Source organism: Canis lupus, chromosome 1 (assembly GCF_011100685.1).
Source record: "Canis lupus familiaris isolate Mischka breed German Shepherd chromosome 1, alternate assembly UU_Cfam_GSD_1.0, whole genome shotgun sequence".
Taxonomy (NCBI): Eukaryota; Metazoa; Chordata; class Mammalia; order Carnivora; family Canidae; genus Canis; species Canis lupus.
This window is the reverse complement of record NC_049222.1, coordinates 69,508,780-69,580,868: the sequence shown is the minus strand read 5'-3', so window position 1 is coordinate 69,580,868 and position 72,089 is coordinate 69,508,780. Positions and strand designations below refer to the sequence as shown.

The following is a 72,089-nucleotide window of genomic DNA, read 5'->3' as shown; positions in this document are numbered from 1 at the left end:
CTCTTTAAAACAATAAAGACTCCTAACTCTGGGAAACGAACTAGGGGTGGTGGAAGAGGAGGAGGGCAGGGGCTGGGGGTGAATGGGTGATGGGCATTGAGGGCGGCACTTGACGGGATGAGCACTGGGTGTTATTCTGTGTGTTGGCAAATTGAACACCAATAAAAAATAAATTTATTATAAAAAAAGAAAAATAAATAAATAAATAAATAAATAAATAAATAAATAAATAAAGTTTCCGCTTCTCCAGGGCTGGGCTTTCAAGCCCCGGAGGCCTTCATGGCAAAAAAAAAAAAAAAAAAAAAAAAAAAAAAATCTGTGTTCTACAAAACAAAAATGTCAAAAAATTGTAGTAGTTTAATTTTTTCATTTCCTATAAATCGTGTGGTTCCATTTTACTCATATATAGCATTGAGCATAATTGAGAATATTTATATAGTATAAAAGGAAAAATATATTGCTCTAATAAACTGTTAAGGACATACTTAAAAAAACAATAAATATCAATCAATCAATCAATCAATAAATAAAAAGACAATCAATATCATACGCTAGCCTAGATGGTACTTAACACCTAAATATGTCAACTCCAAGTTAATCTAAATGTAGGACTATTCATAAGAAAGTGAAACAGAATACTTTAGAAATGCGAGGCATCAAAACAAATAAGACCAGAGGCAGCCCTGTCCAAGGTCCCACCGGGTACCGTTCTCCGCTGTCATCAGCCGCGCCAAGGCCTGTGGGCGGGCTATTTATAAAGTGACCCCAAAACGACACTCAACAAACCTACTTCTCTACGGGGCTTCAGCTGCCAGAGAGGCTTCCCTCCTGCGATGGCCTCCGGCCTCCACTAAAGAGCTTTCAGAAGAGAGGAGGAACGACTCTTACCTACAACCTAGTCCAACCTGCTCCATGGACTCGTGTGAAAGGCGAGTACAGGGCGGAATGGGCGTCTGAAGATGAGAGTGAAGGGCGAAGGGGAGCACTACTGACGACTCCGCGTGACCCAGAGACTGTGCGTTGACGTGTGCAAGGAAGGGATGCCAGCCGGGGAGTAGCTGGAGGGTGGCTTCCAGAGCTCCACTGCCCGCCTGGGCAGCAACTGCAAGGCGGGGGGAGTGGGGAGTTGGGGGACGGGGGGAGAGAAGGCCTCGGGACACAGAGCAGGGTTAGGGATGTCACCACTCCTTGAGCAAGTCCAGGAAGGCCGGTGGAGGAGTGGGGAGCTGGGGGGCTGGGTGGGGAGAGAAGGCCTCCGGAAGCCGCTGGCAACAGAGAGCTGAGTTAGGGATGCCATCACTCCTTGAGCAAGTCCTGGAAGGCCGGCAGGGGAGTGGGGAGCTTGGGGGGGGGGCGGCCAGGGGGAGAGGGAAGGCTTCAGGACACAGAAAGCAGAGTTAGGGATGCCATCACTGTGGAGTAGGTCCTGGAAGGCTGGCGGGGGAGTGGGGAGCTGGGGGGTTGTGGGGGGAGAGAAGGCCTCCGGACGCTGCTGGCAACAGAGAGCAGAGTTAGGGACGCCATGGAGCACGTCCTGGGCCCGGCCACTGTCCCCAGTTCCCGCTGGGCCTTGGAGGAGGCCATGGGCTCCCTGCAGAGGGTGTGGGGCCGTGGGTCGGAGCTCGTTTCGTCTGCGGTCAGGCCGTGGTCCGTTCTGTGCTCAGCCCTCGGAGGACAGGGAAGGCCTTGGGTCGGCCGAGCTCTCTGGACGGCAGGCATGGCTCTCCAGCTCTGCAGAAACGATCCGATTCTAGAAAGAAATGGCTCACGCAATGCAGTTACAATAACCCTAATTATTCATTCTTTTGCTATGGAAATTGCCTCGGTTCAGCTGAGAAGCCAGTTTGGGGACCCAAATAAAAACCGGAAACTATTTTGGTCTCGCTCAGTGGTGGAGATGGCAGAGGAGGGAGGAGTGTCAGTCATCCTGGTGGGTTGTCTCCTCTGCTTGGAGACTGGCTCAGCTGCAGGGGGCCTGCATGCTTCTAGAAGGGCCTCCTCTACTCCCTGCCCACGCTCTGGGCTCTTGGCCCGCCCACCCGCCCCCCACCCGTGAGCACCCGCAGCTCCCTGCTGATGGGGATCTGGCCGCAGGCTCTCCAGGGAAGTGCTGCCCCTCCGTCCTCCCAGCATGGGCAGGGGGCTGTGTAGATGGTTACTGAGGCGCATCCACAGCTTACTTCCTAGGGCGGGCAGGGGTCCTTTCACAGTAGGAAGAATATGAGGAGGAAAAGGGGGTCTCATTCGGATTCTGAGACTCTTACAGCAAAGCAACAAGCTTGAGGGGCTGGTGGTGTTGCGCCAGAAGGGGTCCTGTAGGTCCTTTTAGATCCCCACATAGTAGGGCCACAGCCACGCCCGGTCCCCTGCTCAGCGGTCCTCGTGCACCTCCCACCCCCACCGTCTGACGGAGAAGAGCAGAGGGTAAGACACAGATGTGGGGCATTTTCACCCAAGAGAAACAAAAAGCAACCAAACGGACTGTCCCAAACACTGTGTTTTCAATTCTTCCATGATTCCACAGTAAATAATAGAGTTTTCAGCAAGAACTGGCTCACACGCACACATGCACACACATAGGGCACAGGGGCACTGAAATAAATACATTCCACCAAATAATGCTGACTCTGTGTCATTCTGATATGTCATTTTTTATTTCTTCTATTCCTTTAAAAAAAAAAACTCATAAAAATAAAAAAAATAAAAAATAAAAAAAACTCAGTGATGGTGATGCCTACTAAACTGAAAATCATGATCGACGAAAGGGTCATGCCCCTCCGTCTGAAAGTAGCAATTTAAATTTTGGCTTGCTCTAAGCTATAATTCACATTTTACATTTAGCTCATTTCTTTCCCTACTAGCTATCATGTGGAGGCTGAGGGGCACTATCCCAGTAAGTGTAAGGGATGAAAAAGAACAAGAAAAAAATTGGTAAATTTGTAGTGTGAGTGAATTTCGTGACCCCATCCCTCAAGCTTCTTCTTTCCGATAACTCAGTGTTTCTCTTTTCTCCTTTAGGATTAATTATTTCAATTCCTTCACCCATTCACATCATGAACTACTGCTCTGTGCCAGGGGCTGCTCCCTGCCTTAAGGGTAAGCGGTTAGTAAGGTAGACGAGGAGCAACTTCAAGGAGTTTATATTCTATTAAATCACTATTCGCATCAACCGTGGTGGGTTTAGAAAACACAAAGCTTCTAGTAGGCGGCGTTCACATTTGAAACACACTTATTCAAGGTCCTAATTCTAACTTTTCCTTACAGAATTTCAAAGGAGAGAGTATGGGGTAGAAAACACACTGTCAAGGGGTCAGGAGCCAGTATCAGCTGGGCCTCTGAATTCAGTGTGATTTTCTCCCCCCCCCTTTTTTAAAAGTTTAAATTCAATTTGCCAACATATAGTACAACACCCAGTGGTCATCCCATCAGGTGCCCCCCTCAGTGCCCATCAGCCCGGTCACCCCACCCACTCTCCTTTCACTACCCTTTGTTTGTTTCCCAGTTACGACTCTCTCATGGTTTGTCTCCCTCTCTAATTTCCCCCACGAAGTCCCCCTTCTTTCCCTTAGAGTCCCTTTTGCTATTTTTTCCCCAGGGGAGGAGGAGGACTGTCTATTTTTGTTGAGTGTAACCTATGTGTGCTATTTTGTGAGCTTTCACAAAGCCTTATGAAATAGGCATTATTATTCATCTTCCCTAAACTGAGGAAATCCCATTAGGGGGATTATGTAACTTGCTAAGTCACATAACCAGTTAATGGCAGAGTTGCGATCAAATTCAGGTCTGCTTCTAATTCACACCCATCCATACACTTTCCACCATCATGCTGCATGGAAGAGGCAGCTGATGATGCTAAAAACTTTAAAATTGCAGCATGGAAGGGCCTTCCATCTACCTATCTACTGTCTATTTATCCATCCATCCATCTATCTATCTTCTCTATAAATATACATACAAATATTTATTTATGTTCCAACCTATCCAGTTGGCCCAAGTAGTATAATTTGCAATGCAGATTGTTCATCAAAATATTCTGGTAATTACCAAATTGTTGATTGTTAGAGATTATGACCATCATAATTTGACAATGGCCATCACCAGATAAATAATATCTCTGTATGAACCACTATTTGACACCAACTCTTTTAAAAAGTTCTTCATAAGATGACTTCTATCATCAATGATACTGTTCATAGTATTGAACGCATCTGCTTTTAGCTTGTGGTGAATCAACATCAATCACATTTAAAAAATGCCAGCCTTTAAGAGCGCCTGAGAATTATATATACTCTGCATCTCTTTAACTATGCTGATCATCAGATTTAAACAGTCTTCCGGAATTTGTTATTTCAAACATCAGGTCTCATATTTTTTAATTCTCTGTGGTATTTGATTCACATTTGAAAACAGAGGATTTAAAAGGATTCACTTGAATTATATTTTATTGCATCATCCAGAGGGTGAAATGCCAACTTAGAGTATCCAGGGATTTTTGTAGTATTTGGGATAAAACTCCAGACTTTCTCTACTGGCACTTTCTCCAAAATTTAAAACATGTTTTTCAGTGAAGCTATTTTTACTGCTCTCTGACCATCAAGTTGGGTAAGTCATTTCATACATATTATTCCACCTTCATGAGATCCACAAAAACCATTGAGATATCTGTAAATTGTGACTTTTCTGTTTTAATTACAATATTAGAATACTTTAGTGTGAAAGTTGAGAGGCAGCTGATAATGATAAACTAGTTTTCCAAAATGTGGTCTTTTCATTTCAGTATCGTGTGAACATGCCATAAGCCAAGTTCGTAATGATACATCCACAATGTTCATTTTCTAAAGTTCTAGAATGTCTGAAAATATCAGATTGTGTTCCTCTATAATTGACAGTAATATAAACTCAAAATTTTCTTTATTTGATCCATGACATTTAACAGAACACAACTGTCATTTTGATGTAATATGTAAATGTGTAGCAAATTCAGCTTTGAGCGATGTCATTTGGAGCATCTTTCGCATCAGATATTTGTCAGTAATAATAATAATCCACTTATATTTTTGTTGAAATGATCATTTTTTTTTCTCACTCCAGAGATACAAATAATGTGTGTATTGTCTGCTGATTCTTGCAGTGTCTTAGAGGATCTTCTGGGCTGTCTTAATTTTTGCACCAAATGAACCCAGGTTGAGATTCAGTATAAATCTCCTTTTTTTTCTTTGTTCTGTTGTGCATTCAGAAGAGCATGCTTTTATTTATAAGAAAAACTATAAAATTACCCAAAGTATCTTGCCTCTTCATTCTAAAGCTTTGTTTAAAAATATTTATTCACTTAAATTTATGACGTCTAGAATATTGCGCACTTGAGGCCCACACAAGAATTACGAGGTGCTTGGGCGTGACCTACACCACTGACAATAACTGAGGAAAAAGTAAATCATCTGGAAGCAGCAGCCACGGTGTAAATGGAGCTGTGAGAACTGGGCTGTCCTCGTGGAGCACGGGCTGGCACACGTGTTCGGGAGGCCCGCGGGCTGTGCGACACCAGCCGGACAGGCAGGCAGTGTTGGGAATACTCGCGGACATTGGCACGACAGGAGGCCCAAGTTACGGTGGCTGTTGGGCCGGCCTTCGACGCTAAGCTTGAACTAGTTCCATCATGGTCGAGTCTTTATGATCCCTCGGTATTGCTTACTGCAGTTCCTCCCCATGGCTGGGGCAGCTTTCAGGATGTTAACAGCTTGTGCCCCCTACAGATTTACACGCGCTGATCCCTCGTGTTGGGACCTCGGTTCTCGACGCCCTGAATTAACTTACTAATTTGCTTTCCTATTTCTTCTCATATACCTGATACTCAGCCAAACTGAGCCATTGGCTCGTCTCTGAACACCTCTATTTTCCACCTTAGAGTTTCTGTCCATGGGTTTCTCTTTCCTTAAATTGTCTTGCTCCCATATCCTTTGCCTGTTGAATTCTTTCCCTTCCGTTACAATTTGACTCAAAAGTTATTTGTTTGTTTCATACCCACCAGCCCATCCATCCCCCCATGTATCTCGTATTTTATGATATTTATGAGGAACAGGCACTGTCACAGAGAAATATAGGGATGCCACTTGCTTTATAAAACTTTGTATAAACCCACCTCAACCCAACCTGATGAAGTTTCTCTGTTGTCAGAAGGACTTTGGGAATCTTCTACAGGGTCTGCTCCGTGCACTGTTGCAGATAGAGATGTTGTGCGTGTGTTTTTCATCTCTTATGTTCCCTGGCACGTCATCCTGCACAAAATGTTCAGTTAAAGACGTTCTGTTCTGTTCATTCAGTTCTAAACTGAATTGAAAAGAATAAAAGCCATGTTAATGTTATTTTCTGCAAACCCTCTGCTCTTAAAATGCTCTTATAATTTACTCTCCATTCTTTCTAGAAAGTTGTCTCTCAGGAACTCTTAAAAAGCATTCATATGTGTAGGTTTACACATGATCTATACGTATGTATGATTAGATCAGTTCAAACCCTCTCTACTCCGTCACTTGTGTTATTCCCAATCATTTTATGGTCAAATCACTCTTTATGCTCAAACTTAGGCTGAAATAGTTGCTGTGACTGGCAGGGCTTCTGCGCCGCCCTGTCATATATCTTATGGAACAGGTGAAGTGCTCGGACTCTTTCATATATGTACTAAATTTAGAGTATCAGAAACTAAATTAAACCCTGAGATTATCCACATACAAAGGCTTTGAAAGCATAATAAGTTGTTCAAGGAATAATTCTTTTTTGGAGTGACAAAGATAGGACATAAAAATCTGGGGTGTGTTTTATGAAAATCATTGGGTAAACAACATCGGGGTCACCTACATATAGGTAGTAATACATGAAAAGATTCATTGAACAAAATAATAAAAAAATGGATTTGGCCCATTAGGGTTTTCGAAATACTAATAGAGAAATAGGAGTAGGCAAAGAAAACACCAATGGCCCTTTCCTAAAAGTCCTCATATGCCATGGCTAGTACTAGGGTGTGGGATATCCACGAAGCTGATTGTAGTCAAGGGATTAAGAAAAATATTACAGTCGAGGATCTGATTAGGTGAGGAAGGTTTAAAAGAAAATGAAAGAAAAGACACAGGCTTTGACTCCGAGGATGTCAGTCGCTCTAGTACTATCAGGGGAACGATGAACATGAAGGTCAGGTTGTGTGGAACATAGAAATGGATCAGAAGAACACAAACTACAAGGGAGGGAAAGTAACATGCTGCGAATCTAGGAATATGAGATGGAAATGAGGAAAAGGATAGAACTGTGATCAAAATCAGCTGTATGTAGTGAACCATACGAGAGCTTTTTAAAGTTCTATTTATGAATCCTCAACTTGAATGGTTGAGATAAAAAATACATCAGAAAGAAAGCACCCACTTTCCATGGGCATTTCCTAAATACAGAACATTTTTGATATTCTTTTCTTGAGAAAGATAAGCAAACACATAATTATATATTTAGCTTTTACATGAGTATATATTGACTCAAAAACACTTAGAGTCAAAAATGACTTTGCAAGGCAGTGGGAGGCTAGCCAGAGAAATATTTTGATTTGTTCCCTGACGTAGATGTCTGCTTGGGTGCCCTGTCTGTCAAGGCCTAGGCAAGGTGGGTTCAGACCCTCATCCATCCTGTCCCTTGTGTTAGTCCCGACTCTCAACCTGTGGTCACACCCTGTTCTGAGCCCAAGCTTCCGCCGAAAGAGTTCAGTTTATTTGCTTCCTGTAACAGGTGATGTGTTCAGACTTTTCACAATTTCCACGATAAACAAACAAAATAAACCCTAGACGCCCCCAAAGATGTTAGTGGGTATAAAGGTTTTGCTGATGGTTTCAAGAGCATGGGGTCACAGCTTCTGGTCAGACTTGAGATATCCGTCTCACAGCAGCCCCTCATCTCCACCACCCATGAGCATTTATCTGTGTTTCCAAAATGTTCGCCAAAATAAGGAGAAGGCACATGCACAGTCACAGGAGAAGCCGAAGAGCCGTCGTTTCATGCGCTCCACAGACAATCTTACCCAAGTTGCGTGTAGGTGATCGGCTTTGAACAGAGCATGCTTTCAAAACTCTGCACCCCCCACTTTTAAGCATTTAGAAGTCAGTACCTTATGCAGTGCAATTGCTTTATCAAACGGTTTTACTTATAACTACAGAGAAAATACATGTGCGACCAAATTATAAATGGAAAGAAATAAAATTATGTATCATTCCATGCCATTTCACAAGTCGAAAAAAATTGAAAAGCAAAAAAAGAAAAGAATATTTGAGGAATGAGAGCTTTGTTAAATTGCAGAGCTTTAGGAATCAAAAGAAAGGATTGTTACTGGGTTCGTTTTTTTCTCCCCCATCTCTTTCCTCATAAGCCTCCTAGGAACACATTTCCCGAGCTCCCTCCCTGGCCCACTCCTAAACACCCACGGGGCCAGATCTGGCTCGGATTAAGCCCCTGATTCATGATAATGTTTCAGAGGTTATTTGATGTAGTGCAGACTAATCTCTTAAGCTATTTTTTAAAAATGGCTTTTGGGGGCACCTGACTGGCTTAGCCAGTAGAGCGTGACTCTCTATCTCGGGGTCATGAATTCGAGCCCCGCACTGGGCGTAAAGATAACTATAAAACATTAAAGAATGTTATTCCTCAGCCATTAGAAACGACAAATGCCCACCATTTGCTTCAACGTGGATGGAACTAGAGGCTATGATGCTGAAATAAGTCAATCAGAGAAGGACAAACATTATATGGTCTCATTCATTTGGGGAATATAAAAAATAGTGAAAGGGATTAAAGGGGAAAGGAGAGAAAATGAGTGGGAAATATCAGAGAGGGAGACAGAACATGAGAGACTCCTAACTCTGGGAAATGAACTAGGGGTGGTGGAAGGGGAGGTGGGGGAGATGGGGGTGACTGGGTGACGGGCACTGAGGGGGGCACTTGATGGGATGAGCACTGGGTGTTATTCTATATGTTGGCAAATTGAACACCAATAAAAAATAAATTTATATAAAAAAACAACAGCTAAAAAAAAAAAAAAACAACAGCTAATAATTGTGTATTTTATGCCATTTTGGTAGGCAGATGATGGTCCTCAAAGTGTCCACTTCCTTTGTTTTTAGTTTCCATGTATGAGTGAAATCATGTGGTATTTGCCTTTCTCTGCTTGACTTATGTTTCACTTAACATAACACCCACTAGGCCCATCCACGTTGATGCAAATGGAAGACCTCATCCTTTTTTTATGGTGGCTTAATATCTCATATCTATTCCACATTCCATATGCATGTCTATAGAAAAAACCTTCCTTATCCGTGTGTCTATTGATGGACACTTTGAACACTTAAGACTTAGATTGCTTTGGGTAAATACCCGGTAGTGGAATTATCGTATCACAGGGTAATTCTATTTTTAATTTTTTGAGGAATCTCCCTACTGAGTCCCAGTGGCTACACTACTTTACATTCCCACCAGCAGTGCCCAAGGGCCCCCTTTGTCCGCATCCTTGTCAACGCCTGTCATTTCTTGTCTTTTCATTTTAGCCATTCTGACAGGTATGAGGTGGCATCTCCTTGTGCTTTTGATTTTCATTTACCTGATGATGAGAGTGACACTGAGAGTCTTTTCACGGGTCTATATGTCTTCTTTGGAAAAATGTCTGTTTAGGGCCTCTGCCCATTTTTTAATTGCACTGTTTGTGGTTTTGATGTTAAGTTTTAGAAATTCACTCATATGTAAAAATCTAAACAAAACAAATGAATAAACAAATGAAAAGCAGAATCAGACCTATAAACTCAGAGAACAAACTGATGGTTGCCAGAGGGAAGGGGGTAGAGGCATGATAAAGTGGTGGAGTGAGGGGAAGGTTCGGGTTTCTGGGCACCGAATGAGTAAGTCATGGGGTAAAAGGCACAGGATAGGGAATGCCGTCGGGGATAGGGTAATAGGGCTGTGTGGCGACAGCCCCGCGGTGAGTGTGGCGTAACATACGGGGAAGTTGAGTCACCCCTATACACCCGAAACTAATGTAACATTGTGTGTCAACTGTACTAAAATAATTTAAAAAAAAGAGTCCACTTCCTAATGCCTGGAGCCTGTGACTGTTATCTTACACAGCAAACGGGACTTTGCACATATGACTATGTTTAGTGGGAAGATTAAATGAGATTGACTTGAGAAGATTATTCTGGTTTATTCCGGTTTAATCCCGTGTGTTCTGAAAAGTGGAGAGCCTTCCCCGGGGTGGGCAGAGGGGAGCAGGGGTAAGCGATGCTGACTTGAAGGAGGAAGGAGGCCACTCCTGGAAGCTGGAGGGGCGAGGGCGTGGATCCCCGCCTAGAGCCTCCAGAAGGGAGGGAGAGAGGGAGGGAGGGAGGGAGGCCCACGGCCTGACTCGGTGCTGCTGGTCCCTGATGGGCGGCTCCACCCGGGCTTCCAGCTCTGAGGTGACACGAAGGTGAGGCCACTCGGGAGGAACCGAACCGGGAACCCCCGATCTCCTCTCTCCCTGGGCTGGAAGGTGTCGTATGAGGACTATGCTGCGACATGGCTCCTCGCCAGCCACACAGCCGTGACAGTCGCCGCCAGATGCCTCCGACCACTCGGGGTCCCGCGGCAGTCACCAGCCGATCGATGAGCGAGGAAGGCAGCGCCTCGTCATGCCGTGGGCCTCCCGGGAGGCGGCCTCGCCCACTGCAGGCTGCGGGCGCTCTGGAAGGCGGCCTGTGCTGGAGGCTTCTAGCGTGGGCCAGGAGGTCCACTTCAACCTCGCTGACTTGCAACTGATAATGAGTTTATCAGGACACCCCCCTCCCCCGTGAGCGTGTGCGTGTGGAAGGGAAATGACTCCTGCCTTGTCCTCTCTTTGAAGGAGACAAAGGGGAGACAATTTGTAAGGGTCGGTTTGCAGGCGCCTGCAAGGGTCGCAGCCCAGACTTGGGATCAGGGCATAGCTGCTGGCAGGTGTCACAGCTGGGGATTCACATCATGACGGTGGCCTCTTAGCCTGGGTTCTGCGACTGCTTCAGGCACATGCGCATGTCTCCCAAGGCTCAGGTCAGGAACCTGCTTGCAGGGCTGCCACCCCCCGGCCCCCCAAGCTCCCCGCTGCCGCGCCGGGCGTCCTTGGCCTGGCCTGCATCACCGTTCCAGGGCCCGGGCGCTCGGCGAGGGGACAGCGTGGCCCAGGAGGAGGTTCCCGGAGCTGCTCCTGGACTAGGCACGCCCCTGGCACTGCACTCCAGGGTGAGCGGCCTTGGGCTCCGTCGGGCCGAGCGCGGGGGCAGCAGAGGCCGCCGGAGCCCACCTGCCCCAGCACCTGCCCCCACACCTGCCCCAGCACCTGCCCCCGGCACCGGGCCTGGAGGTCCCCGAGGTCCCGAGGTCCCCCGTGAGCCCCTTGGTCACAGGCTCGGGAGCTGAGGCACCTAGTCAGGGTCAGAAGGTATTAGGTGACGGGCTTCTGCGCCTTGTCCTCCACCAGCTGCATCAGGTTGTCCTCCGGCTGCTGGTCCCCCGTGGCCTCGCAGCCTGCCCGCCCCCTCGGAACCACTCCCCCCCACCCTGCGGCCTGGCCTGGGATCTCAGGGCAGCTTCCATGGTGCAGGGAGTGCCAGCTCCCCAGCACCCTACCCCCCAGTGGGCCTGGCTGGAGGGCGTCGGGGCCCTGCCACCTGCCTTCCAGGCCCTGGTACCATCTGCTCTCTGCGGCTGTTTTCTTTAAATATTTAGTGTATTCATTTGACAGAGAGCGAGCAAATGAGCAGGGGAGGGCAGACAGCCTGACGAGGGGCTCGACCCTAGGACCCCGGGACCCTGACCTGAGCTGAAGGCAGGTGCTCACCCGACTGGGCCCTGGCGCCCCATCCCTGGAGTCCCCACTGCCGGGTGGCCGCCCCCCGGTCCTGCGGCCTCCCCGGCCTCCACAGCACGCTGGCCGGGTCTCTCCCCGGCCCACCCGCAGCAGTCCTACCTCAGCAGCCCCTTCCTTCCCTCGACTCTGGCCCAGAGCTCCGACCACAGCGTGGCTCCACGCCTCGGATATTCCGAGTAAACACTCAGCCCCTGTCGCCGTGGCCTCTTCCCGGCTGCCCGCGTGCAGCCGGAGGACGGGGCCATTCCATGGCAGACACGTCGGGCGGGAGAGCTGATGCGGGCGTCACAGGGCGCGAGTGGTGGCCGAGGTCCCAGGGCCGCAGGATGCCCCTGGGGTGGAGTGTGGGGCAGATTTAGAGAGGACTCGGCTAGAACCCCGGGGGAGAGAGGAAAGGAGGCGGGAAGGGGAGAGGCCAGGACCCAGGACCGGTGGGGTGGGGGTGGGGGGACAGCAGAAGCAGCAAGCCTCCAAGGAGCCCCCTCTCTCCCCGGGAAGCGTCACATATCACTCTCTTTATTTCAGGCGAAAGGTTTTTATGGGCCACTAGATACATTTTGGAGCTACAGTTCGGTTTCTCCAGAAGGCAGCTTGTGTATAAGACTCCAAAGCAGAAAAATAAACAAAAAGCTACAAGCTAAATGATTCTTATTTTAAAAATGCTTGACTTGGTCGAATACACCCCAGTAAAGCCGAAGAAGATGCTTAAAGATAGTGTTGACTGACGTTTCAAGCATGTTACTAAAGGAAAGGGGATGAAATGACAAATTTCTTTGAATCAAAGAACCGTTTAAGAGTGAAAAGAATAAAGGGGAAAAGAGAGAAAATAATTTAGGCTGAAAAAAATGGAAGATAACAGCTGGGCCGTTGATTACGTTCATACGACCAATTGTTGCCAAGTTACTTCTCCCGTCGTGGAATAATTTAGTCTGGCCAGATATTCCTTCAGGGAGACAAGCTGCTAATTGCATATACTTTGGTAGTGACCTTAAAAAAGCCGTGTTACTGAGAACAACCAAATTACCTGGGTTTGATTTATTATTCCAGCTAATTAGATGAGCCTTTGACTCAATGAGTGTCTGGTTTAATTGAGTAAATAGACTATGGACAGGGACCGGCCAAGTTGCTCGTCGTTAGAGGTATGGACGGAGTCTCAAGGTGATCTTTGGACAGTCGCGTCAAGCAGGGCGCTCGTGACCACGTCCTCACTGTCAGGAGAGGAAAATGAGAGCCACGCGTCACTGCAGAGCAGGGAATCCAATATAAAATGCAGGTCCACGCCCCTCCTGGAGGCCGCGGCGCATGAGCGATGGCCACCCTTGCTGCTTGTGGGGCTCAGCCGTGTCCCCCGCAGTGTGTGTTCACCCTAGGCCTCAGGATGTGACTGCTTCTGGAAATAAATAGAGCCTCTGCAGACCCAATTAGTTAAGTTAAAATGAGGTCATGCTGCATCCGGTTGGGTCCTAAACCCAACCGGTCTCCTTAGAAGAAGCAGAGGAGAGAGACTGTGCTTTGACTCCTTGTGCACCTTTGATGCTTTCGGGGCTTCAGGGGGGCGCGCTCACTGGAATGCCAGCCCCGCCTGGCCCGTCCCCCACAACTGCTCTGTCTGTGAGCTCAGCAGCCGCCTCCTTTGAGTGATGCCGTGTGTGCGCAACTGCCTGGGGAATGTGATTTCTGTTCGGTGACACTCCAGCCCTTAAAGGTCGTGCAGCAGTCGGTGCTGAAGACACAGGCCCACTGGAGGCCTATGCTGCTGCACCAGGGGGCCCCAGAGCCACCAGGACTGTTCCTTAGACAAAAGGCTTTTCCTTTTTGTTGCCTTTGGACGTAGTTGTCTCTGTTAAAGCCTGACCTCTAGTTCACTGCTTCGTATTCTTTCCAGAGTCTTCATTGTCTGGTCTCCATGAAAGAGCTCCAAAGGGAGCTGGAGGTGGTGTCTGGGTTTGGAGGTCACTGGTTTGTTGGGGCAAAGGATTGCCGCTCTTTTCTACGCCACACACTGTGGTGTGACGGTTCCGGGGACGAGTCTGGCTCGTTTGCTGGTGTCTGCCCGTCCGCATGTCCCTAAACACCTTCCACCTCGGGGTCTGTCTATCTCGCTGGCCTACTGTAGATTTACACTTTTTTTTTAATTTTTAAAGACTTTATTTATTTATTCTTGAGAGACACAGAGAGAGAAAGAGAGAGAGAGAGAGAGAGAGGCAGAGACACAGGCAGAGAGAGAAGCAGGCTCCATGCAGGGAGCTCGACATGGGACTCGATCCCGGGACTCCGGGGTCACACCCCAGGCCAAAGGCAGGCGCTAAACCACTGAGCCACCGGGGTTGCCCCGATTTACATGATTTAAACATAGATAGGGCTTAGGACAGTGCTTGGCACTTTGTGAACATCAGAGACGTGTGGCCTCTTATTATTAATCCTGTGTATGAATCACATCTCAGACTGAGGTGTTGCTTAGATTCGGCCACTGGTGAGCACGCACAGTTCAAAGCAGCGAGTGGCATTCGGGTTTCTCGTGATTCCCTGTCTGCTTGTTTCGGAGAGCTTCCCTGCCTGCCAGGTAGGTAGGGGTGGCAATGCTATGCTGAGATAAGACTGAGGACTATTATCTCCCAGCTTTTCAGGAACAACTACGCATTATCCAGACTGACTCAAGCGACAAACATCTAGCTCTTTTGGTTACTAGAGCAGAGTCAGTGAGAACCCAGGTGACTTGTCAAAGTGTTACAATAAATAAAATAAAGAGGCCTCTTGCTTATGCCCCTGACAAAATGTGGCTGGAAGGGATGAAGAAGGCCCAGAGTGGCTCCCAGAAACCAGAAGGAGAGCCTTGTGGGGAAGAAACGGTGACCTTCCGCGAAAGGACACAACCCACCGAGGTGCTCTTACAGGGAAGGAGCCAGAGGAATAAATACCCGGGCCTCCTTCTCCTCCCTTCTTGCAATTTCCTTGCTGGTGTTTCTCATTGCTGAACCCCAACGGGAGCCAGAAAGTGTGGGAGTCTGTTGATAAGGTTCGTGCAGCTCAGTCTGCGTGGGGACAGATGGTGTGTCGGGGTGCGGGAAGGGGAGATCCGAGGAGGCAAAGGAAGGAAGGGTTCCATCCCTGGGTTTTGTAAAAGTCGGTGACACAGTGCCTTCTGAGGATGGCGGTGGCATTAGTGGGGGTCGGCCCCAGAAATCCACAGCCACCTGGGGCAATGCCAGAACAGTGCGGGAGGGAGGAAAAAAGAGCACGGTCCATGCAGTCAATAATTTCAGCACGACTCGTCTTTCCCTTGGTTTATTTGGATACTCTGAGGCCATAAGTAGACGCAATAAAATCTGTATTTTGATGATAGTTTCTTCTCTCTCTTGAACACCTGCCCTGTTCCTCCTAAAATCCCCTCCAGCAGCCAGTTCTGCATTTAACCTGTTGCCCACCCCTCTCTCCCCATGTTCACCTCCCATGCTTCCAACACAGAAAGCCCAATCCTCTCATCTTCTAAGGTAGGGGGACCCTTGTAAGTGCTTGGCGAGGGGCCAGCCTGCGGGGGTGGCCCCTAGGGGAGGGTAGTGAGCATTGGTGGCCAAGCTTCAGTTAGGCAAGTACTTCTACCCCATTTTACAGGCATAGGAAGAACCTACAGATGCCGAGTGCTCAAGCTGTGCAAATGATGCCAAAGAATTTTCTGAGCTCATGGGCCTCAATCCAGTCTCAACCCAGGTGATCTCACCTGTACTTGTGAATTGAGATGATAACTAAGAGTGTCTTTTCAAAAGATTCACTGACATCAGTGCTACCGAGGGAAAAACACACGATCACGGAATTGATTAACCTTAGATGTATTTCTAAAGCAGGGATTAGCCGTAGCTCCACCAGACCTGAAGGCCGTCCTGGTCCTCCCCTCTCCTGGATCCGGGCTGGAGTTGACAAGCCTGGGAAAGCTAATGGCTCTCAAAATGCTCCTCCTCACATAGATTCCTGAGGATGAAACCCCAGCTCAAAGCAAAAATCAGTGATAGTCATGCTGACGCGTCCATAACTGCCGTAGGTTTCTCTTTGACCGGGACTACAGCGGTTACAGATACATGGGCTAGGATTTGTATTTACTCCTCCAATTAAACTTGTGTTTTCAAAAACAAAAACAAAAAAAAACAAAACAAAACAAAACAAAACAAAACAAAACACCCAATACTTCAAATCCCCCCAAGCCAAGAAAATGAACACGTTAGGATCGCGACCTCCGTGAAAGTCCGACCCGCGCCAAGCCTACCGCGGGGCTGTCGGTGTCGCAGTCCTAGTGAGGCACAGCCCGCGTCTGTCCTGTGCATAGAAGCATCTCCACTTCACAGAGGACACAAGTCAGCATCGGAGATGTCATGCAACCCACCGCCCTGCACGTCTGCCAGGGGCCGAATCCAGGTTTAGAACCATATGGTCAGTTTCAACCCGACATTATCTGTGCCGTGGCTTTGTTCTGTTCCTTGAAGCACAGATCTATTCTGCTCAATGAGATCAGTCTCAGCCTCAGGTGATTAGGAGCAAATTAAACTTCTTTACAACCCGAGTCAGATAATAGAAAAGGTCTTCCTTCCACATTCTGCCGAGATATTCATGTTCACCTTTTTTTCTTCTTGTGTTTTCTTGTAAACGTTGAGTATATGATGCCTCCGTGGATGGAGTAGATTTGGGGACCAGATTAACCGTTGCTGGAGCCTCCTTGGCTGGGGTAAAATACCTGAGGCTGCTTCCTTGCTTCCTCATATTTAGAAGACAGATACCTTCTCACATGTCATAGGAGGTTTGGAAATAGTACGTGCAAGTATCTGGCACCATTGGAGAGTTCAAAAATGGTAGCCTTTGTTGTGGCTGATGAGGTCACTCTGTGAAGAGACCCGAGTCTGCTGGTCCCTTCCCTTTGGAGTCTGCCTTTGACGCGCGAGCATCTAAGTAAACAAGTTCCCAGGTAGGGCGTGAGCACGCCGACTCCAGCTTTGTCCCTGCCCCGGACCTACACAGACTCTGCACTTAATGTCACTGCAAGGCTCAAAGATATAGATATTTTTGGAAAATGCTGTTGCATTGAATAGCTCATTAAGTTTGCCTGTATCTGTGGATCCTTAGGCTGAGCAGAAGATTAATAGAAAGATTTTCGTTGGAAGACAGTTATCGAAGAAATAGAATGCTCCATCAATCTAAAGGTGCATCAAATAGGATTAAACAATTAGGGGCTTTTTATTTAAAAAACTAGAGCCCTTCAAGTCTCCTTAATAACGTAGAATATAAAGCATGTACCTAATAAAAATGGCAATATATCATCTAGCACAAAATTGTAAGCAATAATAGATTTTCATATTATACGATTGTTACATAATCAGTAATATATCGTTTGTCTCCACACAAGCAAATACCAACAAAGTCAGTATCAGCAGATTCTTCAGAACATTTCGTGATGGAGATTAAAACTCCAATATGATTCAGTGACACATTTTCACGGGCCAGACCCATCTATTGCCAAACACTTTCTCCTCCTTGTTCTTTTTTGCGTTTCTATCTTATCTTCTCTTTCTGCTGAGTTTTGTCTTCGCTGAAAATTAAGCGGGTTCCTGTAAATGAGTGATAGCTTTCAACAGACTGTGGAATAATTCTGGAAGCATTAACTTAAGCTGACCGATGGAAGGGTATTATGTTTTGATTTCTAGAAATAAAAGAGCCTGGAAATGCCGAAGGAAAAAAAAAAAAAGTAAGAAACAAATTTGAAAAGGCATCTACCTGAGGGCTGTGACGTCCCCAAATTAATCATAGCAGAACCCAGAGCGAGAAGCTTGAGAGCAAATAAACACATGCCAAAAATCCTTCCCTGGATTTGTTTTCAAGATTAAAGCTGAGTAAAAGATAAACAACACAAGATGGAGTAAATGAGCTGGATCTGAGAAGTTTCAGAAGGTCAAGTAGGCGAAATTCAAACAAAGAAAGATCATTTCAAACCTTTTATCATGGACTCTCCCTCTGTTTACTTCTGTTTCTGCTACTTTTAAGGTAAGCACGACGAAACTTCCAGGGTTCTACTCTTCTGAGGGCAAATATTACTCAAATTATTTCCTACCTGAGAGAGTAAAATGAACATTTTATATCTATGCCAGTTTTACCGTAGACTCAAAATTCTTCAATTCATAGGAGCCTCTATTCTCATCTGACAGCATATGGTGTTCATCATGTGGCACACAGTGAGACAGACACAAGGTTTCCAAATGTCATGAAGTATTTTAGAGGCATGAATTCTGCAAAATAAAAAAGTCACATCAGAACCCCGTTGCTAGGCAAGTTGAACCCAGCTGTGCTCAGAGTCTCTGACAACAAGAAATTTCAACCCCTGCTCTACAGTGAACACCATACGACGCGTAGTAGGAGCAGAGCCTGCTACCAAAAATACCAGGACGCCAGGCCTCTCTGCAAATGCCCTACAAGTATGTACATTGAAATTTGGGGAGGGGCACGTACACAAATTCACTTGCTCTTTTTATTTTCTATTTTTTTAAAGATTTTATTTATTTATTTATTTGAGAGAGAGCAAGAGCGATCACAGAGGGAGATGAGAGGAAGAGGGAGAAGCAGACTCGGCCCTGAGCAGGGAGCCCGATGAGCAGCTGGGTCCCAGGACCCCAGGATCATGACCTGAGCTGAAAGCAGATGCTTAAAAAAAAAAAAAAAAGAAAAAGAAAAAGAAAAAAGAAAGCAAACGCTTAACCGATTAACCACCCAGATGCCCCCCACTTGCTCTTTTATTTATTATTATTATTATTATTATTTTTAAGATTTTATTTATTTATTCATTCAGAGAGAGAGAAGAGACACAGGCAGAGGGAGAAGCAGATTCCTCACAGGGAGCCCAATGTGGGACTCGATCCCGAGACTCCAGGGCTACGCCGTGGGCTGAAGGCAGGCACTAAACAGCTGAGCCATCCAGGGATCCCCCCACTTGCTCTTTTCAATCTAAACATTTCTATTACTTTTTCAAAGCTATGAATTTGCAGCATGAATGAGAATGCCAATAACCGAAGATACAGTCTGTGTTCTTCTGTGTTGAGAGAGGAAACTAATACAGGGGCTATCGTACAGGAGTTAAAATTGAACAGTCCTTCCAATAAAGGGTAGTGGAGGAACTTTACCCATATGGGAAAAGTAGAAAATTGGCCTTTTCTCAAGTCATAAACAAAAATCGATTTCACGTATCTTATAGATCTAAAGATGAAAAGCAAGTAATCAATCTTCCAGAAGACAAGATACGACTGAATCTTCATCATATAAGGGTAGGAATAGATTTTTCAAGCGGGACACACAAAAAATACTACCACAAAGGAAGTGATGGATAAAGTTTACTAGCATAAAATTAAGATCTTTAGTTCCTCAAAGACATGGCGAAGTGAGCAAAAAAGCAAGCAGGAGCGCGGGAAAGGATGCTGGCCGCCCACACGGCCAACAGGCCCCACGTCCCATGCTCTTCCTCCTCAGTGTTATTGAGCCGCGATTGGCACGTAGCAGGTATTAGTAAAGACAGACGGGGATGATCTGGTGGACGTTGCACCAAATTGATTTGGTAATCATTGCAAAACGGTTACCCCAGCAAGTCTAGTTCACGTCCTTCACGCAGTTAGCGATCTCTTGCTTGCGATGAGGACCTACTTAAGAGTCGGTCTCTCAGCACCTTTCAAATGTACAATCGCATTTTGCTGACTGCAGTCCCCGGGCCGAGCATTGCATCCCCAGAGCTGGCTTATCTTGCAACTGGTTTCCTTCGGCTCCACCCGCATCCTAGGGCTGCTGCAGTATCGCCCCAACATGACCCACAACATCGCCGATGCCACCATTCGGGTCGTGGAGAGGGTGGCGGGTCCTGGGGCCTCCCGCGCACTATCCTGGAGGGTGTAGATGGGAACTCTGGAGGCGGTTTGGCCTCATGAGTCATGTACCCCGTGCCGGGCAGTCCCCACCTGGGAGTGCGGGCTGGCGCTCGGCAGGACACCCCCAGAGGCCTTCCCAGCAGCGCTGCGTTTGCAGTTTGTCAACAGTTGAAAAGAAAAATAAATTCGCTGTATAATCGTAGGAGCAAGTGCTGGAAAGCAATGAAACCGAAAGAACTACAGCTCCTTGCATTACACGAGGGTCAAAATGGGATGTTGAGCAAAGGAATCTGGGCAGGACGGGAGACAGAGTGTACCACCCGAGCATCTAGCGCTGAAACAGCGAAGCTAAACTGTCATGTTCGGGGAAATGTGCTCATGAAGTAAAGTTTTAAAAAGAAAGCAAACGATTAGCTTAAGGGCAGGTGTAGCGGCCCCCCTGGGGGACAGCAAACCGGGGGGCTCGGCGGGGGCTGGTCAGCGCCGGGCGGCTTTCCGCGTCTCCCTGGGTTCTCGCGTGTTTCCCTGGGGGCAAGTCAAAGCTGGCACACCCTCCGCCGCGCGGTTTGGGGCGTGGGCATTTCAGCACAAGAAGCGGAGCCAAGGAGCCCGGCCCGGAGCTGCAGAGCCCACTTCTCAGGGCTTGGCGAGAGGGGCGGGCGGGTGGACGGCCCCCCACTCCCTCCCCCCAGCAGGTGCGGCCGCGGCCCGGGCGCTACGGGCTGTGCATCCTCTGCGCCCGCGCACTTCCTGCCCCAACAGGTGCATCGACGGCCCGGCTGCGCAGAGCAGGGCGTGGACGTGGCGCTCCCGCTAAGCCTCAGTTCTCCGTGGTAGCATCGGCATGGGTCGGTCACACGTGTGGCTCATCCCCGCTTGGGTCACCGTGTGGCAGGTGACCGGTCCCAGGGGGACCTTCCTGAGCTGCGGCCTGGGAAGGCGCGATGGCTTGGCCCTGGTGGACGACTTGGCTCGCCAGTGGGCCGTGTGCTCAGCATGAGCCGTTTCCCGCTCTTGGCACACAGGCCGCTGAGCCTGCCTCGCCTGCCCCTCAGGAAGGCCGCAACGTGGGGTGGGCTCCTCGTGGAGGAGAAACCTCGCCCGGAGGCCGCCTCCGTTGGAGAAGGCCAAGAGCACCCGAGGCCAGCCGCGACCCGCACGCAACCTTGCTTCATGGGCCGCTTGGTGGCTTCAGATGAAACCTGGGACTCCTGCCCTTCACCGTGGGGCAGCTGTCCGTGGGGGAAAGCACATCTGTGGGCCTTTAGGGGATGCACGGTTTTATGGCCGGCGTGAGGAATTCGGCCTGGGGAATTGGCCCAGTTCAGCATCAAAGCCCGGCGTCGTCCCCGAGCAGCCCGTACAGGTGCAAACACCTGGTTGCCTACCTGCGGGCTCCAAGTGGTGGCCTAGGAAAACACCGAGGATCCGTTTCATTATTTTCTGAGGCAAAAAAAAGAAAAAAAAATCCGAACGGTCCTTAGTGAAGGTCATGGCCCGTGCCTGAGCCGCTCACGCGCCCGTCTAGGAGGCACTTCTCCGTCCCCTTCCCCAGGCCCGCACCCCCTCCTAAGCCACCTGCTCGCAGCACAACCAGCTTTGTCTTGACTGAAGGGAGGTTGAGTCACAGGTATGACCAGGCTCCCGGGCTTCTGACCCCACGTTGCATGTGAGGCTTGCCCACGTCCTGACCCGGGTCACTTGTTTCACGAACACTTTTCTTCCAAGTTCTTTATTTTTGAAATTCTTTTATCTTGGACCGATTCTCTTCTGATATCCTACTTTTGTACGACTCAGAGGCTGCGTAATTAGGTTAATTTCCACAGATTTGCAGATTTCCACTACTGTCCTTATGGTCCTGATGAACCCCTTTGTTATAAAAGGAGTGCAAAATTATGGCTTAAAAAAAGGTAAATGGTGCCAAAGTGTATAAAGTAAAACGTAAAATTTCACGATTCTACTACGGAGTCCCATTGAGCTGTGGTAAGTTTTACATCTATAACCCATCCGTTCATATATGCTCTCTAATTATATAAGAATAAACACGTTCATACTATTATTCTATTTTACCACGATTTGGAGAGCCATCTTTCGTTAGTGGACATCCACTTATGTGTGTGAGTAAGTGGGACATAATTCCCTGGAAGTAGAGCGTCAGTATCCAGGCGTAGTGGAAGGTATTGCCAGGTGGCTTCCTAAATCTCACTCAAAAGCTGATGCAAGGACACCGTTCCATTTCCTAACAAATACGAGGGTCCTGGCAAGTGGCCTTCGTCGACCTGGTAGGCGAGACTGACATATTGCGGTTTCAGTTCGCACCTGCTTTATTTTTAATGACGTCAAACGTCTTTCCACATCCTCACTAACCATACGTGTTATTTTCCTATAAAATACACGTTTAGGGACCTCTGGGGGGCTCAGTCGGTGAAGCCTCTGCCTTCTGCAGACAGGGGTCATGATCCCAGGGTCCTGCGGTCAAGCCCCAGGTTGGGCTTCCCACTCAGCGGGGCGTCTGCTTCTCTGTCTGCCTGCCTGCCCCACTCCGTTCATGCTCCCTTTCTCTCTCACTCAATAAGTACATAAATAAAATCTTTTTTTAAAGTATATTTTTATATCTTTTGTTTGTTTTTCTGTTTTCTTTTTGATCATTGTCTAATTGATTTTTGTGAGCTTTTTGTTTATACTAGGGAAATTAGAACCTTGTCATTAAAGTTGCCATTTTTCATTAAATCGTAATTTTAAAAATCTTTGTGGATGATGCTGTTCTCAGGATCAATGTTTTAAAATTTTTTATAAGGGTAAATCTTCCTTTTTAATTCCTGGGTTCTATACCATCCAGAAAAGGCCTCGCCTCTCCTCCAACTGCATGAACCCATCTACATTATCGATCTCCAGCCTCCAATGGGACACGTCCCTCTCTCCCTCTGTTCCTCCCTCCCTCCTTCTCTCATTTATTTCCTTTTAACATCAAAATAGTTCCTTCCTCTAGAATTTATTTTGGTATAGGAATTAAGGCAGGGACTCGTGCTTTTCCTCAAATGGCTAACCAGTTGCCTTAAATGATTTACTGAATTATCCATCTTTTCTCCACTTCTTTTACATCACGCACTATCACAATTTTTAGACAGAAAATTTGGCCTGAGTTTTTTAGAAGTGAGGTTTTGTTTTAGTCTGCTCAGTCTGCCATCCCAAGATTTCACGGACTAGGTGGCTTTAAATACACATTTATTTCTCGAGGCTCTGGAGGTTGGAAGCCCGAGGCCAGCGGGCCCGCACAGTCAGGAGCCGGCAAGGACCCTCCTTGTGGCCTGCCCACAGCCACCGTCTTCCTGTGTCCTCTCGCACCAGAGAGAGAGAAAGCTCGGGTCTCTTTCTCTTCCTACAAAGACAATACCCTATGGGAGAGCCATGCTCATGACCTCATCTAAACCTAATTACCTTCTTAGGATTCCATCTCCAAATAGGACACTGAGGGTTAAGGCTTCAACCTGTGAATTTTTGGAAGGACGCAAACACTCAGTCTCTAACAGTTTTCAGGAAGCGTTAAATAGAAGACATCAGATCGTGCCTTATTTCATTCCTTCAAAATCTATTTAGTGCCTATTTTATTCTAGTCAAGATGCTCCAAAAATGAATGGGCCAGGGGCTCCGGAGGGGTTCAGTTGGTTAAGGGTGGGGACTCTAGATTTTGGCTCAGGTCAGGATCTCAGGGTCATGAGATCAGGCCCTGGACAAGCTCCGTGCTGGGCGTGGAGCCTGCTTACGGTTCTCCTCCTCTCCCCTTGCCCCTCGCTCCCCTTGCACATGCATGTGCTCCCTCTTTCTCTTAAAAAACAAATGAATGGGCCGTGTCCCAGTGCCAAGTAGCTCGTAGTCTTCGTGGCAACTGGGATCTAAAACAACAGACCCAATAGAGTTGTGTGTTCATTCACAAATCAACCTAACAAGATGCCCGTGGAGAGAAGCCTGTGGAACTGTGCCCAGTGAAGCCTCCCGGGACACTAAATGACCTGAGAAGAATAACATGAATTGGCTTTTACCCTGACTTACAATAGTTCTGACCATCAAATAAATGTCCCGTGTGAGTGCTGCAGACATGGGGTGGGAGGTGATGAACCTTGGTCTTATTGGGAGTCTGCAAGCTCTCCCGCAGCAAAGAGTCCTGTTAAATATCAATTAAAGAAAAAATACAACTTGAGAAACATTTGCATTTCTTATTGGGAGCTCATTACCACCCCTTTTCAAAAGTTTCCTCATCAAAACAAAACATTTCTAGGAAAAAGCGGTGAATAATTAGGGAGTGACGAATCCCTGTTCTGTAGGATGTGGTCCAAACGTGCGGGAGAAGCGAGTAAGCTGTTCAAATACCATATCTGGGTCAATAAACAGCTGTTCAGAAATATCCGTGCCATTTGCTGTTTGGCCTTATTGCCTTGGATGACGGTCACTAGGCGACCGGACAGGGTCCTCCGAGGGGCCCGGTGGCAGTCAGTCGGGCTGTCAGGTGAGGAGGAGCGGAAGCCTGCCCGGGTCACTGAGACCCACGGCGTCCCGACCCTCCAGGCCCCGCACGGGTGGAGCGCCAATGTCACCCCAATGCTTTGATTGAGGCGATCTACTGTGGATTAAAGGAAAGGAGTGTGCGTATGTGTATCTCCCAACTGACTGCTGCCTCGCCGTGTCTGCGAGTGTCGAGGTAGTAGCACATTCGTGCCCTGGAAACCATCCCCTCGGCTGTGATGTGGAGGCCGCTGGCGACAGGAAAAGCCTGCGGAACGTGAGGTACTTGTTTGTTTTTAACTTTTCATTGAAGAATAAGCTGGAAAAGGGTGCTGACCACAAGTATACAGCTTGATGAACCTCACAAACTCTACACTCCTGTAAAGGTGGAGCTCAAGAAAAGACATGCTACCCCACGGGGACACCTGTAACCATGCGACAGGCCGGTCGGGAGGACACAGAAGACATGTGAGGCCAGGGAACAGGGGATGGACGCAAATCGCAGATTGTGTCGCAGGAAGACTGTTTCCACATCCTCTCCCCTGAGATGAGAATGCTCCCCATGCTCAGGGAGCAGCAGAGAGCCCGTGGGTGCGTCCCGCCTGTGCCTAGGGAGCCGTGCCTATGCTCCTGCCAACACCTGTGCGGCCACCGCTCATGGTCACGTCCCACGGGACCAGGAGCCACGCACGTGGAGCCCACTGAGAGCACCTTGCATTTCACGTGACCATGATCAGCAACTCAAGAAACACGTGTGGATGCTGCTGGCTCCTATAGATGCCCACCAGGGGCGCGGCAGGCGGGAGCCCCACAAAAGGAAGTGGGCACGAACCTTTTGGAGGGTTCCGGAAAGAGGGGACTGCAGATTGGCCAGGAACCTCACTCCACCCTCCTCACTGTTGGTTGTCTTTGGTCTGTGGGCATATTTTGCTCATTAGATTTACTCATTTTATGTGAGTTCTGTTTTTTTCAAATAGCCATTTTGTGTTGCTTCTTTAAAAAAAAAAAAATGTTATTTATTCATGAAAGACAGGCCCAGGCAGCGGGAGAAGCAGGGACCCCGACGCAGGACTCAATCCCAGGACCCCAGGGTCACGCCCTGGGCCGAAGGCAGATGCTCCACCACTGAGCCCCCCAGGCGACCCTTTGTGTCACTTTTTAAAGTCCCCAGTTACAAATACTACCCCCCGCTCTGCGTGTGAGGGGTACCAGAGCCGGACGCACAATCATAGTAGAGGTTGTAGAAGGGAACGTGCCCGAAGAAAAGGAGGCCTGTGTGGGTAGGCGGCCCGCTCCCGTGTGGGCACCTGCCTGGCTTGCCTAATGGAGTTTCACGCCGGCCTTGGGAGGCTACCGCAGCTTTTATTTCTTTGTCTTTGTAGAGCAGTCGCTTCTTCACTGTGTCAAGCAGAAACGTCCTGCGAAGAGCTCGGCGGTGGGAGGAGGCGCGGTGCGCACCAGAGAGCCTGTGGGCCTGCGACACCTGCTGCGCCAAGACGACGCAGCTGCCGTGACTCAAGTAAGGCCACAGGCACCTGTGGGGTCGAGCCAAAGCAATAGGACGCCAAGCAGCGCTTTTCCAAGATTCTAACATATTAAACTACTCAAAACAAGCTTTGTTTGCTTCGGTTATACTAAGAATTCATCACTATCATTGGAGAGCGTAATTACGCCGTAATGATAGAGAATTTCGGTCTACCCTGGAGTAGGGACCTTAATTATCTGTACGGACATACACGGTGAAATTATACATTAAAGCAATTACTGCAATGCTGAAGCATCGAGCACCCGATGTTCCCTCCAATCCAAATCTGTGACGGTAATTAAAACAACAATATATTTTAAGACGTTTCTGCAAAGCGTCAGCTCATGAATAACCGGGATTTCTGTCGTGAGTTCACAGGGACCGAAGGAATACTCATTGCAACGGTGACATGGAGCCTCTGCACGTTTGTGAATCAAGTACAACTTACGAAGTGCTGCTTAGATTTCCTGGAATATGTTTTATTTATGAATCTGCTGAGACGCTAGGGGGAGGAATGGCTAAGAGCGTCGGGCTCCACAACATCCAGGTTAGCCTGATGCTTGGCTTCATTAGATGCTGTGAAAGCTGGGGTAGGGGGACGGGGACAGGAATGGGCCCCGCGGCCGCGGGTCGGGGGTAGGGAGCGGGTTGAGGCAGGTTAGAGTCTTCCTCTGATGCTAAGGAACACGAGACTGTGGTGGAGAAATTAAAAGTATAAGAAATATATTTCTTATATATATACTTTATCATATATTTATCTCATGGAAATACAAGGGAGCGCGAAGGAGGAACAGTCCCTGGAGACCTGCTGAGCCGCGACCACATGTATGTGTGCGCGTACTTTCAGTATTTTTCGACGTGTATTGTTTTATGTGTTTGAGATTATGCTTTAAATAAAACATCGTGTGTTTCTAGTGGATAATATATCATAATTAAAGATACAATTATCTCTAATTATAATTCAATTACAATTACCTCCAATTATAATTAAAATTCCTCGCAAGCATACTTTCTAACGCTTACATGATTGTGCATCGTGTAGTCTGTTTCGTAATCAAGTGAAATGTTCCCTACTGTTGAACATTTATGCTGTTTCAAATGTTTCACACACAAATAACACGGCAACGAGCATTTTTCTACGTAAAACTTTTCCAGTTCAAAATATCTGCGTATTTGCATATATTTATTTGTTTACTTCATAAACAGTATCAAACCATTTCCCTAATTCATAATGCTATCAACACTAGCGTGGAGAAGAATATATTTTTTGGAAGTTTGTTAAGTGAAAAATAGGTCTTGTCAGCTTAATTTGGTGGGATGAATACTTTTTTCTTGAATATATTCACTATTTGTATTTCCTCACCTTAAAATTGTCTGTTCATGTCCTTTGTAAAATGACCCTTTGAGAGTCATTTATAAGTTTAAATTAAGAATGCAACTCTGCAAAATTCCTTGTGAACATTTATCCACATTAGTTTCTTAATATTGTTTTGTTTCTTAATAATATTTAATATTTTAAATACAAGTTTTTAAATATTCCTATTAAAGCAAATCTACTGATATTTTCCTTTGTGATATCTTCCAATGCTTTCAAGTTTAGAAAGTCCTTCAACTCAGAAATCAGATAAAGATTCATCTCTCTTTTGAAATTAAATGAGGGGCCCCTGGGGGGCACAGGTGGTTGAGCGACTGCCTTCAGTTCAGGTCGTGACCCCGGGGTCCTGGGATGGAGCCCCAGGTAAGGTGCCCTGCTCAGCAGGGAGCCTGCTTCTCCCCCTCCCTCAACCCTTCCCCCTCCCACCCCAGCTTGTGCTCGCTGCTCGCTCACTGTCTCTCTCTCGTTCTCATTCTCTCTCTCAAATGAATAAATAAAGTATTTTTAAAATAAATAATCAAATAAAAATAGAATCAAAGGAAAATTTCACACATAATCATTTGATCTGTGATTTAGTTCGGGACATAGTTTCCAAAATTGGAAACTAGCATGAGGTCTCTGAACCTATGTTAAAAAAAAAAAAAAAAAAAAAAAAAAAAAAAAAAAAGGTAAGATTAGAAATCTAATCTAATGTTAGATTCCTGGTAGTGGTTCACAAATATGAGCAAATGTTGTAATTAATGTAGCCAAAGGGCCGTCTTCTATTTTAGACTCAAAAATTACCACTACCTTCACGGCTGATTTGGAAACTCGAGGCTGTGGCCAGGCCCACCGGTTGTGCAGCCACGGGCCCGGCTTCTGGAGTGGACGCTGTGGTCCTGGGGATGGAGCGGCCCACAGCTCGGTGGCGGCCAGGGCACCTCCTGGCCAGGACGTCGCTGTGACAGCGCGCACCGTTGGCAGGGGCTGTCAGGTAGCCGCGCCTCCCGGAGGTGGCAGGAGCCCTAACGCACCAACCAACAGCGGCCCTCCACGGGGGAAGGCCCCAGACCCCGGGGCAGAGGTGACGGGGCTGCTACCCAGCCGCCTATACCCAGGCAGACAGGTGGGCCACACACACCCGACAGTGGACAGGACGCGTTCTCATGTGGCTGGGAGTCCTGATGCCGCCAAACAGCTAATATTCTTATATCGATTCCATTGTTTATTGACCACTTCTCTTTTTGATTGATTGACATTATCTGCAAAAAGTCCAAAATACCCAAGACCCCAAATAGCACAGTTCTCTTTATAATCCTCGGGGCTCCCCCAGCACTCACCCCATGTTTTCTCGACTTCAATATCTTGATATTCCCGGAGGGTCCAGTTTGTGGGGGAAAAACCCGCCTAAAGCTCCAAAATAATTAGCAACTTTGCTATTTAATTCAATTCCCTTAAAATCTGATTTACTAGTAGTAGGAGGAGTTGATCTGGGTGGTTTTAAACAAAGGGTTTGGGCACTAACAGCTATAGGCTGAGCTTCAAGATGGGAACTCACCTAAAGATGTGCTGTGCAGGTGCGTGTTTTCATTTGTACCTTCCTTTTCCCTGTCGCGATCGTGTCTATGGTACCAGGTGGAGATGCTAACTCCTTGAAGGATCTTCCAGAGAAGTTTGCATCATTCTTTTGGTGCGAGGAAACTGCTCCCAGCTGAGAACCAACTTCTCTACCAGCAGGAAAAAAAAAAAAGTTTTTTTCTTCTTATTCTAACAGTTGTCTCATCAATCTTCCCTCAGCAACTTGTTGGGGATGAAAAATTAACCGGATGAAAGTACTTTCTTGTTTTTTGGTCTATTTATTACCTTAACAACAACAGCAACAAACTAGAGAATTTTGATTACAAGCCCTATCGGTATAAAGTTGAAATTAAGAACACAGCGTTGTTCTTTTTTTTTTTTTTAAAGCTAAGAGGACTGTGGGGGTTGAAGCCGATTAATAGTCTGATATTTCTAGGCTCGAGATTGAATTTAGGTTGACTTTGCAAGTGAAAATGCAATTGATAGTTCTTTGGGATCCACACAAAAAGGCCATTTGTTTCTTTCGAAGGATGCTTGGAAGAAGAATTTTAAAGTCAGCCAATTTACAGCTGTTGTGCTGTTAGTGGCCACGTCCGCCTGTAATCTAAGCACCTCTGGGTAACTGGTCGTACTGCACATTGGGTCCAGATGTGCCTCCTTATGATCCAGAGTCCTGAGAATCAAAAACACAAGTTGTCTGCCTTCCACTCGGCCAACCCAGGGAGCGGAGTAACGGCAGCATGCTCTTCCTTTGGGAAAGGGGGGCAGTGGGGCCTCCTGATGGTCACTCTTCCGTTGCAATCGTGTGAAACCTCTGGGCAGATTCAGTCCTAGGGTCTGGGCTTCCTTTTCCATATTTCTCTACACTGTTGGAAATTCTTCCTTTTTGAGAAATCCTCTTTGGCCCCATCTGCAGTGTGCACGAGGAATATGCTCCCTGGGGAAGAAAGTAAGTAGTTTTCCCAGTTTATTTAGCCGTGAAGGTCACAGACTGAAGGTTGTTTTGAGTTTCCAGTGGTCACAGATTAGTGGGTTCTTTGGCAGCATTCCTCAAAAACATTGTCATTTTATTTTTATTTTATTCCAATTATCTTTATGTACACATATAGTTTTTTTCTAGACGTACATGTGGTAGATTTGCTTTCCATCCCCGACCCCCTGCTTCCTTGTTTTCACATCTTTCTTTCTTTCTCACTCCTCACTCACTCCCTCACTCCCTCACTCCCTCTCTCCTTAGATACAGGTGACTTGAGCCTTTCACAGTATAACAGAGACTTTTTCTTAAGCCATTTAGAACAATTGAAAGAATTTAATGGGTGTTATTTTAATCAATTCAATGATTTTTTTTGGGGGGGTAAGGGCAGAGGGAGAGAGAGAATCGTAAGCAGGTGCCATGTTTAGCACAGAGCCTGATGCTGAGTTCGATACCACAAACCTGAGATCACGACCTGAGCTAAAATCAAGAGTCGGATGTGGTCGACTTAGGCACCTAGGCACCTCTCAATTCAAATATTTTTTACTTTGATTTTATCCTTAACACAAAGTTGGGTCTTAAGTGACCTTTGTAGTTCAAAGCATTTCTGATTTTTATTTTTTACAGCCCAAGGTCGAGAAGCAGTTATCCATTCCAGTCCTACACATGCTTGGCTTTGTTGAATTTATCTTTTTGCATTTCTGCATCATAACTGACCACTTCCATTATGAGCTCTTCTCTTTCTTGTAATGCTTTGTCAAATGGAGCGAAGAACAACCAATGCATTGTTTTACAGCCTTTCCCCTAGGGATGCAAGCTTGTTGGGTACACGGCATGTTGGGTACACGGCATGTTGGGTACACAGTATGTAGGATACATGGCATGTAGGGTACATGGCATGTTGGGTACATGGTATGTTGGGTACATGGCATGTTGGGTACGTGGCATGTTGGGTACACGGTATATTGGGTACACAGTATGTAGGATACATGGCATGTTGGGTACATGGTATGTTGGGTACATGGTATGTTAGGTACACAGCATATAGGGTACATAGCATGTAGGGTACAGGGCCTGTAGGGTACGCGGTATGTTGGGTACACAGTATACCTTCCCAGTTGTCACAGGCAAGGATTTGACTTCCTGTTTTGCCACTGCACATCTGGTAACAGCTTCCTTATTTCTTGCCCCTCTGGCCCCTAAGCCGATGCAATGTACCCAATGTTTCTTATTACAGCAAGATCCTGCCTCCAAGTACCAGCTTTTCTATCAGGAAAAGCAGAATTAATCTGTGATAACAAGCAACACTAAAACCTTCATGGCTTAAAACAACAAAGGTTTCTTTCTTTCTCATGCTACATGTCATCATGGATTAGCTGCAGGCTGCACACGTTCTCACTAGGTGAGGGGGGCCTGCTGAACAGCTACCGCCAGTCAGCACCACAAAGGGAGTCTTCTTCTGACAGTTAAACACCCTGTTCTGTTCTAAATCTTTAGCCAGAGCGAATCACATGACCACATCCAAATACAGAGGATCCAGGATGTTCAATCCTACCATGCACTTGAAGAATAGGAAAATTTGGTAAACAGCACAATACCTATCACATGCATTGTTACGCTATTTTGTACTAATTGTGTTTACTACTTTGTTTCCTTATTTGTTGTGTATATATATTTTACAGCTTTACTGAAATAAATTTCATATACCATAAAATTCACCATTTAAAGTGTACGATTCAGTGCTTTTGAATACATTCACCGAGTTATGCAACCATCACTGTTACCCGAAACTGGACTCACCTCTTGGTGGGTGTCGAGCCAAGGCCCAACCAAGCCAACAAGTAGGAAAAGGAAGAGTTTTACTTGCAACAAGTAAAGGAGAACCCTGGAGATAGTTTCCAAAATAGTGTCTCCTTGAAAAACCAAACTGCAGGAGGTTTTGAGCTAAGGGTGCCCACGTATTCATAAAGTGGCTGCCCGATGGGGAATCCAGCATGGAGCTGCGGCAACGGTCAGCCCAGGGTTACACAGTCCAGGTTTCAGTTGACTGACATCACAAGGGCAGCAAGGATCAGTATCAACTCTCTGGCTCCAACCGGTCTGGTGTCTGGGTGCTCAGAGGGGGTTAGACCCTGTAAAGACAACTCAGGAAACATGCATCAGGTTAATCTTCACTGTTGAATCCGCATGGGAAGTTTCACCACTGATTCACTGTCCCTGAGAGGATTCGGCTGTCTCTTGGCCTGATAGTGGCCATTATTTTCCCATTCTTCTTTCCCTTAAGATAATTAATTACTGAGATCTGTTCTTCTGCAATTTTAACGTATCCCAGGAAGTTTTGCAGGATATGTGTTTTGCGCTCATAGTGCCAGTCAGTCTTGAAAAGACTCTACTTCGCATTGGATTGTGTTCACACTCACGTTGAAATCAACTAACCGTAAATGTGTGGGGACCCTGGGGGCCTCTCAGTTATATTTTTTTGATATCTGTCTGTCCTCATGCCAGTATGTTTTGTTGTTTTATTTATTTATTTTTTAAATATTTTATTTATTTATTTATTTATTTATTTATTTATTTATTTATTTATTTTTCATGAGAGAGAGAGAGAGAGAGAGGCAGAGACACAGGCAGAGGGAGAAGCAGGCTTCATGCAGGGAGCCCAATGCGGGACTGGATCCCGGGACTCCAGGATCGCGCCCTGGGCCGACGGCAGGCGCCAAACTGCTGAGCCACCCAGGGATCCCCTGTTTTGTTGTTTTAGGGGAAGAATGTATTCACCAAATTTTGCACTTCATTCTAGAAGAGTGTGTTCCCTTTCATAAGCCATGAACTCCTTGAACCATAATCTGTGTCGATTTGCCTTTGTACCTTCATTGCCTAGTGAAGTGTCTGGCCCTCTGTAGATATTCAACAACCTTTGATGAGTGAAAGAATTTCAAATGAAGGAGTGAACAGATAGTGTGTTTTTTTTTTTTTATAATTTTTATTTATTTATGATAGTCACACAGAGAGAGGAGAGAGGCTGAGACACAGGCAGAGAGAGAAGCAGGCTCCATGCACCGGGAGCCCGACGTGGGATTCGATCCCGGGTCTCCAGGATCGCGCCCTGGGCCAAAGGCAGGCACCAAACCGCTGCACCACCCAGGGATCCCGATAGTGTGTGTTTTTAAGACTCATCATCTTATGATTAATCTCATAACACTTACTATAGCAATGGGAATAGTAATAATTAAACATTATTTTCTAGGGAATCTGTATTAGAAACAAAAGTAACTGCATACAACATGCTTGTAGTATTATCACCTTTGATATCTACTAATGTTTTATAAAATACTTTCATATATTTTAATTTGTTTAACTTTTCCAGCCTGTAGGAGATGTGTCAAATATATATGCCAGGTATTATTATATATATTTTATGGAAGTGGAAGTTGAAGTTTCAAGCAGTTGGGTAACTTGCCCAAGGTCACCCAGCAGGTTAACAAATGAAGCAGGCTTTGCTAAGACTCCATGTTTTCATATTCACATACAGAGTTCTTTCCACTGTCTTTCTTAGATGATAGCCTTGTGGGTAGAACTCTATCCCGGTAAAGAGATACGTATTATTTGGGTACGTTGAAGGGCTCCTGGTCTGGTTGGCACAGGGTACAGAGTATCTATTAATCATAAAATTGTACTAAAGATAAACACAACTATGTGATGAAGGAAAGCAGGTGAATGTAATAAATAAGCAAAAAGTTAATGGAAAGTAATAGAATGCTATAGTCCTTTCTCCAAAATTATTGGAGCAGATGTGTCTCAGATACTGGAAATTTTTAGAAAGACACCATGGTGCAGACATCCCATGAAATATTCCACCATCAGCTGGTGCTAGAGCAATGTTCTATGGTCGAGCACCTTACTATTTCTGCAGCAAAGCCTATGAACGTTCCTGCCAGCTGGGATAAATAAATTATAAAATATACGTACATCACTTTGGCTTAAGTTTTACTATGAAAATATTGGGAAGAAAAAGAACAAACGATTACAATTCTGTGGATCCCAGAGATTTTGGATTTGAGAATTCTTGACGTGGTATCAAACTGCTAAGACGAACTACCCGCGGAGCTTGGCTGATGAGGAACGTACTAATGGCCTAGTAATGATATAAAAATTACTTGCTAGCAAGTGATCATTATGTTTCCTCTTCCTTGCTGTGTGCTTCCAACTTCCTATTAGGTCTTTTGTGCCTTCTATCTAACATCCAGAGAAGCCTAGCATGGTTGGAGTAATCAGTCTCATTTATAGATAAATGGAGGATCAGAGAAGTTAAGTAATTTGTTCAAGGTCATGTTGTCAGAAGGACTCAGACACAAGTTTTTTTTTTTTTTTTTTTTCAAAATTAAAAGCTTATGGTCTTTCTAGAGCACAGTGATTACAAGTTAGTACAAGAAAGCATATTCCCTGCAACAGCTGAGAAACAGGACCTGCAAATAGGTCTTCATTCCATGATGCTGGCTGTCACTGCATATTTTGCAGTCTTGTTAAAAATCTATTAACAATATTGCCTTACAGTAAATAGAAACATCTCAAACATCTCAAACTACATTTAAAGAAGTTTATTTCTTTAATAAACTTAATAATAAGCTATGTGACATAAATAAACAAATGAAAAACGATCGAGCCATCCCATCCCATGGGGGTGGAACGTAAGCATCTTGAAAAAATGCAGTGACTCTATATACTCCTGCAAATCCAGAAAATAATTCTCAGATTGCTTGTCAGAAAAACAGGCAATAATTCATCCATCGGTGGTTTTTAATGATTTTTATTTTAAAGAGGTTAGTCCTATATTAATATAAAAATAAAATCATTTAATACAAACCTCTGTAGCTTCACTATTAAGAGTAACTATTACTCTGACCTTGTCCCTTTCCTGGCCCTCTAGGAGGTTAGCTGTGTGCCTCACCCACGTTGGCACTTAATTTTAAGTTGTATAATTCTTCATTTCATATCTATATGATTTGTTTTCCTGAGTTGATTACAGTCTGTCAGAGGGCAGGAAATCCACAGTGAGCTTTCTTTGCATTCTAGCGACCCTAGCACAGTGCCAGGCATGTGGTCTGCATTTAACATTAAAAAAGAAAATTAAAGTTGATCCTGTCATTTTGGTAAAACGCATCATTACATTAAAATTTCTTTTTACAAACATAGTCTCTAATGACTCAGATTTTGAAAACAAATCTCAACCTCGCACCAATTTCTTACCCTGACATAAATTAAAAAAAAAAAAATCCTTGCTGCTTAGTGTTACTTTAAAGCTGAGTTTGATCAGATCAAGAGCAATTTATAAAGCTTTCTTCTTATAACCTTTCTAAAAAACATAATAATAGTCATGATTCAAATTTACTTTGACCATGTGATGCTCAGGGGAGATTGCCTTTTCAGGATGCCTCATCTTGAAATAATAATAAGGAAACCTCCACCATCGTCTATGAGCAAAGTCTTTTTTAAAAATGCAGTGCTACAGCAAAAGATACCGCCAACAAATCTACAAGACAACCTACAGATGGGAGAAGATATTTGCAAATGATGTATCAGATAAAGGGCTAGTTTCCAAGATCTATAAAGAACTTATTAAACTCAACAGCAAATAAACAAATAATCCAATCATGAAATGGGCAAAAGACATGAACAGAAATCTCTCAGAGGAAGACATAGACATGGCCAACACGCACGTGAGAAAATGCTCCGCATCTCTGGCCATCAGGGAAATACAAATCCAAACCACAATGAGATCCCACCTCACCCCAGTGAGAATGGGGAACATTAACAAGGCAGGAAACCACAAATGTTGGAGAGGATGTAGAGCAAGGGGAACCCTCTTGCACTGTGGGTGGGAATGTGAACTGGTGCAGCCACTCTGGAAAACTGTGTGGAGGTTCCTCAAAGAGTTAAAAATAGACCTGCCCTACGACCCAGCAATTGCACTGCTGGGGATTTACCCCAAAGATTCAGATGCAGTGAAACGCCGGGACACCTGCACCCCGATGTTTATAGCAGCAGTGTCCACAGTAGCAAACTGTGGAAGGAGCCTCGGTGTCCATCGACAGATGATGGATAGAGAAGATGTGGTCTCTGTATACAACGGAATATTCCTCAGCCATTAGAAACGATAAATACCCACCATGTGCTTCGACGTGGATGGAACTGGAGGGTATGATGCTGAGTGAAGTAAGTCAATCGGAGAAGGACAAACATTATATGGTCTCATTCATTTGGGGAATATAAAAAATAGGGAAAGGGAATAAAGGGGAAAGGAGAAAGGGAGCCAGAACATGAGAGACTCCTAACTCTGGGAAACGAACTAGGGGTGGTGGAAGGGGAGGAGGGCGGGGGGTGGGGGTGACTGGGTGATGGGCACTGAGGGGGGCGTTTGACGGGATGAGCACTGGGTGCTATTCTATATGTTGGCAAATTGAACAGCAATAAAAAATAAATTTATTTAAAAAAATAAATAAATAAATAAAAATGCAGTGCCGGTGCACAGAGTGGAACTGATGCCAATGCTGAAACAAATCTTGTGAATATAGATAGCATTTAACTCTAATCTCTTACAGATGGGGAAGGTAAATTTGATTTATCTTTCTCTTGGACAGTTGCTCTAAGCTGACAGGTAAGTCTTGATGGAGACTCAGTAACATAAAGAGAAACATAAGTGGGGTTTTCGGCTTCCTGAGCGACTGAATTATTTAGATGTTTTCCAATATAAAGTTCTTCCTACATTTCTCTTCCTGAATCCGCCATCGGTAGTATCTTCTTCCTACAACCTTGCGGTTCTCTTTCAAAATAGCTGAAGGCTCGCCTCTGGGTGTTACCCAGCGGTGCAGCTGGAGCGAGGGATTCCTGCAAGCAGAGGCTTGGCCCCGGGGAGCTGGGTCTGTCCACTGCTTCTCCTCCCGGCTGTGTTCCGGATCCGTCACATGACTTTTATGACTGCATCTCATTTAACACAGCCCTCCGGGGTTACTGACCCCTTTCGTAGACAATGTAACTAAGGTCCATCGTTAATGGCCCGATGCCGCGTTTAGATGCCATGTTTTCAGCGGGGGAGGAAAAGAGAGAGAAAACTTTGATTTTAGTACAACATCTATCAACTAGATGCTAAGAATTTTGATGATGTTATAGTTTGCAGGAATAAACAAAAATCTGCTTAAGGAATCCAAAATCAATCTTGACATTGTCATGTAGAACATAAAGTTCAGCAGAAACGTGGTCATCTCTTACAATATTTTCTCCACCTTATCGTGGAAAGTGTTTTTGTTTCACTAACTGCTTTTCTACACAGATTTAAATAACTTCCAGACTATGGATTTTAGTCCAATGCCCAGAGCAGAAATAGCCCTTAATAGATGTTGAATGAGCGTAGAATCCCAAGAGCCATGTCCCCTTTATTCCACCCCTGTTCCTCTTCCCAAAGGTCACCATGGTGAAGACTTGCAGGTGATTCCAGTGAGACCCTGGTGCCCTACCAGCTGAGCTGATGATGGAGGCTGGACTGGAAACACTGGGGGCCCGGCCCTCTGAGCACCAGGAGCAATCAGCATGCCTGCCTGCTTGTCCCTTAATTCTCTTTCCCCTTTTCTCTGTCAGCTCCCAATAGCCATAGACTGAGCGCTGAAAGCATCCTTTTATTTGGAAGATTTGTCCCTTAGTTTAAATCAACTATTTGTGGGTCATTCAAGCATAAAGTATTTCACACATGAGGATCTACTGTCTTGACCTTATAGACCCTGGAGATCATTTTTCTTGTCATAATTGCACAACGAGTCTGTCCTTTGTTTAATGTTCCTGTTCCCACATCTTCCCTTTCTTCTTTGTCTCTTGCTCTTTCCAAAACCATAAAGTTTTAACATGGAAATATAGACCTGCAAGGAGAACCTTCTCTGAGTTTGGTGCAATAGAAAAGAGCATATAAAATATCAGGCGTCGTGTAACAGGAGCCCACCCCCTGTCGAGTGCAGCTGGCAGGTGATGTGTCCCATGGTGGTAGGCTGCATCTAAATCTGGTGGTTCAAGTACACGAATGTGGGAGTTAATTTTTTTTTTTTTTAAGTTTCAGTATTGTGTCCGTGTGCTTCTCTGTCTCTGTCTCTGTCTCTGTCTCTTAAGGATACAGGGGTGTACATCTAATTTGTTTCTGCCCTAATACTCTCCCATTATATATATACACACACACACACACACACACACACACACACACACACACAAGTGCCAGTGCTTGATTAATGTTTATGTTCCTGCAGCAGCTGCTCAGGAGTCCTACAGGGACATCCCAGAGACTCTGTTCTTCTCCAAGAAACCTTGTTCAATTGCCCATTTTTGATATCTTCATTATTAACAGTGTTACTAGGAGGGTCCCTGCCTTCTCCATGCTTATGCTCTGAAAGAGAGCGACCTGAATGCCAGCAGCTATAAAGAAAGCGCCCATCCCACGTCACACGCATTATATGAGCCGTCTGCTAACAGGTGAGCAAAGATTGCAAAGCGCAGTGTAGGGTGGCAAGTCACCTGTTTAGACTCAAAACGGAGGTATTTGAGAAGCTGGATCCATCCTTAACATAGTCTCCAGAGGAATCAATTTAAAAAGACAAAGCACCAAGAGCAAATTCTAAACTTCTTAACATGGTGATCACATCCACGTTTGGCCCATTGCATCTGTGCTTCTGCCTCCTTGCTGTGACAGGCTCCGCCCTCCCCTGTCTCCCCAGCCTTGTCTCCCATATCTCAGTGCTGGGCACTCGGGAAGTGTTGGGTGAATGAATGGAATCAGTTCATGTTCTTTTCTGTGCCTTTCCTCAACCTGGCTTGTCTTCTTCCCACCTCTCCCTCTGGTGAGCTCTCAAGTGTCAAGCCTTCACTCAGGCTCTGTCCCTGATGGCTTTTCTCTCTCTCGAGGGTCAAGGAGTCAGGGCCCCTCCCCAATGCTCCTATAATTTTTTTTTAACCAGGTTTACATTTATCACATCATCCCAGAACTATTTATTCACATGTTTACTTCACCGGGTTGTGAGCTCCTCAATGCAAAGATGGGATTTGATTGTCATTGGATACCCTGTGCCTAGTGTAATGCCTGGACACTATTCATGAATGAACTTATCAATACACAATAAAATGTAACTCTTCCAAGGCCAAAATATTCTTCTTGGTAGTCAGTAAACCCATCCTCTTTTCAGTAGATACATTTTTTTTTTTTTGAAATTTAATGGCCACACAATATATCCAGCTGGATATGAACCAAACTCAAGGGAGTTGCATAGCCTTCATGGACATTTTCATTAAATATGGTGAGTCACCCTTCCCTTTCTATAATAAAATATTGAGCCTGTCAAGCAGAACTAAATACCCATGTCAGTCAGCAGAGCACACCTCTCCCCTGGAGAGTGCTAGGCAGATGCTGCTGGATTCTTAACTTTCCAAAATGCCTTTGCCTAATAGGAGTGGGCATTTGTTATTTGTAGCTGCCTCACGAACCTATATTTTGGGAACTTCCCATTATGAGCTTTACCTACAAAAGAATATGGGGGGGGGGAGCCAAATAAAAGCCCCAAACTTAGATTCTCTTACAGCTTGGAACAGGCACGTGACTAGTTCCATGAATCAGACCACACCCCACTAGGCTTGGATTTGGAAGTAAGCAGCACGAAAAGGGCATTCCTGCACAGGGTGACACATCTGTCTAGTACGGTGGTGAAGGTGTGTGCTCATCCAGCGTCCAGGCCAAGGTTGTCTGTGCAGAGTAAGGGGCTGTGGCATGCTTGCTCCTGCAGGTATGCTTGGGTATCTGTCTTTCCAGCCCCCTGGGATTTCTGTGAAAGACTTAATATCATTTAATAAAGTTACGATCTGCTTCAACAGCAAGGATGAGTTTCGTTGTTTGCAACTAACATATCCATCCAACACTCTCATGATATTTCTGTAATTTCAATAACCATTTCCTGAGAAATGGTGCTTTCTGATTGTTTCCATGCTGGCTTCTGTCCATGGTATTTAGACCCTTTAAGTGATGTGGAGGTTATTCCTTTTATGACTTTGCCTACTCCTCATAATTTCTGTTGTTTCTCTCATTTGCTATTCACTTAAAAAATATACATTTAACCAGAATAGGGTAGTAGAAGAAATATGGGCTTTGAAGACACAGAGGACTGAGTCTTGGCTCTGCTATTTACTCACCCTATGATGCTGGCTATTTTCTTAACCTTCCTGCGACTTCTTCAGACGATGCAGAAACAGTAACTACCCTGTAGTTGTTGTTAAAATGATAGGAGACAATATAGAGACAACTCCTGGTACCCTGACTGCCATTAAATGGGAACCGTGATAAGAGTGATTTGTTACTCTCCCTTGGTTGCCTTGAAAGACACGTAGGAAGATCACGCCTGTTTCTCTATTCGGCCAAGTTCCCTGCTCAAGAATTTGTAATAGCTTCCCTACCGAATCTATTGCCTACAAATTAATTCTCAAATTCTTACCCTGGAGTTCAAAAATCTTCTCTTGCCTGGTCCTATCTTGCTTCTCCAGCCTCATCTGTCATAATCTGTTCTCAAGGGCCTTTGGTTTTAATTAGCTCCGTGTCTTCATCCTCTCCACCAACCCCGACATCTTATGACAACAGCAAAACAGGATGTTTTATCCACTCAGCTCTCACGATGTTACCCCATTCAGGCTGACCCCGTTTCTCAGGCTTGCCCTTTCCTTTGTCTCTGCCAAGCCCCATCCAATCCTCCTGTTATTGCCCAACTAAGGGCCTTCCCAGACCAAACAGTCTGTTTTCTCCCCTTATTATCAGTTTCAACACTGACTGGTCATGCTGAGTGTTTTACCTGTTAAAAAATAATTATTTTTATTTTTATTTTTTAATTTTTTTTGTTAAAAAATAATATATTTATAAATGACCATTTAGAGTCCTTTCTATTACCAGTTAAGTGAGATGAGTGCTTTGTGTGGACTATTTCATAAAATCTTTACGACAAGCCTGTGAAGTCATCACTGGTAGCTTACAGATGAGGAAATTGAAGCATGGAGAGGTGAGCACTTGAATCAATTTAATTTAGTCTGAAGTCACAGGGCCTGGTAAATGGCAAAGCCAGGATTCCAACCCAGGCACCCTCATATCGGAGCCCAACTTGTTAGCTGCATTGCCGTCTGGAGGGAAGGCACACGTTCAGAGATTTCTTCATATTATTTCCCTTTGTGCCCAGGATGGCAACGATGAAAAGAAACAGACAGCAATTTATTATATGGAGCATAGCAAACACGGAAGAGAGTGAAATGAAATAAAGTCAGAGGTCTGATCAAGCGGGGCCCCGTGGCCATGATCTTAGTGGCACCGCCGCTGCCATCCCCGCTGCCACTGGCAAGCGGGGAGCAGCAAGGACAACGAAGCAGCAAAAAAAAAAAAAAACAAACACGCAGGACACACTGGATTGAGAATAGCGTCAGTGAGAAGGATGTCGCTGCTATTCTGCATGGCAGGCTCCTCTCCCCAGCCCCTGCTTCAAGGCAGCAGGGTTTTATATTCATGGGGAGTGGGGGGCTCCATGGAAACGTCTCATGATTTTGAGACCAAGGCCCTAAGTTTGAGCTCTGGCTCTTCCATTTGTTAGCTGTAAGACGTGGGCAACACCTAGTTTCTGTATCCATAGGGCAGTAATACTAATGTCATTGTTATACATGTGGAGGTCAAATTAGAAGATGCTTTAAAATTTTTAAAAATTTTAAAAATACTTATTTATTCATGAGACACACACACAGAGAGGGAGAGACACAGGCAGAGGGAGAAGCAGACTCCCTGTGGGGGGCCCGATGGGGGACTCGATCCCAGGACCCCGGGGTCACGCCCTCAGCCAAAGGCAGACGCTCAACCGCTGAGCCACCCAGGCGACCCAGATTATATATTTTTTAAGTGAAGGTATGATTATTATAAACATGAACATTATTTTCATGTCATCTCTTTTTGTGATATCCTATCCCAAGTTGGACAGCAAAGGGAATAATTCTCTTTCTGCCTCATGAAAGCAGAACATTTATGTCAAGAGTCACTGCCAGGGCTAAGCGGAGACGTTTCACAAATGAGACATACTGGAGGATATAGAAAAGGTAACAGCCCTAACAGGGAATTTTGGATTAAAAACTGAAATACAGACTTTACTTGCAGTGCTAGGTACCAGACAGACATGCACACCACCCTCTGGGTGATTTAGACCTAAGGGAATCCTCTTTTGCTTCGGTGATTTTCAGTTTCCAGATGGTAATTATAAACTCTGACAGTCTGAGTGATATAATTATTTCATACTCATATTGGAAGGTTTTGGCACTTTGGGGTATTATAAGTTATTTTGTTCAAAGCTATTTTCTTAAGAACTCTTTTCCACCAAGATAATCTAGACCAATAGGAAAATTGATTTAATGGAGAAAGTTTGCTTTATAACTAAAAATTTCAAAGTTAGAAGAAATCATACTCCCATGTTATTGGCCTTATTTCAATTTTAGCATGGAAATGAACGACTCTCCCTAGGAAATCAAGATGAAATGGGTTTTACTTTTTACCTTTCAATTTAAAATGAAAATCCAAATTTGTTAGCAGGCAATGTGATTTACATCAACCTTTCTCTCGTGATGATCAGCTGTGCACTGAAGCCTTTATTAAGCATCACTACTGTTAACCAGCTTCAGGTGGTATAATTCACATACCCGACTTATTCAAGGAACTGGTGCAAATGATGGTCCCCGAGAGGAACAATTCCAGTATGGCTTATGCTTTTTAATAATATTAGCTTCTGTTTCTATGGAAACTGCACATCCTGTTTTGCTGTTTGCATAAGATGTCTTTATTTATTAAAACATATTCCAGTAGTTAAAACTAATAGCATTCTAATCTGAGTATAATATCACACAGACATTTTCACAGATGAGTTAAGAAATCAAACTTTATTATAGGAAGCTATGCTGATATGAAGTGCCCATTAAGTAGGATTATGTTTTTGAATTCTTGTTATGTCTCAAAAACACTAACACTGGAACTCAAAGAGAGAAATGATTATTTAAAAGTCATTTGAATCCAGTACATCAATAGAAAAATGGGCAAAGGATAAAAACCTATGTAAGAGTGCATATGACTAATTAACATAAAATGTATATTCATATATATTTACAAATAATAGATACATTATATATGTGGTGAATGAACATAAAATATATTCAGCCTCACCAGTATTCAAGATCTGCAATTGAAAACAATATCAAAATACCAGTATTTACCTCTTTAGTTAGTTAGCCAAGATGAGAAAGAATGATAAAACCCAGGGTGGAAGAGTCATGAAAAAACTGGTGCATGATGGGAATGCAGATGGGAACGAAATCGGTGCCAGTCTCTGAAGGACACGCTGACATTGAGAAAATGTGTCAAAAACAATATATGCAAATCACTTGACTCAGACATTGCGCCTCTAAAAACTTAAAGATTTATGGAGAAGTACTATAATGAGAATACTTATTGTACTATTGGTTGTGCTAGAAAACGACGAAAACAAAATATGGAAATAAGCAAAATGCCTGTCATTAGGGAAATGTTTAAATTGATCATGCTCCGAGAGTTACACTGCACCTGCTTTTGCTCACTGGTGTTTCCGTAATTCCTAGCACAAGGCTTGGATGCTCAATATAGTTGTTGAATACATTACAGTGATTTTACAGAACTATAGTTAATTATCTGGACAGATGTCCATGGTACATTAAGTTAAAGAAACTGACTAAATTGTATATAAAATATGAGTATTTTTAAAAATTATCACTGTGTCTGTACATATGTGGATAAACATGATGACACACATCCTAATAACTGAATCAAGAAGTGATTTAGAAGAAATAGACTTTAAATGTGAAACAGTTGTAGGAATATTAATGTATTTTGCTCATGTTTTCGTTTTATGTATATATGAAGAATGACATATAATAAAAAAATTGATGCCTAAAAACCTCTGAAATCATTCTTCTGATAAGCATAAGATTAAAATTCTACATAGGAAAGCATTATATCATAGTTCTCTGGTGGTTGTGTTTTGTTTGTTCCTTAGAAGCACATAAAAAATGATGTGTCTAACAACTGATATTGCTGTGGGTTTCATGAAATATGGCACCTCTCAATTGATCTATTGCAGCAATATTTTAACTAGCGTCCTTATCTCCTTCCAATTCATCTCACCTGTTCACAGCAGCTTTACCCTCTGAAACACCAGTCTAATAACAGTATTTGCCTTTTCAGAAAATGGCAATGCTTTTCCTCTGAGTACAGGTTAAGTCCATGACATAGCTGATGGTTCACAACCCCCCCAAATACAGATGTTGAAGCCCTCACCCTTAATATGATGGCATTTGGAGGTGGGGCCTTTGGGAAGGAGATTTAGGTGAGCATGGGGCCCCACGTTGAGACTAGTGTCCTATAAGAAGAGGAAGAGACACTAAAGTGCCCCCCTTCCCTCCCTCCATCTCTCCCTCCCTCTCTTTCTTTCTCCACATCATTTGAGGACACAGCGAGAAGATGGCCGTCTGTAAGCTAAGAATGGGGTCCCCACTGGGGAATCGAATCAGTTGACCCCTTGACCTTGAACTTCTCAGCCTCCAGACTGTGAGAAATAGGTTCCCGTTGCTTAAGCCACCCAGTTGATGGTATTTTGTTGTGGCAGCCTGGGCCAAGATACGATCTGAACTCTATGATGGAGACGTCACAAGTTCCTCAGCCATCCACCACACACCCAGCATACCCACCATTCTGTACCCAAGTTTTTCAACATCCTCGTACTTTCCAGATCCACCTCTTGCTTATATTAATCTGTCCACCCAGATTGTTCTTCTGAACTCACGATCCCAGTCGTCGCCCGAGGAAATCCCACTGTTGTTTCAAAACCATCACCTCCCTTCTAGATTGTTTTATCCATAAACGAACTGTCCCTTTACTGGGATAACATTATTGGACATTGACACTTATCACAAGTCAGTCATATATAATTATTGATTTTGAACACATCTGTGTCTAAATCATACCTTACTTGGCTTTCTTTTCTCTACCTCTTCACCTGCTCAGATACGATGCACAACACCAAACAAGTAGGTAATAAATGTTGACTTAAAGATTGTATTTATTTATTTATTTGAGAGAGAGAGAGAGAGAGAGAACAGATGGAGGGGCAGAGGGAGGGGAGAGGGAGAATCTTAAGCAGACTCTGTGCTGAACGTGGAGCCTGATGTGGGATTCGATCTCACATCTCTGAGATCACGACCCAAGTGGGAATCAAGAGTAGATGCTTAACCGACAGAGCCACACAGGTGCCTCAGGGTCATACTTGTTAAACTTTAACTCTTCTGTCAGAGTTCAAAACCTTATGTTAAAATATATTTAGAAATATTTTAAAGTATAATTTTCTCCACAAAGCTAATTCAGTTTGAAGCTTCAAATGCCTTGATTTTAGCATGAGGATTTCTGTACTTGGTTGCATAGTGGTCGCCGCCAACACCACCATGATAGTAATTATAGACCTACTGTGTGCCAGGCACTGAGCTGAACACCTCACCCACATCATGGCAATTAATCCAACGAGAATTTTATTGCACAGATACTATTATTACTTCCATTTTGCTAATGAGGAAATAGGCCTTGAGAGGTCAAGTAATTTACCCAAGACCACGTAGAGAGAAACAGTAGAGCCAAGGTTTCAAACCCAGCTTCTCTGTATTTAATCCATACTTTTAACCTCGAAAATAGATTGCACCTTAATACATGTTTTTATCTGACATTTTACTTAGTCTTTGTGAAAAATCAAAATAGTAATTCTCACTGTCTCTATTTGATTGGACTCAGCTCTTCTTGGACCACGAGTTTCTCTGACTGCAGCATGGAAAGCCTCTGCTGCAACGCCCTGGTCTTCTCAGATCGAATGTGTCATCCTAGAAAAGATACACAGACGTGTTTTCACTTTCTACAATTATTCCACAAATCAAATTGCCCACTGATTTCTACTTCCTTAAAAGTACTTCTCCTATGCATTTTTCACATAGGATAATTCTTAAAGGTCTTAAAGTAACTGTCTGGAGAAAAGTTAAGACCTAAATCTTAAAGTTGGATTACAGTGCTTTTAAAGCTATGGAGGCTAAAAAAGAGTCCATGTACCATTAAACTAAATCAGATGAAATGTGAGCAAGTGAACAATACGTCCCACAATACGGAGGAAGACACAGGCTGTTTATGTCAAGGCACATGCATGCATGCAATAAAGCAGGATGATGCTCAGGGTTTTGCAAATGCATATCACTTGCACAGTTATTTGTGTGCCGGGGCCCCTGCCCCAATCCTCAGGCTCACCTCAGTGGCCACGTGGCTCCTGCTCCTCATGGGCACTGTGTCTCACCCAGACTTTTGTTAGTGGTCTTGAGAGTTGTTGCTTAAGAAGTTAAGAGTTCTGTTTCCCTCAAAATCCTCTTCGCTGTATTTCCTGTCTCTCTGCCATCTATCATTTCTCTTCTTAGAGATATAAACCTATTGGTCAGAGAAAACTTGAATCATGACTTGTTGTACCCCAAATGCTTACTCTGCTATGAAATTATTGGTTTGGCTTTAAGAGTGAAGACGTGGAAATAAATGTATGTATTTCAAGGTCAAGTATTTAATACAGGCTGTTGGACTTCTCTATATAGCCCTCTAAACCTTAGTTTAGTTCAATGGCCCCCAGTCAATGACAATCAGAAACACATCTTTAATTAAACAAAAGTAGGGTCTATTGACTCATTGCAATGAGGGCAAACACACACCGTGAGGAACTGTAGAGCCACGTGGTATAAGGGTGTTAGAATGGGCTTAAAGTTATTATCTTTAATAAATCTTACTAAAGTTGCAGGAGGAATGAAGCCAGGCTCAAGCTGTCACTGATAAAGAAGCAGTACTCTTACCAGGCAGGAAAAGGAAAGTTTAGTGATTTTTGTGACAGTGTTTGGACAATGTTCTTGTTTCTGTCAGTGTTCAGGCATTGTTGGAAAAGGTCTTCATTGGGTCATGATCCCTCAAAGTCACAAAATATCATCGATTGATATGGATGTTGTGGGAAATGTTTATGTTCAACAGGAGAAGACCCCAACCTGGCTCTGAGTGTTGGGCCAGATCTAGAAACTCCGAGGCCTAAATAGGAGTGCCAGGTTGGCTGCTGGATGTCACTGTCTCTTTCTCAGAATCAACTCTCTGAAGAAAGTCCACATGGTATTTTGATAGGGATTGCATTGCACACGTACATTGCCCTGGAAAGCATAGACATTTTCACAATATTAATTCTTCCAATCCATGAGCATGGACTATTTTTCCATCTCTTTGTGTCTTCCTCAATTTCTTTCAGCAGAATCAATAACCGGATTTCAGAATCCCTCAGGTCAGAGACTGTTTTCTGATCCCCATGACCCTGGCCTTGAGTGTCTTGCTCAGTAAATGTGCTCAGTGAGTGCTGGTTGGAGGTAGATTTCTCCTTTCTCTCTAGCCAGCTTGAACCTCTAGGGTGACTGGCTGAATAATCAGAAAAATCTTTGAAAAAAAAACCCATAAATCTAATTTTAAGTCTGCTCAGAAAATCATAAACCATTAGTAAAATATGCTCTGCTGGTTCCAAATACACTGCTTTTCATCCTTAGTGGTCTCAATTAGCATAATTTACCAACACTAAAAATGATTTCTGGAACAAAAGCCTCTGAAAATAGAAATAAAGAGAGCTTTTGTCCTCCTTGTTTTAGAAATCAGTTTCCCAAGATTTCACTATAAAGTCATTAAAAGGCCACGATGAACTGCTGATACTGATTTAAATTCTCAACCATTTTCTTACTATTGGCCATTAACCATCTGAAATTCCTACCATGAAATACAGGGCTGAGGAGGTGCCTCGACCTTCTAAGGCTAGCATTTGATATAACAAAAACACAATCTCCAAGGTAACCTTGGTAGAAATAATGATCAGAGTTTATCGTTCGGCTGCCCTTTAACCCATGGCGATGAGTCACCAGAAGAGGGGACTCTCTTTAATCATAAAGGTGATTCAGAAAAACTCGCATGCAGATATATTCATTTACCAAGTTATTAATTAAGTGTGTGTTCATTGCAATCCAGATCTGAGCCAAATCTGGTGCTCTGCACTGGAATGCCAACGGTCAACAAGAACGGGCAGGAATCCTGCTCTCGTGGGGTTTGCTGTGGAGCAGGTGAGCCAGACAGGAATCCAACAAGCAAACTCATGTCTGAAGAATTGCAACTGGACAGACATCATCTGAACGAGGGGGCCTGGACTTGCAGTAGATGGGCCTTCAGGGAACATGACTCTAGAGCTAACAAAGAGGGAGAAGGGGGAAGAAGGAGGAGAGGATGGCTCGGGGGAAGAAGTTGGAGAGGATGGCTTGAGAACATTCCAGACAGAGGAAAGAGCAGAGACAAAGGCTTCAGAGCAGCATGATGGGGGCTTGTCTTAAATTGGGCTCCTTGGAAACAGACTCTGAGACAGAGATTTACTTTACAGTCCGCTGTTTATTGGGTGTGTTCTCAGGCAAAACACCCACATGGAAGCGGGTCTGGAGCTGGGATGGCCCCTGTGAGTTGCCTGGGCCTTCTCACGGGCAATCCTCTGTCCGCAGGGCGGGCAGTGGGCCCAAAGCTGAGCCAGCTGGGGGCAATTTTCAGAGTGGGGTTCAACTGTGGGCGTCAGCAGGCAATCCTCGTGGCAGGGGGGGAAATGAACGTCTTAGGCCTGAGGGGGAGCTGGATGGGATGCCGCAGCTCCCACTGTGAGGCTCTGTGTGGCCAAGGTAAGAGAACTAGAGGGCGAGTGGGTGGCAGGATGAGGGCCCGGAAGGGTGGGCAGGACCAGGCCCTGTAAACCTTCTTGGGATTTCAGACGGTATCTGAAGAGTTACTGAGGAGAACAGAGCCAGAAGATCAACGCCGCCTCTGGCAGGTAACGCGTGTCCTGGGCAAGGAGGTACCCCTGAACCGCAGTGGGACTCTTCTGTGTATCTCTGGCTCCTTTCAGACTGGCTCCGTGATCTCTGTTAGCTATTCTCGGGACATCCATCTCAGCAGTCCTGGGGGTGCTCTTGCACCAGCTCAGAAGCTAGGCAGTCGTATAGATGAGAGAAGTGCGATGGGGATAAAGTCATTAATATTCGTTACAGCATCTAAAGGTATTCAAATACAAATGTTTGAAAACGCTGTGTAGAATGTGTTATATTTTATGGTCCTTCCAGCTAGTTCTCAAATGTAATGTGTAAATACTTACTAATCCTTAGTAAATGCACAAACCGTGTCAGCGTGTGAGACTGTCATAATTGGTGTCAATTGACCACGTGGAGTTAGGAGGAATTTTATCTATAGCTATTTTCTGTAGCTCTATAATCCCTAAGTTCACACGAAAAGGACATTCATAATACAAAGCAGAAAAATCAAGTTGATTTAGTAAAACCACGTCACATACTTGATAATAAGATATTAAGAATGCACACTTTGTGCTTAGGTGTTCAGTCAAATCTTTGATGTTATTATTATGAATCATTCTTCTTGCTCTAATGCTTCATTGTGTGATCCTTCAGAAGCTCCTGAGAAGCTCTGGAAATGATTCTTGCTCAGATCTTTCTCCTGGAAAAGATGAATCATGGCCATTCGTAAAGACCATGGAGACTCTTGCCTGACAGTTTAATAGCTTTCCCTTTAGTCACTGGGTGTAAGAATCTAATTTTGAGCCTATTCATTTGTGAAAAAGGTCAGTGTAATTTCCTGATAGCTCCCGTGGCCTCCCCCAGAATGAGTTGTCCTCTATGACCATGATACTGGTATCATGTTGGAAAAGTCAGTGTTCTGAGGTGTTTTCCCCACTGAATGCTGCTTTGCAGGACCAGATTCACTGGTATAAAACCCTCACCTGGGTCTCATTCTAGACCTTCTCCTCTTTCCCAGTCAACCAATCAAGCAAGCCAGCGAGCCTGGCCAGTTCATCCCTTAGGCAACTCTCTTTCAACTCTTCTGCCATCACCATGGACAACTCTACCACAGTCATCCAGTGGCTTCACTCCTGTGCCTTCCTCACCACTAGTCTCCTAGTCTCCTGCACCTCCAGTCATCCCGCCAGTCTGCAATCTGATCAGAAACTTTCCTTGAGAAGCCCCTAGGGGCTCCCATCACCCTATTCCCACGTTGAGAAGCCACTCACCTTCTGTATCTCTAGATTCCATATTGTATAGAAGGAAATGGTCTCATCTGTCTTTTGGTAAAGTCTTTCAAAAGACTATATAGCTTGGATGTGATAGGCAGTTTCCCAACTGCGAACTTATAGACAGGATTACTCGTCAGAGGAAGAGTCATGATTGTTTCAAACTCACGTTGACTATCCTCCCTTTGTCTTATGGAGAATAGAATGAATTATCTCCCATATGCAAGGGCCTGTTGAAATTGCATGTTATAATTCAGCACACCCTGATAGTGGGTTGTATTTCATCGATAATTACAAAAATGACTATAATCAAACCCCTAACCTTGGGGAGATTAAAATCTATTTGTGGGATATAGAATCTTAACTAACTACAATTGCAGCTAATTCTGTATGGCAGGCATAATAAAATACGGAAGAGAACAATCCATCCTGACTAGGGTGTCAGGAGAGCTAGCATCTGGTCTGGGCCTCGGAGTAGCAGGAAGATATTCTAGGTGAGTAGAATAACAAGAGAGGCCTGTGAGGAACAGAAATTTAGGGGAGCCATGCAATCATTAGTAGGTGGTGGGGAGGAGGAGGAGGAGTTAGAATGGGACACAGGGCTGGAAGGATGAAGTGTAGTTAGAAGATGGGGGACTTGAAATGCCACATTCAGGATTTTGTACTTTATTCCTGAGGCCACAGAGAAGTTTTGAAGGTGGTGAGCAGATCTGACTTGCACTTTAGGACTGTCGCACAGCTGTAAGAAGGAATATCTACAGAGGCCAGAGGCTGGAGGCAAGGTGGTGAGGGAAGGGTGAATGGGGCAGGAGCGGTGGGATTACAGAGAAGAGGACAGATGGGTGAGTTTGAGTGAATAATTGCTGAGCGTGGACTATAGCCTGTATACAGCAATGAGAGCAAGAGAGTTGAAAATATCCTGATATTTCTTGCCTGGGCAGGCAGGCAGCCCTCAAGATGACTCCCAATGCTCCGCATCTCCTGGCATCCCCACTGTCCCGTCCACTCTCACATCGTACCCGGGTTGTTCTCTTCGGCCAGCGGAATACAGCAGAAGTGATGGTGTGCGCCTTCCAACCCCAGGCCATGGGGGGATGATCCCTCTGGCCTTGTTCTGGTTGTTCTGTCTTTTTGCTCTGGGGGAAGCATTGTTTGCCTTCTCCTGAGTGTCTTTATGGAGAGATGGACACGGCAAGGAACTGGGGCATCGTAACAGTAGCCAAGAGCCCAGGTGAGTGACGTTGGAAGTCAATTCTCCAGCCCAAAGGAGCCCCTGCAGGACCTGACATCGCGACCACAACCTCATGATAGATTCTGAGCGTGAACCACTCAGCCAGGCCATCGTCAGAATCCCGACCCTCAGCAAGCGTGTGAGGCAGTAAGTGTTCACTGTCATCAGCTGCTAAGGTCGGGGATTCACAGCATGGCGATGGATAGCTAATAAACCGGGTAATAAGGCCGATATGTTTGGCTAGGGGGGGATAGCACAGAAAGAGGAACAGTTTTGCCAAGGAGGTAACAACCTTGATGTTTTATGAATTTGGTCTGTGCCATTTCTCTGGCGTCTCTGCCCATCTGGCATTTGGGAACAGAGATAGGTTTGGAGGTTGTCACGTGGTGTAGTGTGGTAGGTCTCAAGCTTCATGAGAGTCACCTGGAGTGCTTGTTACGGAGATTACTTAGCCTCTCCCCAGAGTTTCTGGTTCTGTAGCCCCAAAGTTGTATTTTTAGTATGTTACCAGGTGATGGGGATATTTCTGGTCCAAGAAACACATTTGAGAACCATGGTAGAAAGTGAAGTTGAGAGGAAAACACAAAATGATAATGTCTGTTATAACTAATAGGTCTCATCTCTTCCAAGTATTACATAGAGCTGAAATATTAGCAATTAAAAAATATGAATGGGTTTAAAATCTTGACCAAGCTTAGGGTTGGGAATTGTTGTAGGCGGTAATTTATTGTTACCAAATATAAGATAAAAATTGGGTTTTCTGGCTTTCGAAGGTACATATATGCTCAGCACCTCTACTATGGATTTCCACTGAGCTTCCTTTTCTTTTCCACTCTTGATTTTGGCTCTTGGTTTTGTCTTTATAGCCTGCAAATGAATTTCAGTCAACCAACAAACATGTGTGAAAAAATTCAAAAGGAGCTTTAAAATACCCAATTACGTGCTGTAGGGATTTCATACTCGTTCTTAGATTGCTGGAATCAGTCTCTGGAGATCTTGCTTTGATAACCAGGAGAAGTGATTACATAGACCTCATATTAAAGTTGTGTGGCGTTGGGCTCTGCATCTTACCAGATAAGGTACGACAGCCAATTAGGGGCCATTTCCATAATGAATAGCTTGCTGCTCAGGAATAAAGGATTGCATTTCTTAACCCCCTGGAAAGTTTACAATGTATGCCAATTAAATATTTGACTCATATAATTAGCTAACCATGGAAAGCTAACAAATTGAGTTTTGTTTTCTCAATGAAATTTTTGTGTGTGGAGGCCCTTAGGGTTTGACCCTTTTCCTTGTCATGTCAAGGACTTGGGTTCCAACGCCTTCCTTGGCCACACCACCTAGGAAGGAGGGCAGAGTACCTGATCTCCGATGCTTCAGAGAGGAAGCGGCCCCTCTTGGACTTGGACTCTCTGGTTTCCTAGTAACTGCTCTTTTGCCTTTGCTACTCTGAGCTAGAACTCCAGCCTTGTTGCCTGGTGACCGCGTCGTTCTGCATTTCCTGCCGGTGACAACGGATCCTGGTGCCAGCCACCCGCCTTGCAGCACCTTCACCTATTACCTCTGGTTCAGGAGCCCAGACATTGCGCGCTCTGCCCGCGGGTTCGGCCTCCATCCCCCCACCCCTGCCCCCGAACAGTTCCTATCCATGGAGCCTCTAGTTTGGGACCTACCTACAAACTCGCGTCCCTGGCAGTCTGTCCTTCCAATAACCCAGTCCAGGTGTTCTCGTTGGCTCGTGCCTTGTGCGTGTCTTACTTAAGTCCCTGTTGTGAATCTCCCCGGTCTGGTTGATCCTGTCACCACCTAAACCGTGTAGGCCTCTGGGGAGGACACAGAAAAGAACAAGTGGGGGAGAGGGGGGATTAGAGCCCCCAGGCTGACTGCTTGCTCCACCCTGAGAGCCGAAACCCAGAACCGCACGGATTCGCCATCTTTGCCCTGTTTTACTGGCTCCTCTGTAACCGAAGGAGACCTGCCTCGGCTGTCACCGAAGCTCAGTGAGCCGGTTACAATATCCTGCTTCAGCAGATGTTTTCTATCAATTACTCTTCTGTGAGGGACCAGTGGGAGTGGCTGCGACTGCGAGGAGCCCCGTCAGGAGCTCTGTGACCCGCCCCGCCCCCTGAGCTCCGCCGCTGCCCTTCATCAGGGGCGCAGGCTTGTCATCGGGCGTCCTTGGCACGGAGCTCAGAGCCCAGTCAGCCCCCAGGCAGCACGGGGAAGGCATGTGTGTCGCCGCCGCTCATTAGGTAACGGACGGCTGCATCGGAAAGGGAGGCCCCAAGACCCAGGCGTGGAGGGATGCCGACCCTGCAGCCCTGAGCCGGGTCGGCTGTGCGCGGGCCGTAGGGCCTTTAGTACAAAGAGCCCCTGGCGCTACCGGCTGACCTCGGGTTCCAGACCGAGTTTTGTTTTATCAGCAAAGCACAAGAGGAGAAAATGAAGGTCCGTCTTCAAATGGTGGCAGAAAAACCTCATCGAAAATTTCCTCGTTGCAAAAGTTACCCACTTATTTACGCTATCACGATCAGGCCTGCAGGATTTAGGTCCGAGGCACACAATGGCCCAAATCACGGTGGGGGGGATGTGTGTGTGTGTGTGCGCGTGTGTGCGTGTGCGCGTGCCCCGGCCCACGCGGCCCCGGCGGCCAGCTCGCAGGCCCAGCAGGAAGCACATGTGCGGCCTTTCCCACGATCACTAAGCACTTCAGGACGGTGCCTGCGACGCACTGGCCAGGCCTGGGCCCCGGAAGCTGGGCCGGCGCATCTGCTGAGGCAGGAGGGTGGCCCGGATGCAGCCGTTTGCCTGCACATGGCCTCACGGGGGGAAGGCAGAGGCGTCCTGGGTGCAGCGGGACACCTTGTCCCCTCAGCCCGCGACTCACTCTTCATGCGGCTGATACTCAGCTGGCTCCACAGCCCCACATCCCCACATCCCCACATCCCCACATCCCCACATCTCCACAGCCCCACAGCCCCACAGCCCCACAGCCCCACATCCCCACATCTCCACAGCCCCACAGCCCCACAGCCCCACATCTTCACAGCCCCACAGCCCCACAGCCCCACAGCCCCACATCTCCACAGCCCCACATCTCCACAGCCCCACAGCCCCACATCTCCACATCTCCACAGCCCCACAGCCCCACAGCCCCACCGCCCCACATCTCCACAGCCCCACAGCCCCACATCTCCACATCTCCACAGCCCCACATCTCCACAGCCCCACAGCCCCACATCTCCACATCTCCACAGCCCCACAGCCCCACAGCCCCACCGCCCCACATCTCCACAGCCCCACAGCCCCACATCTCCACATCTCCACAGCCCCACATCTCCACAGCCCCACAGCCCCACATCTCCACATCTCCACAGCCCCACAGCCCCACAGCCCCACCGCCCCACATCTCCACAGCCCCACAGCCCCACATCTCCACATCTCCACAGCCCCACATCTCCACAGCCCCACAGCCCCACATCTCCACATCTCCACAGCCCCACAGCCCCACAGCCCCACCGCCCCACATCTCCACAGCCCCACAGCCCCACATCTCCACAGCTCCACAGCCCCACAGCCCCACATCTCCACAGCCCCACAGCCCCACATCTCCACATCTCCACAGCCCCACAGCCCCACATCTCCACAGCCCCACAGCCCCACACTTTGGTTGGAGAACATCTCAACAGTGAGTCGTTGCTGAGAAGAGGCTTTCCTGGCTCTGGGAGGGGTGAGCCATCAGGCCCGCGGAAAACAGACGGCGCTTTCAGGCCAAGTTAGCCCTGAGGATGCGGCCGCGGGGCAAGAAAAGGGCAATCCGGTGGGGAATGGTTCCGAGTGCTGCGTGTTCGCGGCTCCAGGCCCCTGAAGGATCGCCGCCCTCGGACCTGGAAGCTGACCCCTTGGCGGGGCGCTCCTGCCTCCACCCGCCCGCCCCCACCTGCCTGTCCCCCTCCCCTCCCCTTCCCTCCCCTCCTTCCTCTTTCAAGGCTCCACACATAACTGATGCCCTGTCGCGTCTGCCGCTGTCCGCCCTACAGTGTCGTGCTCTTCAGGCACATCCACGTCCTCAGGGATGGCAACGTCTCCCTACTGGCCCGCAGCGGAGTGGGGCTCGCCGGCATAGGTCCCCCGGCTCCGGCGTCAGCGGAGGACAACCGGGCGGCTCGCACCCCGTGCCTGTTGTGAATGTCCTGGGGAACGTGGGGTTTTCCCCGACCCGCCCGTCCCCTTCCCCGGGGCGTTCGGAGCAGCCGCGGCGGCGCTACGTTTAATTTTTTGAGGACCGTCCGCCCGGCAGTCCACGGTGGCCCGCCCGCTTCCGTTCCCACCAAGGCCCCGGGCGGCCCTGTGCCCGCGTCCCCACCGGCACCTGTTACTCCTTATCTTTCTGTGACAAGCTCTGAGCTCCTGATACAGAACATGCGACTGGACCTGACAGCGGAACTGGCCGGGAGAGCAGGACTTCAGTGTTCTCTCACACGCACGGAAGCACGCACAAAAGGGAAACACGTGAGTGAGAGGTGTTCATTACCTGGGGGGATCTCGCACGACGGCCTGCGTCCCAGATCACCACGTGCACACTTTACGTGACTTGTCAATTATTTGTCCATTATACCCCCCAAAACAAATTTTTTTTAAAAAAAGGATCTCCCACATTCTATCCCGGAGGGGATCTGTGACTCAGAACGTTTCATGCTATTTGACAAAATAATCTTAAATGAAAAAAAAAAAATCGTGCCAGTTTCCAGTGGACGAGAGATACCGACGCAGCGCTCTTCCCACCCGCGGAAGCGCGGGCATCCCGGAGCCTCCCCCTCTCACCACGTGAGCGAGGAGGCTGGGCTCATCGGTGTCCCCGAAGAAGCCAGTTTTTAGCCCCTGCAAGATGCTAAACTTCACTAACTCGTCCGTAGACCCGGCTCCCACTGGCACAGATGAGACCCGATGCCTCAGATGTCTTTATGCCTCAGGGAAGAGTCGCGGTTTCAAACAGCTCTGGACCCCACGTGGAATGCGCTTCCGTCCTTTCTGCCTGGAATGCTTTCCCCTACTTCTTCTCTGGAAAACAAACAAGAAAAATCACAAACACCTGCCCATCCTTTAGGTCTCAGGCTTGTGTTACTTTTCTGATTCTTCAAACTAACTTAGGCATCACCCTGGCCCAGTTTTACTTCCCGGAGCGCCCTGTTCCACCTGCCATGTCGTGTGCCCCGGCCCCACAGGCGATCCTGCCAGAGTGTTACCTTGGGCGACGTCCAAGGGCGTCCACCCTGGCAGGACAGCACCTCGTGGCCTGGGTCGACGGCCGTCTCCCACGGCGCAGCACGGTGCCAGGCACACGAGGCACTCCTGGGCATCTGCTGATCGGCCACACGGATGGGCAGAATGAGCGGGTGCGCGCCGGGTGAGGGCTGCGAGTTTGTAGAGTTCCTGCAGACGCTTCCTGTTCCCCGTGACGCTTTCCTGAAACAGCTTAGCTCTACAGGCATTAACACGTGCACTCTATGGAGGCCTCTCTATTATAACGCCATATTTTATTTCTACAAAAAGGTCATAAAATACTTTAATGAAAAACATGCTGAAAAAATACGTATTGCTTGCTCGCTGTGTCTTTTTTTAAAATTTTTTTTAAATTTTTATTTATTTATGATAGTCACACACAGAGAGAGAGAGAGAGGGGCAGAGACACAGGCAGAGGGAGAAGCAGGCTCCATGCACCGGGAGCCCGACAGTGGGATTCGATCCCGGGTCTCCAGGATCGCGCCCTGGGCCAAAGGCAGGCGCCAAACCGCTGCGCCACCCAGGGATCCCTTGCTGTGTCTTAATGACGGGTTACGTGATTCCTCGACCTCTTACCTGGTCTGCGCAGGGGACGCAGGTGTGACTTGCCAAGACAAGATTAAGCTGCGGTCCTTTGGAAGCAAGATTGGAGTGGCCGCGATGGCCGCGATGGCCACTCAGTGCCTGTGCTTTGGGCGCTAGAAAGCCAGCTGGGCTGCGGCGTTTGTGCAAGGAGGATCGCCAGGTCATGGGGAGGATGCCCCTCAGCTCTTCAGGAGGGATCTCTACGTCCGGTCACCTGAGTGCTCCTTTGCCGGGGGTCGGTGAGCGCGACGTCCTGGGACAGGACCAGAGGAAAGCAGAGCTTTGTTTTTTGACTGTTGATCTGAAAACAAGCCCCTGCTGGGTTAGCAGAAACAGACGGAGGTGGTACCGGTCCTGCCGAATCCAGCGCCAGCCAGGTGACCCTGGGAAAGCTGCTCTTAATCCCTCAGTTGCCTGTACGGCCCTCCTTAGGGTAGAGAGTCGTAAACTGCAGCAGTCCGGGAAGAGAGCAGCCTGAGCGTAGGTGAGGCGACCGATCTGCACCAAGGACATGCGGTCTTGCGGTCACGTGGGGCGCCGTGAGGGCAGGACTGGAGCCCAGGGTTCTCTGCGTCGGAGCAGGGCATCCTGTGTCATTTCTAGAAGGTACTTTGTAACTGGAAGACTGTCCAGCAAAGCACCAAGAGCCCTTAGGAAGCAGCGACACCCCCGTCACAGAGAATGTGCGAACATTTTGGACTTTCTAGGAGAACTTTATAGGGAAGATGCTTATCATGAGGAGGAGCTTAGTTTATTTGTAAGATTCCTTTCCATTCTAACATTATTCTAAAACTCCAAGATCTAAAAAAAATTAAAAATGAAAAAAAAATAAAATAAATAAAACTCAAAGATCCATACGAATTTTTTAACGACTTTTTAAAAAGAAGATGGCCGTGATCATCAGCGTCTCAAGCATCTTTCATTTTAAAAAGAAAATAAGTTTCAGGGTCCCCACGTCCCCTCTCCTTCCCTTCACTGCTGAATTCTCATAATCAGAGTTGCGCACGCTTGCTGGCGCCTCCACCGTCCTACCTTCCGACCCACCACATCTCAACCTGCCCAAGTCTGCCTTTTGTCTCCACTACACCATTTGCGACGTGTCTCCTTAACGTCACTAGTCACCTCCTTACCAGTAAATGCACTGGAAACTTCTGAGTCCTTACAACCCTCTTGGGAGCATTTAACAGCCCTGGCCGCTCCCATCTTCAGAAGATGTTCGTGCCTCTGGGCCGACACTATGCCTTCATGGGGTTTCTCCTTCTCCATCCCCTCCAAGGCTTCCTCGTCCTCTCGGTCCTCTCTCTCTCTATAACGCAGAATTCCCGAGAGTTCCACCCTGTTTACCTGCTTATGCTTACTTCCCCCGCTCCTTCCCCCAGTTGCTCCTATAGCTTCGGTGACCATCTGTGTTGATGACTCCCAAGTCTTTCTCTTAGCCCAGGTATCTCGAGTCTGAGCTCTAGACTCCCATCTCCACCTGCCTTGGCATCTCCGTTGGGTTAGCCTTCATACACTCTCTCTCTTCCTCTCTCTGTCAATCCGGCCTCACTTTCCCCAAGCTCCTTGGCTTCCATGCCAGATTTCAGGAGTGACAACACCGCCTGCCTAATTGCTCAGGTTAGAAACCTACATATCTCTGTTCTTTTCTTATTTATATTCAATTCCTTTCAACTATGCGTCCTTTATATTCCCACTGAAGTGTCCTATTGGTTCATCCCCCGTATTGGTCCTCGAGTCCAGAAAACCACTGTCTCTTGCCTGGGCTGCTGCTGTGGCCTGAAAAAAAGTATCTCTGGCTTCAGTTTCCCTCAACAGTAGTCCACACCCCAGACAGCGATTTCTTTTTTTAATACGTTCTTCTGCTTAAAACCCCTCAATGGCCCCCAGGTCCCCTCTGGTAAAGCACAAACCCCTTCGAATGGCTTGCAAGACTCTGTGCTCCGGCCTCTGCCTATGGCCCCAGGCTCACCGTCGTTCCCTCTACAGCCTCACGGAACCTCCTACGTACACACCGTGTTCCCTCAGCCTGAACCTGTCCTCCTCCTCCCTGTCCTTCACCTCTGGGCCTCCCCACCCCCGCCCATGCCACTGTACCACCGCCGCCACGCTGGCCCAGCTTTCAGGCTTCACCAGCTGTGGGTGTTTCTTTCTCTGACAAACTTCCTGTGATCTGCACTCCTGCCCCTCCCACGCTGAGCTTTATGCAGCTCTTCAGGCTCCCACACATCCAAGCTTAGCAAGGGTCATCTGAATGCATTTTTTTTTTTTAAGATTTTATTTATTTTGAGAGGAGAGAGAGAGAGAGCACAAGCTGGAGGTGGGGGCAGAGGCAGAGGGAGAGAGATAATCCCGTGTAGACTCTGCTGAGTGTGGAGCCCAACCCGGGGCTTGATCTCTCTACCCTGAGCTGAAATCAAGGAGTTGTACGCTTACACGGCGGAGCCACCCAGGCGCCCCCAACTAAGGGCATTTAGAGTCTCACTTACTTGTCTGTGTCGCACCCCGGTGGAGATGGGGTCCGACTCACTGTTGTTTCCAAGGGCCTAGCACAGTCCTTGGCACATCGGTTATATTCTACAAATAGTAGAGCTTAAACTTGGCTTTAAGACCTAATATTCCAGAAAGTTTCACTTCACTTGATACAACATCATACGGTCTGGTGTGTGTGTAGGTGCACTAGTAACACCTCAGTGCCTGAGCGTATACGTATACATATGTTAATATATTTACATAAATATACTTTATTTGTATATTTTGCACTACGTGTAAACATGTATGCGGTGCACGCACGCACACGGTGCATGTACGTATTGTGCTAGTTTCCCATGGTGGCTGGAGCAAATTATCACAAACTAGGTGACATGAAACAACAGATGTTTGTTCTCCTGGGGTTCTGGAAGGTAGAAGTCAAATGCTGAGGTGTCAGTGGAGCTGTTCTGCGGCCTGAGGCTCTAGATTCTAGAATCTACTCCTTGGCTCTTCCAGCGTTGCTGGTGAGGTTGGGCTGTCAGCGTTTGTTGGCTTGTGGTGCGTCACCCTGATTTCTGCCTCCACCTTCACTGGCCTTCCTGTGACTGTCTTCTCCTCCACGTATCTCTTAGGAGGACATTTGGCACTGGATGTAGTGGGCACCTCAGTAATCCAATCAGCGTCTGCAAAGACCCTTTTTCTAAGTAAGGTCACAGTCACAGGTCCCAAGAATTACGACCTGGATGTATTTTGGGGGGACCCACCATGCAACTCACTACACGTATATTTTCCAGATGTAACTGAAAGACATAACTTTTATATAAATATATATATAAATATATATTTTTTAATATTTATATTTATATATTTTCCAGATGTAACTGAAAGACACAACCTTTATATAAATATATATATTAATATTTATATTTATATTTAGTCCTGGAAAACCAAAATCCTCTATTTCTTACATGACTTGCCCTATCCTGACTTTAAAATTATATATACGTGTGTGTGTATATATGTGTATATAAATAATAATGTTAACATATGAGATATATAAGTATACATACATATACACAGACATATACATAAATCCTTTTCTTTTGCGATTTTCATTCAGACGAGCTTCCTAAACACCACTGTTGTAGAGTTATTAAAAAATAACTCTGTGTCTTCAAAATAGAATTCTAAGGAAATAAGCAGGTTGCTGCATAAATTTAGGCTCCTTTTAGTATGTGTGCTATTTTATCTACTGAAATATCTGTCCTTTCTCATTTTTAAAGAAGAAGGAATTGGCTGGTGGCATAACTGGTGCTAAGTGCACGTATTTCTGACTAAATAGGATTATTTTTGTGTATCTGTGGACATTTTGTATGCTTTTTTTTTTCTTCCTAAATTATATTCTTACCATTTTTATAGTTCAAACTTGGCTACACATTTTTGCACACAAATGTTTCTAGACAATAAAGCCAGGAAGAAATGTTCCCAAACAGGTTCATATATTTATAAATCTCACTTCTCTTCTAGAATGAACTTTTGTTAAAGACTACCAAATTGAAAATTAAAACTAGGCCAGGGATCCCTGGGTGGCGCAGCGGTTTGGCGCCTGCCTTTGGCCTAGGGCGCGATCCTGGAGACCCAGGATCGAATCCCACATCGGGCTCCCGGTGCATGGAGCCTGCTTCTCCCTCTGCCTGTGTCTCTGCCTCTCTCTCTCTCTGACTATCATAAATAAATAAAATTTAAAATAAATAAATAAATAAAACTAGGCCAGATATATTTAAAAATATATATTTATTTAAAAACTGCTTTAAAAAAATTTACTTCCCAACAAGCGTGTTGATTAAGACGACCACAGCCTCTTCTACATAGTTTGAGGAATTGGACTCTTTATTTTTAATAATGGTAACCTACAAATATGATGGAAGGCTTACAGACTGTGTTCCTGAATTAATTCTTTGTGAGAAACATTAAGGATGATTTAGATCTGAAAATTAAAAATATGTTTTATTTTTATTTTTTTAAAGATTTTATTTATTTATTCATGATAGTCACACAGAGAGAGAGAGAGAGAGAGGCAGAGACATAGGCAGAGGGAGAAGCAGGCTCCATGCACCGGGAGCCCGATGTGGGATTCGATCCCGGGTCTCCAGGATCGCGCCCTGGGCCAAAGGCAGGCGCCAAACCGCTGTGCCACCCAGGGATCCTAAAAATATGTTTTAAAGTACCTTTTTGAAGAAAACCAAAATTTACCCTTTTTAAAGTTTTAAGAGAGGCACTTAATGGGGGGATAAACTAAGATTATGGAATTTTATCTCATAGGATTCTCATATGCTCCTTACCTCTGTATATGTTTCTAAAGTTTCTACTTGCCTGAGCTCTAGTTAAAGCCCCGCAGAAATGCATAAACATTACTATTACCTTATATGTATTAGTAGTTGTTGCTTTTCCTGTGAGTATCTAATAAATAACAATACTACTTCAATGCAATTATTTGAAATTGCTATTGTTCTGTGTTGTGAGTTCTATTACTCAAGACCGGGTCTCCTATACTTGGGCTACGAGGGTGATGGACTTCTGTTTTGATGTCGCATGATTTTTCTTTATGACATTATTTCATTCAGCATTATGAGTTTTTGACAAATGAGATAATGATAGTGTGGGGAAGAATTGATAGTTTCTAGAAGGATTTCTGTTATTAGAAGAAGAGGAGGGATCCCTGGGTGGCTCAGCAGTTTAGCACCTGCCTTTGGCCCAGGGCGCGATCCTGGAGACCCGGGATCGAATCTCACATCGGACTCCCTGCATGGAGCCTGCTTCTCCCTCTGCCTGTGTCTCTGCCTCTCTCTCTGTGTCTCTCATGAATAAATAAATAAAATCTTAAAAAAAAAAAAAAGAAGAGGAACAAAAGAGAAGCTATCTCAGAAGCGAAGACCAGGAGGCCCTATAGATAGAATTTGTAGCAAGATTGTGCTTTCAAGCACTAGCGAAATTAATTATATGATATTTGGGGTGGGTAAACTCATTTTTTTTGTAAATTTATTTTTTATTGGTGTTCAATTTGCCAACATATAGAATAACACCCAGTGCTCATCCCATCAAGTGCCCCCCTCAGTGCCCGTCACCCAGTCGCCCCCAACCCCCGCCCACCTCCCCTTCCCCCCCACCCCTAGTTCTTCAAACCTAACTAAATGAACAATCCCACTGGCCAAAAACAAAAAAAAAGAGGTAAATTTTTCTTAGGATATTCAAGTATCAAGTAGGAGTCAACTGCCTTGTTCAAAAATAGCATTAAGAAGTCAATAAAGGTAACACACCTGTGTTGTTCTTTTGTGAATTTATAAATGTCCTCAGAGAAAATTCGTATATAAATATATGGTGACTTTGTAGGTTTATCTCATACAAACACAATCAGCTTCCTTGAGGTAAGTTTTAATATTCCAACAATATAAAGTTCCTCTTATTCAATTCTGGATTCTGGTTGTTTAGAATAAAGGACTAAGAATATATAGAAGATATAGAACAAAGGTCTATAAAGTCTATTGCATTAAAAAATGTTTCCTTTGTTTAGAAATAATAAAGACATAAAATCAAACTATTTCTATAAAATACAGAGCAAGTTTCATCTAGAGAGTACATTTCACTTTTATTGCTTAGCTACCAGCTCAGCTCACCCACTATGCATGTGCTTATGTCCGATTTTCACCCACAAAAAAGAGAGAATGTAGATAGACATTGCAAAGAAAGCACTGATAAAAGAGGTCGACGAAGATTATGGGGTTAAGGAATCTATTAACGAAAGGATGATTTTTAAATTTTTAATTTAATTTAATTTAATTTAACTTTATTTACTGAAGTACGTTCGACATGGCCTGTCACCTTAGTTTCAGGTGTACTCCCGTGTGACTTGACAAACCTGTATTACGCGATGCTTACCACATGTGTGACGTGAGATGATTTTAAAAGCGTTGTTCTTCATCTTGCACCATATAATGGGAAAAAGTCTTCAGAACATTGATCATATTGTCTTTTCAAAACACCTGCTTCTTTGCGGTTGGTAGCTCAGCAGCTTTTGGCTACAGTACAAAGCACCCCTGACACATGAAAGATTTACCTGCCGTAGGTGTTCCCCGTTGCCCTGCACTGTGCCCAACACAGAGCAGATACTCAAGGAGTGTTTCTTTTTTTTTTTTTTTTTTTTTTAAATTTTTTTTTTTAATTTTTATTTATTTATGATAGTCATCAGAGAGAGAGAGAGAGGCAGAGACACAGGCAGAGGGAGAAGCAGGCTCCATGCACCGGGAGCCCGACGTGGGATTCGATCCTGGGTCTCCAGGATCGTGCCCCGGGCCAAAGGCAAGCGCCAAACCGCTGCGCCACCCAGGGATCCCAAGGAGTGTTTCTTAAATGAATAAATAAATCCTCTCCCTTCCTCCCCGCCATCCCCCAACCCCACCTCCACCCTCTGCCCTGACCCTGTCCAGGTAGCTTCATAATAATATGCTTTTACTGAGTGCTTCCCAATCCCAGACATGTCCTTTACGTGTGCTGTCTCACTTATGCCACCCACTAAATAGGTGCTATGCTTCCCCCTTTCACGGATGTGGAAACTGAGGCTCAGCGGGATTAATGCACTCCCCCCAGGTCGCACTTGTCTGCCTCCAACCTGATGCTCTCCAAGTCCAACCTTCTCACTGCTGCCGGATTGGTCTTTCTAAAATTCAAAGTCTGACCATGTCCTCCACTGACACGTCTTTCAGCAGCTCTTAGAAATTGTAGAAGAAAAGTCAAACTCTTTAACACAGGAAAACAGATTTTTCTGATTATTTGGCCCCTGCTTTGTCTTTCTGTCCTCCTTTCTCATGACTCTTGGTGTATATTTTATGATACCTCATCATGTGCTTCAAACGTCTTGGGAGCTGTTGAACTCCTTCCCTCTGTCCGTGGTGTTTCTGCTGCCCACAGTCCTCCTCCACCCTTTTATACTTAGCCAATGACTGTGCACAAATATGGAACAATATAAAAATTTCTCAAATGCTATTATTGTTACTATCTTATTATTATTTTTACATATTTTTTAATTGGTGTTCAATTTGCCAACATATAGCATAACACCCAGTGCTCATCCCATCAAGTGCCCCCCTCAGTGCCCGTCACCCAGTCATCCCCACCCCCACCCACCTCCCCTTCCACCACCCCTAGTTCCTTTCCCAGAGTTAGGAGTCTCTCATGTCCTGTCTCCCTTTCTGATATTTCCCACTTATTTTTTCTCCTTTCCCTTTTATTCCCTTTCACTATTTTTTATATTCCCCAAATGAATGAGACCATATATTGTTTGTCCTTCTCTGATTGACTTATTTCACTCAGCATCATACCCTCCAGTTCCATCCACGTCGAAGCAAATTGTGGGTATTTGTCATTTCTAATGGCTGAGGAATATCCCATTGTACACATAGACCACAGCTTCTTTATCGATAAAAGATATTATTACTATTTTAAAAGTGAGAATCATCACGAATGTGTTTTGATACAGAATGCATTTCTAGGGATCCCTGGGTGGCGCAGCGGTTTAGCGCCTGTCTTTGGCCCAGGGCGCGATCCTGGAGACCCAGGATCAAATCCCACGTCGGGCTCCCAGTGCAGGGAGCCTGCTTCTCCCTCTGCCTGTGTCTCTGCCTCTCTCTCTCTCACTGTGTGCCTATCATAAATAAATAAAAATTAAAAAAAAAAAAAAAAAGAATGCATTTCTAGGAAATGAATTACTAGCAAATCTATACTTATCAGAAAGAACAGGCTATGAGAAGGCTCTGGTTCCAAGAATTATAAGCTTTTCTCTCCCTCTCTGAGATAGAGCCGTTGGGATAATAATCATTAGTCCACCTGTTTGCAGCTGGTTTTAGGAATAGGAAGTGAGAAGAGTTAAGGCTGCTCAGCCTGGGATGTTAGAGGCCATGGAGGGGAGGCCTACGGCTGGTAGGCTGGGCAAGGTAGCGACGATGGCAGCTGGTGCGTCTGTCTGGCAGGACAGCCTTCCCTGAAGGACTCGGGGTTGGGGTGGTGCCTTCACCACGGGAAGCTTGACTTCCAGGTGCCGTCCTGAGCCATGAAGGTGAGGAGCATCTCGTTTTCGATGTGCTCCAGGGTCCTTTATCCGGTGTCTTCAAGTCAAGAATCAGGCACGATGAGTTAGATGCAGCAATCTTGTAACACCTGGCGACTCAAACAGGATTTCATTTGACTAATTTGGTGTTTTTTTTTTTTAATTTAAATTCACACTCCTGCAGATACGCATTCCCACTGTTTAGGTTCAATACCAGCCCCCGCGTGTAAAAGGTTTCTTGAGCCAGTGAGCAAATAGCTTCTCTTCATTAGAACAAAAGACCTTGGAGCAGAGAAAGTGAGAGCTGAGAGAGGAGTCTCCAGGGAGTGAGGGCTGCGCGGGTGCACTTGTCCTGTGGTGAGTGAGCTCATCAGCCTGAGCACCGGGAAATGCTGCCCGTGGCCACACTGCTCATCTCTGGATTTTCAAAACAGCGCGCAGCCCACTTACATGAACCAAAGTGTTGAAGGGTAAGGAATGTATTCGGACATCTAATGCTATTCCGAAATTTGATTTAAGAATTAAGGACTTTGTGCCGGAGAGACAGAACTAAACAAACAAACAAACAAAAACAACGTGAAACACGTCCCCAGGGCGTGCATCAGGTGGACAGGGTGTGACCTCAGCTACGGGGTGTGACCTCAGCGGACAGGGTGTGACCTTGGCAGATGGGGTGTGACCTCAGTGGACGTGGTTTGACCTTGGTGGACGGGGTATGATCTCGGTGGACAGGGTTTGACCTCAGCGGATGGGGTGTGACCTCAGCGGACAGGGTGTGACCTCGGTGGATAGGGTATGACCACGGCAGACAGGGTGTGACCTCGGCGGGCACCACGAGCCCCAAGAACCAGGAAGAGCCGTGCAGGGCGTGGAGCCCTTGGGTCGTGCAGCGTGGGGCCTCAAGGCAGTTTAGGCCACACGTGTTCCAGGGACCAGGTGTGGGATTGGGTCCAGTTCGCGGTATAGACGTATTGAAACACGGACCCCACGTCTGTGCCAAAGCCCTGGCCACTCCTTGGTGTCCCTGGCAGGGAGGCCGGGCCTAGGCTGCTGCGGGGAGGCCCAGGCGGGTGGCAGGTGGTCACTACCCAGTCCCTCTGGCCCGGGGGGAGATTCCGGGGCCTTCCCTCTCTGCTGCCAGGGGCACGTTGTGCTGAAGTAGCAGAAGGGATGTCCTGGACCCTGTACTGAACTGGCTGATATGGGAAGGACCGTCCTCCCGCGCTGGCTGCGCCGGCTGGGCCTCTGGGGATCTCCCTGCAGGTGCAGCTCCTCCCGGCGTGGCTCCCCGCCCGCCCCCTGTCGCCGCCGCCCTTCCCAGGGACCCCTCCGAGGCTTAACAGCCCTCCCTCACTTTTAACCCGAAGGGCCAGACCCTGTTGACCTGTGGGCCTCCGAAGTCGTCCTCGCAGTTGATACAAGGGGCCCTCGCGCTTCCTGACGCGACTAGGTCCAACTCGCGTGGACCGACTCGCGTCTCCAGAAAGCCCTTGGTTTGGGAGGGAAGGACCGACGAGGGGTGAGCCGCCAGGGGGTGCTCTCCCTCCCGTGGGCTTCATGTGATGTGCGCTGTGTCCTGGTTTGCGGCCCTGCTATCCCCCTCCCGGCAGCCAGCTGGCTTGCCCCGTCTCGTGCCCCCTTCCCGAGGGAGCCCTAAGCGCCTGGGGCGGGCAGGACAGGGTGGTCGGGCAGCCTGAGACTGGAGTCCCGTATGGTCATAAGGAGGCTACAGCTCAGAGGTCTGCAGGTCGCCAGACCTGGGGACCCGGGGTGACTTCGCAGACGGAGGGCGGGGCAGCTCCTCTGTACTCACGGGACTCGGGAGAAAGCCCGTGGGGCCTGAGGGAGGCCCGGGTGCTCGTCGGGACTCTGCTCCCGAGGCCCGTGGGTGAGGCGCTGGGCAGGCTGCAGAGGGCAGGGCGCAGCGCCCCGGGCTGGGCCCCAGAGGGTGGGCCTGTGCAGCCTCACCCAGCGGCCACGGTGCTGCATCGCCCGCTCCCACCCTCCCGGGGGCCCCTCGCCCCGACCCCTCCTGCTGGAGCCGTTCCTTGTCCTCCGCGGCTGGGCGGCTGGCTCGGGGTCGGCGCCTTCGTGGTCGCGTGTCCTTCTTTCCACCCGCTTGTGGCATCACCCCATCATCTCCTGAGCCTCCAGGAAGTGGGGCAGCGGCTGGGGTGCTGACGGAAGGCGCCAACCAGGCCGTCCGTACCCAGGGCCCTGGCACACAAGCCACGGGGGTAGGGTCAGCATTGGACCAGGCGTTGGACCAGGCGTTGGACCAGGCTTCTCCAGCTGGGGCGCCTGCCACTGACCTGGGCTGCCTTCTGTAGACGCGCGGGACCCCAGGGACCGGGGCAGGCCTCCCGGGACACTCGGAAAGGGGCTGCTGGGATCGCGGGGAGCAAGCCCACATCTACTCTGCCCTGCTGTTAGGGGCCCCGCCTTAAGGTTTCCCCCCGGGAATGGAAAAGCACCGTCGGACGACCAGCCACGGTTGTACACCGACCATCTGAAACCAAGAGTGATGGAAGTAGCTGGAAAGCCTTCCTCCGGGGAGGGGAGGGATTAGGAAACCCAACAGCCATCTGTGTCACACAAGCCAGGCCGCGGGAGCCATGCAGGGGACCCCGAGGTCTGCAGGGAGTGTGAGCGTGTGTCCAGCAAGTGTCCTGTCGAGCACTCCACAGGCTCCCATGGGGCCACTTTGCGGGTCCGCCTTCTGCAGGAACATTCCAGCTCGCGGGGCCAGGTGTGGATTTTGCATCTTAGCAGCAGTCAGCCTGCGTGGTAGGTCAGGATGCACTGACTCGTCCTGGCCCCGGCCCCTGGGAGCAGCTGGCCAGGGTCTTCCGCCCGTGAGCAACGTGCAAAGCGGCTGGAGAGTGGCCTGGACGCCCGGGCCGGGGGCAGGCGGCTGCCAGGGACCCAGGGCCCAGGCGCCCAGAGCCCGGCAGGGGAACATCGGGCAAGGGGCTCCACACCCCTCGGCTCAGATGCAGTGCGCCGGGCGGGGGGCGTGAGGGCCGCACCTGTGCTCGCTCTTCCTTGTGCGTCCCTCCGCGATGGCAGGCCTCCTCCAGGCCCGAGGCTGGGGCTCTGGCTCTGCTCCCGGCCTCGTGTGAGCCTCTGGCCGCCGGCCAACCTTCCAACTCCCAGGCCCCCCATCCCGTGGCCCCGAAGCCCCGGGGCCCCCCTGTCCCTCGGCACGAGCTTCCCGGGCCACATCCCCACTGGCCCGTCACAGGAACAAACGTGGATTCCAGGGACGTCAGGGGCTGGCTCCTGGCCTCTGCCCCACAGCAGAGCCAGACACCGAGCGGAAGGAAAAGCCTTTGCCAGCCTCGGGAGAGATTACTTAGGGTCTCCGTTCAGTCCCCGGGCTCTCAGGGTGTCAGTGCAGGAGACCGACCCGTCAGCAAGTGGTCCTGTTGCAAAGCCTCTGACTTCTCACGCAAACCCCTGATCTCCGCGGGGTTTGAAATGTGTTCTGGGGTTTGTGGGTACATTTCCCGGGAGAGACTGGTCTCTGTTTACCATGATCTGTCTCTGATGATCAAGGCACAAAGCGAGCCTCTGGGAAGAACCGGCGTGCTCCCACTTACTGCCTACAAGTGCTTCCCTGAGCGAAATCAGGGACTCCAGGTGCAGTGAAGGTGCTCAGAGCCTCGAGCGCCCCGGCCGCTACCCCCGGCGCAGAGCCTGAGCTCGGGCTCGATGGCGGGACACACCAGATGCCCCACGGACCAGGGACACTCAGCGCCCGCCCGCCTCGCCTTCTCCTTCTTCCCTCCTTTTCCCAATTGCGTGACTTTAGTTAACGTCTCCGCTCCCTCGTCTAAACCCGGGGGACTAACACCTGCTGGGCAGCGTGGCTGTGAGGACTGAACCAGGGAGGACATGTAACCGCTGAGCACAGCGTCTGGCTCCGGAGCGGCCCAGCTGACGGCCTTTGTCCCGACCCCGCCAAGTGGTCAGCCCCACGCTTGGCCTTTGTCTCGGAGCGTCAAGAGAGCATGTCGACCCGATTTCCTGAGGATGCGGACAATACCAGCAGCACCTCTGCCCTACATGACATGTGCTCAGGCCTCGGTTTCCCTATAGAAGCACCTCCTCGAAGTGGAGGAGCAAAAAGCTCTGTTTTAATCTCTCCAAAAAAGATATTTTCAGGCCTCTGTTGGACATAGGAGAGACATGAGTTTGCTACAGTAATTTAGGCTGTAAAATATTCTGGACACTTAAATATGTAATGGATTTTATTTATTTATTTAATTTATTTTTTATTTTAATTTATTTTAATTTATTTTTTTAAAGATTTTATTTATTTATTCATGATAGACATAGAGAGAGAGAGAGAGAGAGAGAGAGAGAGAGAGGCAGAGACACAGGCAGAGGGAGAAGCAGGCTCCATGCAGGGAGCCCGACGTGGGACTCAATCCCAGGACTCCAGGATCATGCCCTGGGCCAAAGGCAGGCGCCAAACCGCTGAGCCACCCAGGGATCCCCAAGGATTTTATTTATTTTTTAATGGATTTTAAAAGCGATATTATGAAATTACACAATTTTCATTATAAAAGTAGTTTTGTTTTCTTGTCATAGTCAAAAGTCTATCTATACTCATTTAGATTAAAGTTCTCTTGAAATGCCTCTTTTTTGGTTTTAGTTCTTTTGTGTGTGATATTTCTAAAAATTGAGGTACAATTGACATACATTTATCAGTTTCAGATATGCCACATAATGATTCTTCAGTGTTCATATGTATTGTAGAACGATCACCCGCAATGGGTCTGGCTAACATCTGTCCCGACACACCGTCACAGAAGTTTTTTCCTTATGATAACTTTCAAGGTCTATTTAAAATCTATGAAGTGTTCTTTTTTTTTTTCTATGAAGCTTTCAAATATGCAACACGGTATTATTAACTACTGTGCCTTCGTTAATACTACGCCATTCTACGCATTGTATTTTCATGACTTATTTATTTTATAACTGGAAGTTTTTACCCTTTGACTCCCTACACCTGTTTTACTCGTTTCTTACATCACACCTCTGGCAGCCACCAATGAGCTTGGTGTTTTGCTTTGTTTTGCTTTTAGGTTCTACATATAAGGGAGATCATACAGTATTTGTCCTTCCGTTTGATTTATTTCACTTAGCATAATGCCTTCAAGATCCATCTATTTTATTCCAGATGGCAAGATTTAATTTTTGTATTAAATAATATAAAACTAATATTGCATATGTATATATGTTACATTTTTTAAGCTTTTCTTCATTCATCCATCAGTGGTTGCTTAGGTTGTTTCCATATCTTGACGATTGTAAATAACACTGCAATGAACTGTAGAGCATTTATCTTCTTGAGTCCGTGTTTTCTCATAAATATCCAGAAGTGGAATTACTGGATCATATGGTAATTCTATTTTTGGTTTTTTGAGGAACCTCTGTACTGTTTTCCCTAGTGACTGCACCAGTTTACCTTCCAACCAACAGTAAAAAGAGTTTCCTTTTCTCCGCATCCTTGCCGACACTTGTTATTTCCTGTCTTTTTGGTAACAGCCATTCTAATGGGGTATTGTGGTTTTGATTTGCGCGTCTCTGAGGGTTAATGATGTTGAGCATCTTTTCATGTACTCGTTGGCCGTGTGTATGTCTTCTCTGGAAAAATGTCCATTCACATCTTCCGCCCAGTTTTTGTTTGTTTTGCTATTGAGTTGTATGAGTTCTTTATATATTTTGGATAACAGCCCTTAACCCTTATGAAATATAGGATTTCTAAGTGTTTTCTCTCATTCAGCAGATGACCTTTTCATTTTGTTGATGGTTTCCTTTACGACTTCAGTTTGATGTAGTCCCGTTTGTTTGTTTTCCTTTTGTTGCTTTTGCTTTTGGTGTCAAATCCAAAAAATTGTCACCAAGACCTGTACCAAGGAACTTACTGCTTATGTTTTCTCCTAGGAATTTTATGGTTTCAGGTCGTACATTCAAATATTTAACCCATTTTGAGTTCATTTGTGAATATGGTGTAAGATAGAAGTCTAGTTTCATTCTTTTGCTTGTGACTGCCCAGTTTTTACAATGCCGTTTATTGAAGAGACAGTCCCTTTCCCATTGTACATTCTTGCCTCTTTTTTTTGTAAATTAATTAACTATATATGCATGAGTTTATTTCTGGGCCCTCTATTCTGTTCTGTTGACCCGAATGTCTGTTTTTTATGCCAATTCCATATTGTTTTGTTTACTATAGCTTTGTTAATGTAGCTTAAAATCTGGGGGCATGACGCTTCCAGCTTTTGTCAATTTCTTTCTCAAAATTGCTTTGGCTATTTAGGGTCTTTGTGATTCCATAAAAATATTAGGATTGTGTCTTTTATTTATTTATACTTCTGTTTATTTAATTTTTTAAACTTTTTTCATCAAGGTCTTAAAATTTTCAACGTATAGGTCT

General features: G+C 46.5%; 1 long non-coding RNA gene across 6 annotated transcripts; it reads right to left on the bottom strand.

The window, feature by feature from the left end:
* Positions 1 to 44,984: 44,984 nt before the first annotated feature.
* On the bottom strand, positions 44,985 to 52,641 carry LOC106559769. 6 transcript variants are annotated; one of them, XR_005353925.1, is made up of 6 exons: positions 52,569 to 52,641; positions 49,977 to 50,206; positions 49,245 to 49,405; positions 46,882 to 47,037; positions 46,112 to 46,285; positions 44,985 to 45,696 (listed from the first exon to the last, which is right to left on the bottom strand). It is a non-coding gene; the product is annotated as an uncharacterized LOC106559769 (long non-coding RNA). The 6 variants fall into 6 exon arrangements; XR_005353922.1 differs by lacking the exon at positions 52,569 to 52,641 and adding an exon at positions 50,996 to 52,394; XR_005353926.1 differs by lacking the exons at positions 49,977 to 50,206; positions 52,569 to 52,641 and adding an exon at positions 50,996 to 52,394.
* Between the last annotated feature and the right edge of the window lie 19,448 nt (positions 52,642 to 72,089).